The sequence below is a fragment of the Carassius carassius genome, chromosome 6 (assembly GCF_963082965.1).
Source record: "Carassius carassius chromosome 6, fCarCar2.1, whole genome shotgun sequence".
NCBI classification, from domain to species: domain Eukaryota; kingdom Metazoa; phylum Chordata; class Actinopteri; order Cypriniformes; family Cyprinidae; genus Carassius; species Carassius carassius.
This window is the reverse complement of record NC_081760.1, coordinates 22,620,094-22,692,182: the sequence shown is the minus strand read 5'-3', so window position 1 is coordinate 22,692,182 and position 72,089 is coordinate 22,620,094. Positions and strand designations below refer to the sequence as shown.

General features: G+C 38.4%; 2 protein-coding genes and 1 pseudogene across 3 annotated transcripts; 1 reads left to right on the top strand and 2 right to left on the bottom strand.

Annotated features, from left to right (window-relative positions):
- Nucleotides 1–1,615: 1,615 nt before the first annotated feature.
- On the bottom strand, nucleotides 1,616–20,499 carry LOC132142505 (integrin alpha-6-like). Of its 2 annotated transcripts, XM_059552422.1 has the most exons (26): nucleotides 20,248–20,499; nucleotides 12,891–13,018; nucleotides 12,721–12,800; nucleotides 11,734–11,995; nucleotides 11,252–11,383; nucleotides 10,363–10,567; nucleotides 9,945–10,138; nucleotides 9,657–9,745; nucleotides 9,442–9,569; nucleotides 9,158–9,247; nucleotides 9,002–9,063; nucleotides 8,707–8,870; nucleotides 8,378–8,524; nucleotides 6,325–6,440; nucleotides 5,930–6,083; nucleotides 5,739–5,822; nucleotides 5,547–5,626; nucleotides 5,353–5,430; nucleotides 5,160–5,262; nucleotides 4,813–4,986; nucleotides 4,612–4,710; nucleotides 4,239–4,349; nucleotides 3,680–3,778; nucleotides 3,405–3,530; nucleotides 3,150–3,237; nucleotides 2,444–2,567 (listed from the first exon to the last, which is right to left on the bottom strand). In XM_059552422.1, the coding sequence occupies exons 1-25, from the start codon at nucleotides 20,418–20,420 to the stop codon at nucleotides 3,175–3,177; spliced, it is 3,141 nt and encodes a 1,046-aa protein (XP_059408405.1). In that variant the 5' UTR covers nucleotides 20,421–20,499; the 3' UTR covers nucleotides 2,444–2,567; nucleotides 3,150–3,174. The 2 variants fall into 2 exon arrangements, with proteins under 2 accessions (XP_059408403.1, XP_059408405.1); XM_059552420.1 differs by lacking the exon at nucleotides 3,150–3,237 and having other exon boundaries at nucleotides 1,616–2,567.
- Nucleotides 20,500–38,389: 17,890 nt separating this feature from the next.
- Nucleotides 38,390–40,016, top strand: LOC132141923 (homeobox protein Dlx2b-like). Its single transcript, XM_059551573.1, has 3 exons — nucleotides 38,390–38,889; nucleotides 38,987–39,171; nucleotides 39,308–40,016. Exons 1-3 carry the CDS (start codon nucleotides 38,571–38,573, stop codon nucleotides 39,632–39,634), a joined length of 831 nt encoding a protein of 276 aa, XP_059407556.1. The 5' UTR covers nucleotides 38,390–38,570; the 3' UTR covers nucleotides 39,635–40,016.
- Nucleotides 40,017–47,647: 7,631 nt separating this feature from the next.
- On the bottom strand, nucleotides 47,648–61,775 carry LOC132141668 (methionine aminopeptidase 1D, mitochondrial-like; annotated as a pseudogene).
- Nucleotides 61,776–72,089: the final 10,314 nt, after the last annotated feature.

Genomic DNA, 72,089 nt, shown 5'->3' with positions numbered 1-72,089 from the left:
ACACTCTGCACTTCAGCCAAAAGTCAATCCACGTGTGAATGTCGCATGTGATGCACACACATTCCCAGGGTTAATAGAGCACATCAGGTAAGCTCCGGCTCCCTCTCCCTAGTGTGCATTTTTAAGTGAGCACTTCACCACCCTAGACTTCTTTTCTTTTTTTTGGAAAGAATCATTCTTTTTTTTAAGTCTACTGTAAATAACATAGTAATGTACATTTTACTGCAGAGAGGAGAGTAATTCATTGTCTTCTATGTGACAAATGATGATGATTTTACATATGTATTAATAAATATTTTACAATTATATAATTGTCTTTATTTCTGTTTAATTGTGGGACATTTGTTTGTATTGCATCACTGTCAGTTTAGTGATCTACATACATTTTATATGATTTCATATTGACGTGTGAAAATGCTTTATTAACTTAATAGCCTTATTATTATTATAAGATACTTTATTTTTTTGCAGATTGGTGTACTATTGATGTAGGATCCCAGTAAGCTTTCAGTTTAAGCATTTCCTGGTTTTCAACCTAAAAACATTGAAGAAGGCATGTTTGTAGCTAAATTAATTTGACAAAGTATGTTGCTGTTTTAAATGTAATTACATAATGTAAAAAGATTAAATTATTTCACTATCACACAATTAATTACATTACATGTGAAATTTTTAATTCTATAGTATCTTGTAAAACGCACTCCAATAATTTGTCCACAATTTACATTTTAGTGTGTGTGTGTGTGTGTAACTACCTTTAGTCCATACATCGATTACATACACTATTGCTTGCCTCAAAGCTAATACACATGCTTATGCACTAACAGGCAAAAAACTCAAAATTTTATTTAATGGAGTCACTATTATGATTATAAGAAAATTAAAAAGTTGAGTTTCTGATAAAAGCAGAACCTGTTTCACTGGCTTGAGCTTGTGATATTGGTGACTTGGTAAGACAGAGACTGGAGCTGCTGCATCTGTCTCAGTCTTAATGAATGCCTCTGTATGAGTCTTGGTCTGCGTCAGTATCTGTGGCTGTCTACCTCACAAGTCTATGCCTATTTATCAACGTTTCACCTGTGCCAGTCACGCCAATCACTAACCCTGCACTCATGTCTCAAGTATTAGAGCCTTTGTCTGCGGTGTAGCTCAGTTTTGATTGGTCTGTACCCTCTGTTCAGGTGTCTGTTCTATTTTTTTCTCCTCACTTTCCTAATGTTATGCTGTATTTCTTCCTCAGTTCCCTCTCTTCCTGTTCTGTCTAACTCATTGTATGTATGTTGTGTATGTATGGACAGGTTGATGGCTAATTTCGCTGGTACTTGTGACTAGTGACAATAAAGGGCTACTACTACTACTACTATGTGTCTCCATATTCCATCAGTTAGTCTGATTAAATGTCGTCAAATCTGTACATGTCTCACGTCAGCCTTTAAAAGTATACTCTAAGATTATTCAGATTTACAGCTGACAACCCCCCCACCCCACCCCACCCCACCCCCAAACAATATAATTAAAAAAATTGTACCTCTTATGTCATTTTAGGCCCAGCAAAAATTTATTTGGAAAAAGAATACAAAAAAACATCTAATAATCAATTTCATTACTTCAGTGTCAATTTTGTGTGAGCTAATACATTTAAGTGCCTAAAATTCATACATTATCACTTCAACAAGACACTTTACACATGAACAGAATTAATACTTTTCATTATTTGAGCATTTGCATTGCCAAAATTGCCGTTTAAAAAAAATAATTAAAGCAACTTCACATTTATACAAAGATAATTTCAAATGACCTTCAAAAATTAAGAGAAGCTGATCTTACAATGGATTGTGGCAGCTGATAATATATCAAACATTTATTTATAAAACAGTAGTTCTTAATAAAATCAGTCCGAGTTTTAGTAGTTTAAGTACAGTGGGGGAAAAAAACTTTGCAAATAAAATATGTACCTGACTGGTTTTAACAATAAAGCAACAAACAGAAAAAAAAGAAATTCCAAATACACATATTTACATTAATCTAAGCAGTTTTAGCTGGATATCAAGATACAATCGAGATTAAAAATCTTTGGCCTTTGTACAACAGAACCATCTGCTGAGAATAAATACATTCAATGTATATACATCACTGTGTGCATGAAAAGTGAACTGTGATATGAAAATTGGTGGAACATGGAAGAATATATAAAACAAAACCTTTTTTTATCCTTCTTCATCATATGTCTTCTAGACACCATATTTTTATACAATATCTAAAAATCTCTATCAAGCTCAAATGTTTCCTTACACATTTTGATGGAGTAATAACAGTAAGAAAGGTTCAGTGTGTGCAAAAGTAAGCATCAAAGGCCTTAGGACGGGATTCTTTTGTTTGCTTTCAATCAGGTTAGCATTTAGCTATGAGTAGCTCTCATTCTCATTCCAAGAAGTCATCCATTGTTTCTTCTCCCGAGAATCCATTTCCTCTTTCCCCGGCTTTTTCCCCCTCTCTTCCATCTTTATCCGCACAGCATTATAACTGGGGATGCTTTCATCATACTTGGAACGTTTGAAAAATCCAAACTGTTCAGAAAAAGAAAGAAAAGACAATAAGCGCAAGTTCATGCTAACAATGCTAAACAGCATCATTTATACAGGAAAATGAGCAAAAAAAAAAGACGTAGTGTTGTTTGCAGTGTGTGCAGCATAACTAGCATGAGGAAAGAACAAAACATTCAATGTTTTAAACAAGATATAAGTAGGAATCTGGCTGTATAATGAACCGTATGTGCTGAAAACGAGAGATGCTCCGATAAACATCCCAAGCAGGCCAGAGAAAAGTGCAAGTTCCTAAATCAAGCCCAATTTTGAGGCTTTATAGAGCTTCAGACATTCAGTCGTACACAGTCACATGCACCTGAAAGCTGAGCGAATGCAAACATGTATAAACCCTTTTCCAACAACAACTTCATACATGATTAGTTTGCATTCCTCATAGCATTTTGCTTATCTCTGAGCAATGAAAGCCGTAGAAACTGCCACCATCACCCCCATCTAAGCACTGACAGGCAACATTTGCTTCAAAATAAAGTGGGTTAGCATGGGCAAACTCTTCATGCTATAGCTCTGAGCACGCAGGTCAACTCGATCTGTGAGATCTTTTACCCTAAAAGAGATTCTCTGTTTCTCTTTACGCATCTGAAGTCAGCTTCTCTTTTTCGGGTTCTTTGCCACTTTTGCCGAAAAAACCACACTAAAAAGGGGTAAAGGTTTGTGTTTTAAGTATTTAAAGTCATGTGAAAATTACACAGTATTGAAAATCTGTTTCACACCTTGTTGGTGTTCAATAAAAGTGACAGTAAATACAGAATTAGGTAGTCTTGGCTGGGTCTGGTTGTGAGTTCAGTTAAATGTTATTACCTTCCAAAGCAAGAACACCAAAATGCCCAGCAAAAGGAGTCCTAGTAAAATGGCCAACAGTATGATCCACCAGGGCAAACCGCCATACTGCGCAACTCTGCGTTCTGGAAACACTGTAACGCGTACCTGTAAACGGACAAATTGTCTTTCAAAATGCACTTATCATCTCAAGCTAACTTTTCAACCCTGCATATAAAGTCAGTTTGATAGAGAAGACAAACTGATCAAAACATGGAAGGGGAAGTACATCTGGATAAAAGCTGAAATGTCCTCACCTGTGCTGGTTCATTTTTCAGCTGGATATTTGTAGCTGAGGTCTTGAAATCAAGTGATGCCTTGACAATAATGTCAATGTAGTTCAATTTTGCATAGTCCTGTAAGAAACAGTTTATTAATAGTTTAATGACATATAGTGTTCATGATAAAGAAAAGGAAAAATCATTTAATATGAGAAGGTTTTACTTTATAATACCTTCTACCTACAATCTCTCTGTAATTATGTTGGTTTCATATGTTGTCATTTTCAAGAAAAATGTAAAGCTTCATGTGATGTAACCATCAAGAAAAAAAATCATACATATTAAGTGAACACTTCTCATATGATGATTAAAAGGGTTTTCAGACAGTTTGCAAAGTAAAACGCATTTTTATGGATTTCATGAATTATTAAACCTTGACAGGCTAACTTTTTTTCTCATATTAATAAGCAGTCAAGCAGTTTTGTTAAAATATAATTTTTTAAAGAAGTTATAATAATGATTATTAATAATACAGTATAGATTCTGCCATTTAAAAAAACAAAAAGAAACATCCCTACTGAATGATCACACTGACCTCCAGGAAGGTAGCGTTCCAAAGGTAAGCTCTCAGACTGATGACAGCATTGCTGTCCATTCCCATTAGAGGACATCTGAATGTGACACACTCCGCCCCATCCTCACACGACTAAAAACACAACAAGAAGACAGTAATTAGAAACAGGGCGCCCAAGGAAACGCATACAGGGCATATTCAGACTTTATTTTTGGAGCATTTAGCTAAAGTGCTTTTACTCATTGTTTTGAGGATCTGAATGCTTCTGTCAGTGTGATATTTCAGTTTTTCCTTTTTAAAATATTTACTAACTGTGGGGTAATTAATGTAGAGTGATGTTAAACTGTATATACTTTCTGAATGCACTGTTTGCTTCATGTTTGGGAGACTTTACCAAAACTGAGTATTTCCTCTTGTCGGTAAAAAGAGAGACTGTTCCCGCTTTTGCAGGAATTTCCCCAATTTCACGTTTAGTTCGTGACACCAAATTCTCCTAGTTAACCGTAAAACAGAACAAATAATCAATTAATTTCTATATGGATTCAACTTGGAATAATATAATAAAGTTTGACTTTAGTTAAGAAACTAGTACTACCTTCAAACTGAGTTTGTTGACTTCATCTTGATTGGAGCAGATGAAGCTGCCTAAACCGGTTGAGGTCATCTTCATGAGGTACAGCAGCCACTTGCCTTGAGAGTTATGCTTAGGCCACTGGATACTCATAGAAGCTGTACCGAATGATTTAAGAGGTTTGCCCAAGTTTGTAACCTGGAAGTCAATATATTTAACAGGATCCATCTTTAAAAAAAGCTTCTAAATATTGTGAGATGTAAAATAGTTAGAATGCAAATAAATAAATATTTGATAAACAAACCAAAGGAAGTATTGCAAATGTAAAATGTATGCATTATTTACAAAATGTTAGGAAATCTAAAAGTCACCCTGAATTCATAGTCAATTGGACTGCCGACATCAGTCGCCAACTTCATTGCGCTCTCTCCTTTAACTTCTCCAGTAAAGTAGACCTGAGATGGCTTAGCAATGCTGTAGATGATACATGATGACAGTGCATGAAGATACAGTATAGGACATTGATATTATCATTATCAGAATATGGGAAGTTTGCAAACCCACCCTGAGAGGGAGAGCAGCAGCTGGATCTTAACAATGGCTTTGGCTTTGATTGCTTGTAACTGAATCTGATCACTTGTCCTGCAATTAACAAAAAGAAAAACGGAAACATGAATCTATGAATTCAGACATGCTTAAAACAAAAGAAAATACTACATTGATACTGTGGCTTTGGCAAGAGTTATGTTGCTACTCACGTTTTAAGTTTAAGGTCAATTTCAATTTCAGTGGTATCCAAAGAAATTCCACCCGTGCTCAGAATGATGTAAAAAGTTGTCTGAAAAAGTTTTGTTTTTTTTAACAAGTAAGTCCACACACTTATTATAACACCATAAAATAACAATAACAAAAAATACTATTATATTGTCTGATATACTTTAAATATTCACCTTTGCATCTTTTTTGAATGGATTTCCAAGTTCACAATCGGCTTGTGACCCGTTCTGATTGGCTAGACAGGTGACTGGTTTCTCCTGTAAAGATTTAAGATCAGTTAAAAACAAGTTCTTAATAAAAATATGAAGTATAATAAAAATAACAAACAATAAATAATCATAAGTCATAAGTCAGCTAAACTTACACCCGATTCAGTACGAACGGCAGAATAAGAGAGGGATTTGGGGAACGAGGAAGTCAGCTGTGCTTCATAAGCATCTTCACCCTTGTTGAGCACCTTGATCTCCAAGACGATGTCCTTCTGATCACTCAGAGACAGGATGGGAACTCCTTTTTCCCTGGGAGAAAAGCAAAACAGAGGCTCAAGTGAATTCTTCTTCTTCTTCTTCATGTAACTTTGTTTTACCATTTGCTTTGAAAAATAGTGGAGGCTCTTTATTCATTCGCCTGAACATAAATTAAACAAACGATGTCACTTCAAACAAGACATGAGGATGCAGCTGCATGCTTGCTGACATATTAACAACTCGATAATAAAATAAAATGGTAGTCATTGCATTGAAAAAAATACGAACTCACTCAGGTAATGGATTAAAGACGTCTCTGTTTGGTTCCCTGGTGTAGAATCTATACTGGAGTTGCAGGTCACTCTGACAGACATGATCCGCACCACATCCTTCCTTGATGAACTGAACCTTAAAGCCAGTGTGATTCAGAATAATACTGAATAAGATATGTAGACGTGTTTGGTACTGGTTTACTTCAGTTCTTCAAGTATAAAGAGCCTGAGTTAGTTGGACGAAGTTGAGCAGCTTGTTAGTAAACGGTTTAAAAAAAAAACTTATTTAAGATTAACAAAAACAAACAGAAAATAGAATGAAAATGTTCAGTATAAATGTGAAAATATTTGCCTGATGTCATTAATATGAACAATTTATATATAATTACTAAGATAATATTTTTAATATATATATATAATACATTCAAAAGTTTGGGGTCAATATGATTTTTGAAACAATTGAAGGTTTCAGCATACAGTAAGGTCCACATATATTTGGACACTAGCACAATTTTTGTTATTTTAGCTCTTTACCAAAACATATTCAAGTTAGTTATATAATGAATATTTGCTTAATGCACAAACCCTCTGCTTTAATTTAATGGTATTCACAGGAAAGGAAAAGAGGAAACACACACACACACAGGATTCCATGGAAGACAACGGATGATTGTAGGATCCTATCCATGGTAAAGAAAAGCCCATTTATAAGATCCAGCCAACTGAAGAACACTCTCCAGGAGGTAGGCATGTCATTGTCCAAGTCTACAGTCAAGAGAAGACTTCACGAGAGCAAATACAGAGGGTTCACCACAAGGTGTGAACCACTGAGAAGCCTCAAGAATAGAAGGCCAGATTACACTTTGCCAAAAACCATATTAAAAAAAGCCAGACCACTTCTGAAAAAGCATTCTTTGGATGGATGAAACTACGACCAACCTGTACCAGAATCACAGGAAGAAAAAAGTGTGGACAAGGCTTGGAACAGCTCATGATCCAAAGCATACAGCATCATCTGTGAATCATGGTGAAAGGAGTGTGATGGCATGTGTGTGCATGGCTTCCAGTGCCACTGGGTTGTTGAAGACAGAAGCAGCTTATAGGTATACACAGCCTTCCCAGATTGAGCCGAATGCAGAAGTTGATTGAAGCGTGCTTCACAGTACAGATGGACAAAGTGCAAATTGCAAAAGCAACCCAGGTGCTGAAGACTAAACTCAAGGCAGAAAGACCCACGAACTGAAGACAGCTGCAGTAAAGGCCTGGGAAAGCATAACAAAAGAGGAAACCCAGTCTTTGGTGATGTCTATGGGTTCCAGACAAAGGATTCTCATCAAAACTTTCAAAATGAATATTTTATTTATAATTATATTCATTTGTCCAATTACATTTGAGTCTCTGAAAATAGGGGACCTCTGTTTAAAAATTGTTGCAATTACTAAACGTTTCACATGATATTTTTGTTCAACCCCTTGATTTAAAGCTTAAAGTCTGCACTTCCATTTCGTCTTAGTGGTTTCATTTTATTTGTATTTTTATTCTGATGGCATACAAACCCACAATTATAAAAAATTGTGTCAATGTCCATATGTAAGTCCATAATATATATAGACCTAACTAAGGTTGATTTTGTGATATTAAAGATTATTTTTGCATTGCAACAAAAAATAAAAATCTCAGTTTCAAATAGATTCTGTTGAAGAATCCTGAAAAAAAGTATAATTATTTCCACAAACATATGAAGTAGCACAACGGTTTTCCACATTGATAATAACAATAATCATAAATGTTTCTGTTCTAGCACAAAAATATATTTAAAATATTCTTATATAATTCTTATATATTTTAAGTATTATTGTTTTTCACTGTATATCTGATCAAATCATTTTAACAATGGTGAGCATGAAATCTTTCATTCAAAAGCATTAAAAACACATATTACAGACCCCAAACATTTGAAAGACAGTGTATATTGTATATTATAAATATGATAAATCACTGAAAATCACTGAAAATGGTAAATCACTGAAAATCACTGAAAATGCAAAGATTGTTTTAGAAGATGGTGGTTACCTTGGTAACAGTGGTGGCCTCTTGATTAGAGTCCAGGATGGGAAGCAGGTTCGGGAGAGCATTCTGTCTCTTCCTGCGTGTGGATGAGTTCAGGATCTCTACAGAGACCTCAATCGGGATACCTCTCAGTTTGTCTCTTAGGGGTTCCTTTGTACATAATAAACTGCATTATTAAAAAAACTAACATTATACATTGTTTGCAGTATAATGCCATTCCATAACCAATGTTATGACCACTAGATGGCAGTACTTACTTTTGAGTTCCTCAATTTTAAGTTTAATTTTACCTCTAAATGAGAAGCTGTAAAGCTGCTTTTGATCTGCTGTACCTGCAGTCTGAGAACTCTGGAAACACAGCTTTCTGTGCCCTGACCCTTGAGCTCTACTTGTCCTGTGCTTTCAAACTCATTTGCTGAGCGCGGGGTGAAGATGACTCTAGAAGGAAGATTAAGTTTCTTCCTTTCAGATTCAACCTTGATAGAGTATTGCAACTCTAAAGAAGGAAAAAAAGACAAAGCAATTAATAAAATGTTGGCATTTGTTTACAGAGCTAAGATCCTGCATGAAAGAACAATTACTGAGTAGTAATGTACCTGTGAAGGTAAATTAGAAACATGTACTTACTCAGAGTAGGATTGTAGGTTTTGGGTTTGACTGAAAATTTGAAGCAGGCTTTCACCTCAAGGCTAGAACACACAATAAAACCTCGCTTTTAGATGGGGGTTACTAGCTATAGGCTAAGATGATAAGGATTGCTTGTTTTGTTTATAGTTTTCTCACCATATATCATTTCCACAGTTTTTCTGAGTGAGGTCTAGCTCCTTTGGAGTGGTGGTAACAGTCTTCTCAATGCTGATAACTGACCGTGCCCTATAGTGTAAGACCCAGAATTAAAGTCATTCATCCATATTGCTAAATGAATACTAGATTTTGTAGCCATGTTACACCATTTAATATGAAATCAAATTGAGATTAAATCATAAACAATCATATTAACTAACCATATCATTGTTTATAAAGAATCCTTAATAATCATTACAGTTTGTCTATCAATATGATCATACCTGTACACAAACACTGAATCAGAGAGAGATCCGATAGCCAGATCAGGGTAATCATTTCTGTCCAAATCCATGTTCCCAGCAAGAGAGTATCCAAAGAGTTTCACATTGTGATCCTTTCCCCCAAGAACCTGACATTTTTGAATAAGTTATTGAAAAGGAATGAATGAATACTGAAGCAAAACCGAAAGAAAAGAAAGGTGAATATATGGCTGAACCTGGGCTTTTTTCAGGCCTTGAGGTGAACCATTGAAGATATATACATTTCCAGCTCCGTTACTATCATATGGGGCACCAACTGCAACATCTGAAAATCAGCAGGATTACATTAAGAAAATTAACTACATATTACATTCAGATATTATTATGGGTTATCACCATTAACATAGAAAATGTTACAATGTTTCCTTACTATTTGATGTATATTACGACATGTTTTCTCGTCTATGTGTCTTTCACATTTCATTAGCTGTATTCATAGAAGAGACTACATAGTAAACACATACCATGATAACCATCCATGTTCACGTCGCCCATGTTTTCCACAGCCAAACCAAACATGGAATAAGCAGCTCCCTCGATTCTCTTAGGAGTGATCTTGTCCCAAGCCCCTTCCTCGTTTAGATAAACATAGATGGCCCCACCGATATCACCGTCCTTAATAAAGTACTGAGGTGCTCCGACTACGATGTCCTGCCACCTGTTTTAAAAATCCATTCAGAATAATTATACATCTAGTGTTGCTAAAACTAAAAACAAATTTAACTTGAAATAAAGCTGTAAAATAAAATAACATAGAATAGAATTTAATAAAAGCATAAAACATTAGAAAACTTAAACTTAAAAAAAAATTTGGTTTATTTGAAGTTGTCAAATTAACTGTGAACACACAATATAATATAATTCTGTTGTACTGGATCTTACCCATCTCCATTGATGTCAAGCACTGCAAGATCATAGCCAAAGGAAGAGGCAAGCCCGGCACCCTCGAGGATGTACTCAGCTGTCAGCATGGATGAGTCCTTCTTTAATAGCACAACTGCCCCGCTGTGATTGGCTCTTGGAGCCCCAGCAACAATAGTCAACTGACCTCTCTTGGTCAGCATTTTTCCAGAGTCCAGAGAGAAACCTGTGACAGAAACAACCAATTAGAAGTGCTGGTAAAGATTTGATTACCAAAAGAATATTGAACTTCTTTTAGTGATGATGGAATATGCAATGCTAAAACGGCATCAGTGTAAAGATGCATGATTCTGACTGACTTGGACACTCGTAGTATGTCATAGTTTTGCTCAGGCAATGCTGATGTAAACAAGATACCAACAGCTTCAAAACAATAATGTGGCAACAACATTCACATTTGTTCACAAAAAGGACACGATGTATAGGATGTATAAAGACCAACATGATGACAGGTTGAATGTGAATTAATAATCAAGTTGGCGTCCAGGAAATCCCACAAACCTAAATAGCTATTGGATGCCACATCAAAAACGTTCTCCTTGGCCACCTGAAGGGGAGGTGACTGATACACAAACTGATCAGGAAGGCTACTGGATATACTGGTCATGAACAGCACACCTACATTTACACAAACAAGATTTGCACCAAATAAAGCACAAACAACCAAACAGACCTAAAAAGGAGTAAAACCCCACAAAGAGTAAGAATGGCAATCTATATCTATGCCTTGCTCCATCCAAACTCTGCTGGAAAAGTTTATACATCCTAATCACAGAGACTGAGTCGCATGATGGACCAAGGAGAGAGTGATATGGATGATAAATGTAATGTTATGTGATGATAGACTCACCTAAATAACTGTTAGCAGGGACAGGCACCAAGTCTGGATCAAGTTGGTCCTCGTCCCCAACTTCATATGGGCCGTCATCAAAGATATTCTCTTCCCACAGAGAACTGTTCTTCTGCTCTATCCTCACCACTCCTGGCATCCACATCAGTGGAGGAGAGGGTGAACAAGGAAAGGAAAAGGGTGAAGGGTTGAGGATGGAGAAAGTGAATGAGTGACGCAAATATGTCAGAATTTTTTTTTTTTAAAAAGGGCAGATAAAATATAAGTCAGATGCAATGAACCAATAAAGAAAATTTGATGTGTGATGTGGAGATCTATGTGTCTTTGTTTGACAGTGCCCATTGTGATTTACCTTCTCATAAGCTGGATTTTCATTGAACTTTTAATATTATCGCAAAAATTAGATTTACCGTTAAATTTACAACCTACACTTCAATACACACATACATACAAGCACTCTAATTCATCTTGTCCTTCAATACCTTTCCAGTTGTAAGCACCTGGCGCTCCAAACACCAGATAGTGATAGTCCTTTGTGAATGTGGCAGATAGACCCTGCTGGCATGATCCAAAGCGCTCGTGTCCTCTGTTTCTCCCATTACAGAACATCCAGTCTCCTCCATCTTCATCCGCGGCACTATTAATCGTTAGGTCCTCACTTAGTACGTAACAACGACCTGTCAAGTCACGCAGCTCCTGAACTGTGCCCACAAACATGCGTCGCTGGTAGCGATGCGCACAGACCTGAAGAGAGACAGCGGGAGTTCAGTTTAAATCAGTGAAATAATTCACTTAAAACTGTCAAATAATTAAATAATAATATTATATAATAACAAAAAAAAACTATAATAAATAAATACTTTTTTGCAAGGATATTTCAGCTATACACTATACCGTTCAAAAGTAAAGGAGTCTTTAAGAACCTGCTTTTCTTCATCAAGACAGCCTTTATTTGATCAAAAAATACAGTTTAAGTATTGTGAAATGTTATTACAGTTCGGAAAAAAAAAACATTATTCTATTTTAATATACTTAAAAATTTAAAAGAAAATTTAAAAAAATAAAAGTTTACTAAATATCATTTATTTGAAATTAAAAAGCTTCTATACATTTTGATGAATTTAATTAGTCCTTGCTGGATAAAATGTCATTTTAAAATATCTTACTGACATCGAAACATTTTTCTCCTTATTTTTACATTTAGATTACCTTGGCTGTCATCTTGTTTTCACACTGTATATCATAATTCCTAAATCCGCTAAACTCATTTAGATCAAATAGTGTCGAATTTTAATATTCTGCACCATTTCCCATTTATCGGTTATCAGCCATAACATTAAAATAATTAGTACTGGCCAGAATTCTGATAATGGTGCATTCCTAATATGAGCACGCACACACACACACACACACACACTCTCTCTCTCTCTCTCTCTCTCTCTCTCTCTCTCTCTCTCTCTCACCCTTACCAGTATCTTTCCTCCTGGTCCCTGGCTCTGTACAGTAACTCCCATCCACTGGTTTTGCTTATTTTCAGCTGCCAGGTTTTCTTTATATGCACAATAAAAATTCATAATTTAACCCATGCAATAACTCATTATAATGTGTCTTACAGGTACTTTCATGTGTTTGAGTTTACCTTCATTGTCAAACATCACTCGTTGACATGACTGACTGGGAGAATTTATGTCACAGTTGTACATGCCTCCTGTAATTTTTGACTTCTGCCCGGGCAATGCTCTAGCCCTTGGGGAACCAACAAGCAACCTGTAAACCAACAAACACAAATTAATTCATGGATCTGCAATATATTGAGAAATGTGCTCAAAATCATGGTCATAATAGTCCTAATAATTTTGCAGCTCTGTTTAAACTCTTATAAACTAAATCAGTCAGCAGTTGCACACACAATACATTGCTTATGAATGGATTAAATGGGTTTTGTAAATGGATATTTATTCATTACATGGTGATAGCATGTGTTACAGTGATTGTGAATAAGTCAGCTTTAAACATCACTAGCAGTCAATTCTAACATGATAGCATCTTTTGAATTTTATCGTCTTCAGTAGGATTCTCAGTGGAAACAATGCAGATTCAACAGTCCACACAGAAAATAAGCCATTGTCTGGACACACTACTTGTGCGCTGTGTTTTAGAGAGTGGGTCTTCTGTACACTCCTTCTATTCTTTCAACTCAATAGAATATCTTTTGTCGTCTGAATAAAAGAAATTTAGGCCACAGAAAACCTAGGATATCTACAAACAAAGGGTGTATCTCAGATTTCACTTCATTTCTGGGAGTGAAAGGCTCTTTTCTTTTCATTAGACTGACTGGTTCAGCGATAATGTTCATCCCAACACTTCACAGATTTCAGCTATAAAAGCTCTCTTTGTGGGCATAGACAAAAAGGATCTGACTGAAGCAAAGTCTACATTTCCTACAATACCCTCACCAAAAATGTTGGAAGAAGAGTAAAAGGGGTAAAACAGTTTTTTAGGGGTAAAATAGCTTGTTATGGGACTCAATACTTTACTTTTTACTTCATATACCACTTAGAACGTGCATATTAGTAGCTTAGTGTACAACAATGAACCTTTTAGGGGTAAATATGGTACAGCGATGTCCCTTAAAGGTATAATGTTTGCAAATTTTTTCTAAGAGTGTAAAAGCCTCTGAAAATTACTTTCGTTCAGTATGTTAGTACTGAAAACCTGGAACATACGAGGTCAAAGATGATAATGACAAAAATTGGGTTTCCAATTTCAATGTTTCTTGGGAAGTGCAGTTCGTTTCAAATGTCTGAACTCATTGAGATGAACAAATACATCATTTTTGTTGTATCTGGATAACTCGAAAAAGGCCAGCTGAGCATGCATACACCTGGGCCTGAAATTTAGTGCTGGGTTAGCATGGTTTTAAAAATGGAGAGACATTTAGTGTAATTCCCTTCATTTTTCAGAGATGCATTTCATGCCTTGATCTACAGATAATTCTGTCAATCACTACTAATCCCTTCTGTGAGTGAACAACCATATAGACCAAGATCTGTTTGGATCACAAAAAAAAGACAATACAGTCGCTTTAGAGTCACATTTTCCAAACAGACAGAGACAGCACTGTTTTTCTGAAAGGGCAACACAAACTCTTCTGGGCTGGGCAAAAATAGCCTGCTTCTCATTTCACTCTCGAGAGCATACAAACTGCTGTATCTGATGAAAACGCTCATGATTACATTAAATCTAATGCAATGTACATGCCAAAATTAAATACATTACACATTACACATATGAGAAACTACAAAGAATATTCCGTAGGCTTTAGCATGATCCATAAAAAAAGAAGAAGAAGAGAAAAGAGAGAGCAGTATTACTGACCAAAAATTCATAAGAGCATATTAATGTATACAGTCATAGCAGTTCTGTTTTACATTTTGCAAACTGGTATTGAATTTGTATGATCTCATTCATAATTATTTACTGAATTTTATTTTTACATTTTCTCATGATCAGGCTGATTTCTACTCTGGAGTTGCAATATTTTCTACAATGAATGCAGACATGACAACTTCATTCCTTTTAAAAGCTTTGTTACTGGACCAGCGTCCTTTATGTTAATTAACCTACACATTTCAGGAAATTGCAATAATCTGGATCACAATCAGCTCCTGAACAACATCATTCCATTCTGACAACCCCAATGATTTTGTGGCTTATGTAATGTGTCTCCATTAATCACTCCATGGAGGGACGTAACAAATAGCACAACAGGGATACGCCTCACTGAGGTGGTTTTGCTAGAGTAACAAGGTCAAAATTCCAAGGGAAAAATATGAAATTGGAGAGAACATCACAAACTCTTATTTCAAATCTTTGGAAACTCTAAAAGAAAAGGGAACATCCATAGATCAACGGAAGATAGAATATGAATTAAGAACATGAGAGGGATTAAGTGATTGAAGGAAAGAAAAGATAGAGGTGGAGGTGGGGGAGGGAGGAACAGAGTGGACGAGTACTCTATTTATTAAAAGCTTTTTCAGAGAGAGTCCTGAGGCCAGTGTCAGAATTACTATAATTTTGAGCTTCCAACTTGTCCTTTCATAACTTTTTCAAGCATGTTACTTCAACTCGATTTTGTGAAATCCAAAATAGTTGCTACTAGCATCCTCTACACGCTGTCACAATATACTGTACATGAATGCATGAAGATGAAGGTTCTAAAAGTCTTTAGTACAACACACAAGCAATTCAAACACAGGGCAGTTTCAGCAAATCACAAAAAAAAACAAGCAATGCACTGACATAACACTGACAAGTCCGGAAAACTAGTACTGAAAACACACCAACTTAAATAAACAGGCTAACAAGGTGACATAGCTGAACTTGACGGCAACAATTCAGTATGGTGACTAACACAACAGGGAAATGGTGCAAATGCAAATAAAGTCCAAACAGAACTGAAACGGTGACACACACTTCTGTTCTGTTAAACGGAACAACCAGTGTTGCACTTTCTTTATGATAAGATCTGAATTTAGCTGTTATTACCAACAAAGCTGCAAATGACTTCATTTTTGCATTTATGACTGTTGCCGCAGAAACAAATACTGTAGGAAACTAGAATATTAAACTAGAACTTCCAAATAATTTCAACTTGTAATTCCAACATGGCGTCCAAATCCGAATATGCTTCCTCAACTCTTAACCCACACTTGTTTACTCACTGGTGTGACTAAAAGCTGGTTTTTATTTGAAAAGCAGTAAATCATGGTCACATTGTGCAAGGCAAGAAATTTAACAAACACGCTCTCATAATTTTGCATCGAATGCTAAGCACTGGTGTTTTGAGGAATCTACAGAGGAGGCCATTGCTATGGTGCAAAGCTGGGTCTGCTGAGGAGGTTTGCCATGTCATGGTTCACATTACGAATTGACAGCAGCTGAATTACAGCTCCAGATGTGCCTAAGACATTTCAAAGACTCCACGCTTAAAGATACAGACAGCAAACTGATACTACCTGACCTACTGTCCACAACAAAGGTCCTACTGGAGAACAAGATATGCCTTCATGATACCTTCATGACTACCTAAAGGTCTTGAGGTACACATTCACAAAAGAGGTGTTGAATAGAACCAATGAGGTTTATTCTTGCACATCAAACAATTACTATATGTTTTTTCCATTTTTATTTTTGAATAACAGTTCAATTTCAAGCTCAATAAATTCCATCAGTTCCTCGTATGAAGCGATCATGTGCCATAGATTAAACCATTTGAAATCTTTTCTTTTACAGTGTCTTCATGAATATTCTGAAGCTTGACATTTTCGGTGGAATGGACTTTCAATGAAGGAACAGAAATCTCTATGGGTTTCAGGGGGTTTGAAAGGGCTTGGAAAGACATGTGTGAGTAAATGATGACTTTTGATGAACGATGAATTTACATTTTTGGGTGAACTATCACTGAAAAGGTGATAAACAAAATAATATATCCACATAAATTAAATTGGTCGGTCATTTTAATATAGTACACCAGCAGGATACAACATTATTTATGTGCCAAAGCAGTGTTTGTGTGTGCGCGTGTGTTCTTTATTATTACAATTTTATTCGCTTTTTGCCATTATTAAATTTGAGATTTAAGTAATAAGAAATCTGAGGGAGAGAAAGGGACAAGCATTATCTTGAGGATATTCCAACAGGCAGCACAGATTTAAGTTTCTCAGTGAGTTCTGGATCTGGCATGACAGTGGTGGTAAGACACATTGTATGGTCAAACTACAGTGGGTTAATAATACATGAGACTGGTCAATGCAATAGAGGGTAACAGATGAATTGGACCAATACCTGCCTGTTCTTACTGATTTTTTTGCCTACTCCTGCACAGGAAGCTTGGAGAATCACAGGAAGGAAGCAGTAGCCAATTTCCATGCTTACTGGACCCACTGCACTGTGGGATATGGGCCAAATTGTATATAATATCGAATGTGTTTTCGATGGATACATTGTTCCCCCATATGTTAATTATAATCATAAAATATGTCAAACAGCCCCCCCACCCCCCACACACACACAGATCCTGTTTGCACCAGGACATGCATCTCACATATGTCTCCTGTGAACACTTGTGATCAGACTTCAAAAGGAGGGTCTCAGATTCCAACACATGATTTTGTGTCTAGACACATCACTCAAAATGTCAAGAGTGTTGTGAAGCCTTGTGCATGTATATGTACGGGACTGTCAGAATGTTTCAAGTAGATGTTTATTTACTTTTATTTCTGCATAAATCAATGACATTTAAAACACTTAGCACAGTGGTTCATTGCCCGGTGTAGCAGTGCTTAACTTTTGTCCATTTTACTATTGAATCAGTAAAACTGCTGGATACCATTTTGTTTAACTAAATCTTTCAACATAAAAAGAAAAGAAAGTGCTGCAATGTAAGTATGAAACAACTCCCATAAAAAGACTACAAGCCCTGCTTCAGTGAAGTACTGGCAAGTCAAAACCAATCAATTACTTGTGTCAAGATAAGGGCTCAGGTTCAATGAAAGCTTAGATCTTACAATTACATTCAGCCAAGTTCTGCCTCCTGAGTTAAAGTCTGGCCAAACTTGCTGAATAGTGTTTCACACTATTTCTACAGGTTCTCTGTTACAACAGGATAATTTCACAAAGAGTAACATAGAAAAAAAAATTGACTACAGAGTACTCTGACAATACCTCCCTAATATGCTGACCACAATTACATGTTAATATTCCACACCTTTGAGAAAGAGAAATGTTAAGGTGCAATACAAACACACACACTGCCTACATGACCAAATAGCGGTTCAATCCTGCCAGCATGATAAGCCAAGGAATTCTACATCAATGCTACACTCCCCCCATAACACACACTCTGCCCTGCTTTGGTCTACACCTGTAGGGCATGTGGTACTGACTAGCAGATTTTTTTCTGTTCCAATACAGCCAGCCGTTCTGCCAAGCCCATGAGATACACAGTGAAGATATGAGTCAGAGCACACACACACACACAAACTAAATAAGTGACTTCTACACTGGGTGTGGTTTGAAATATTTGAAATACATCATAAATCCACAAAAATCAGATGCTGCTATAAAAATTGCATAATTCAGCTAAGCAAGGTTGCAAAATATCCGTGAAGTGAGGTTTGCTAATAGCAACATGATGTTTTGTTTCTGTGGTAGTCTTGCTTATTCATCAAAGTTGGCATTGTGTATTGTTGGCTTTTGTATGATCAACAACAGCATGTGGTGTTCTGCTGCTTTGGATAAAAGAATGTGCTAAATAACTGCAAATAGATGTAAATCTAACATCAAAGTAACACACTAAAACTCTACATCAGTCACTTGCACTCTCTGCAGGACAAACATGAGGTCAATCCTGGGAGTCTCTCTCCCGTGCTGCCAGGGTTGATGGCAGTAGTGAGGTTCAGGAATGAGTTACAGGCTTCTGCACACATTCTTTCACTAGAAGGCTTGAGACTTCCAGTGAGTGTCTGACAGAGCAACATGGGTGTGTTTTTAGTGAACCACAAAACAACACCAAATTGTCATTACTGAGATTCAATAAAATGTGTTCTAGAAACACTTTCTAAAGTCTACATATCTCAAATAACCTTAAGTACTAAGTATCCCACCTACAATCTGATCCGTACAGTGCTTGAGGTCAAAGAGGTTTAAAATTAAAAGAGACCAGACACATCCACACCGAGGAAGGAGAAGGAGACCAGACATCTCTAATGAGCTCCATGAAGCTAAATATGCATGCAGAGCTTATTTCCAAGTAATGAGCACAGTACTGGGTGGATAAAGTCATGCCCTGGAAATACATAAACCTCGGAGTCCCAAAAAAATAATTCTCACAGAGTCATTATTAACTCTCCCTCATATTGTTCCGAATCCATATTACTTACATTTTTGGATAGCCTATCTTTTCCATGGAATTATAACAGTGTCAACCCTCAAAAGCACAAAAAGTTGACCAAAAAGTGTCATAAAAGTGACTAACAGGACTCTTTTGTGCTCTTTTCATGTGATACAGCTTTGCTTAAGAAACCAACTCAAATGAATGCCATTATTTGCTAATAATCGTCAACATAAAGCAAATCGCGAGAAATGGCTTTGAATCATTCAGACCCTGAATTACAGAGATTCGTTTAATACATCCGACTAATGTGAACCCATTGTTCACAAATCCGACATTGCTACTTCTCTCGTGAACGAGTTAGGGGAGGATGTTTAAGTTATCAGCGAATAGTAAATTTCATTTCAGTATTTTGTTTACATAATCACTGTCGTACTGCTTGGAATAGCGCGCGAACACGTTAGGCTACTGATGCTGCGCGTTTTTTATAAGTTGCCATCTTCAGTCAACTTTGTAATTGCATAGAGCCATTCCTCGAAACTTCTTTTATTTCCCGCAGAAGAAAGATATATCATATAGATTTAAAAACACATGAGGGTGAGTTGCCTAAATGATGACAGAGTTTTCGTTTTTGGTTGAACTAATTATTTAAGGGTCACATTATCTATTGCACCTGCTTGGAAATGTGGTGCAGTGCATGTCTCGAGACTTAACGGTATGGTCTGGTGTGGATTTCCTTTCAGGAAAGCATTAATATGAACATAGGATTTGCATCGGTGTATGCTGCCAAACATAAATCCAGCTATATACCATTAGATAGGTGATGCATTAGATAGCCTACAAATGACAGGTAAAAATTGTTAGCCTGAATGCACTGTAAGTCGCTTTGGATAAAAGCATCTGCTAAATGCATAAATTTAATTTAATTAAATTTAGATATATACCATTGGCAGTTTATATTATATATAAGTATATATATATATTATAATATATCAAAAACCAAAAATGTTCTTCGAACTAAGCAGCCTGCTGCAAATGTGAAATGAGCCCCATAAGCAAGCCACGATACCTGGACTCCCCAGAGGAGGAAACAAATGCTTACATTCTTTTATCAGCTGGTCTGAGTTGTCGGTGCATGGCAAGGGAGAAACCGAACGAGCTGTTGGCATCTCCCGTTTTCCTGATTACATAATCTGTGTCCAAATTGAAGGCAGAGATCAGCGTCAGTCCCAACAAACTGAGGAACGATGAAATCAGTGTCCTGTAAGATCCCATAGCGATGTTGGGTTGAGTTCGTGCTTTAGAGATGAGACTGCAGTACGCTTCTGTTGGGATTGTGGATGTATTTAAGGAAGGAATACGTCCCTCCTCCACCCGTCTCCACCCTCGATCGATCGGCCCTGCCTTTATAGCCTACCTGCTAATGTCTCCGGGCTTCGAGTCCCGTTCATTTCTCTAACGCATAATAATCCTACCAGTTCGGTTGTGGATAAATCTGAATTTACAGAATGAGAGTTTTCTACATCAAAACCCAAAGGGGTGAACACGCCTGTAACTGTTCTTGCTTTTCTAATATCACATTCCTATATTAGCTTATATTTTCTCTGATTTACCTGTTTACAAATCTACTAAATAAATGTATAAATCTACCCTAAAGTGTGCAAGTTAGTGTAAAGTACAAAGAGTGCTTTTGGCAAATTAATATAAAATTTTCCTTATCATTTAATAAAATATTTATTAAAAGTAATAAAATATTTATTAAATTGTAGGTCCTAATTTAACAGCGAAGATAAACATTGTTATAAACATTTATTTTATACTCTTATAATTTAGAGACTTGCTGTCATCTCATGTGAACCGTGTAGTTCATTCTAACTTATCCTATGTTATACGGTGTGTGTGTGTGTGTGTGTGTGTCTGTGTGTTCACTGCTCTGTGTGTGCACTTTAGATGGGTTAAATGCAAAGTACGAATTCCGAGTATGGGTCACCATACTTGGCTGTATGTCACTTCACTTTCACTTTTATGCATTGGTTGCTCTACTTTAAACTTAGTAGCTCATACATCCTGACTCAATAGCGTGAATTTATAAGAGTGAATTTTTCACTTCATGATGACTTAATGATTTCTGACTGCAGTGTTGCCATGCCGGTGATCGTGGCTACCACAGAGAATCTCTAGGGTGAGACATATGAAAACAAATGATGTGTCTGATTCATTGACCTGGCATAGCCTTACAGCTAAGACCTCTAAAAGACGACACATTTTGTCAAACATCTCTCTCTGTTCTTTACCCAGGTGAATGCTGTTCTGATGTCAGAAGTGATGAAATGCAATGCCTGAGGCTGGGAGTTTTCAGAAGTACTGGACTTGCCTGGATCAAAGTCTGCTATCAGACACCTCTTCTCCCAACCCGCCTTTACCTCCATATCTTTCTCCCTTTCTCTATCCACCCTCCTTCCCTCCAATCACTTAGTATGCACTCCCTATCTCTTCCTCCTCCTCCTCCTCTTTTTTTCTTTTCTGAGTAACATTGGTGGTCGGTGTTTCCACACAGCAGCAGCAAATAAATCTGTATGGAGAGCAGAATTTTCTCAGAGCCATAAATCTCAGTCTGCTGTCACAGTTCTATTCCGGATGCTTTAAATCATGTTAATGTCCCCTCTGTTCTGTGCATTTAGATTTTTTATTTTCTTGTGTACACTGTTCTGGATTTCTCTGAAGGTTTGTGAAATTAACAGATTAATAGACATAGGGCTTCAAAGACAGCTCTGGGACACTGCAGTCTGACCAGAGAGAGTGCATTCTGTCAGCTAATGTGTCTTCAGGGGTTGGGCTGGGGCTGCTAATGGAGACGTATGTTGATAGACTCATGTTTTGTCTTGTCCTAGTGTGTAAGTGATCTCTTAGGTTGCTTTGCACTGTCTTTCCCTGCAAGAACTGAGTTTTAATTATTTGAATGAATCAATGGATGTTGGTTATTAATCATTGAAATCAGAATGCATATTTTTAATTTAGGCAGGTAGAATTAAAAATGAATCCTTTCATTTAATCTAAATATTTTTCAATATTCTGACAGTATTAAACTTATAATCAGACAAAATTAATGATGTAGTTACTTTTGTTTTGGTGCAAACCTTTGTGGTGACTGCAGTGCGTACTTTAAATAAAAAAAATATATATATATATATATAAATTTTAATTCAACATCATGGCGTGGCCAATTCAGTTGAAATTCACACTAATTATTTGATAGAGAACCAATTCTTTTTTTTTTTTGGATAAAATATAAAAACATCATGTTAAATTTCACAAAGCTGCATGTGATTTACTTTGCCACCTCACTTAATATTCACAAATTTGGAATTGAAATCACAAAGGAGTTCTCTTTTTAGTTCTGAAAGGAATATATCCCTCCTGTACATTGAAATTATTGATCTTTTTCATATTATATTAAACAAACTAGTTTATGATTCTGAAGGACAAAACTTGACACATTTCACTGTACTTCACTCACGGCACTCACTTTCTCACTGATTCCAAGTTATCTAACCAAATTACAAATTGATGCATTTAATTAGAATGGACATTCGTCAGCATCAGTTTGCTAAGGAAGAGAGACCTCTAGCTTTCAATAGTAGGTGACAATAGTGAATAAAGCATTGTGGATGATTACAAGCATTACGAAATACATAAAAAAAACAAAAGATATTTACGCAGAATTAAGGGCTTTAGTACTTAGGAATGTATAGTAGTTTTTACTTGCCCGGGAGGGTAAGAGCCAATACTCTTGTTCTGTCTGTGTGTGAAAAACAGAAATAAGAGAGGGAGAAATTATAGGTCTATAAACATATACTCTGTGAATTTTCCACATTTTATTGAACAAAACTTAAATATAATCACCAGATAGATCTGCCGTTTTAACACTGTTTTCCGATTTCAAGAATTTGATCACGTTTCAAATCTTTTTCACAAGTCTGCTATATGCACACAGACAGACACCAAATTAGTTTGCATGTATTTTGTTCACACTTTCTTTAACTCCCTTCTTTTTCTCAACACAGGGCTCAACAAGTAGAGACGAATTAGAATGAGAAATCCCTCAAGTAACCTCAATCCCTCAATAAACCCATCAACCGCTCTCTTACTGCAGTCAGTGCAGTCTTAACATCTCTTTATCCTTTATTTTTGTTCATTTTTCATAGTGATTTGAACTGCTTGAGGAGTTTTGCTGGTGTCTTTGAGGTCAATGACAAATTACGTATGTGAAAATGCGATTACATAAACCTTTTAGTCGAGATGTATACGTTTAAATAAAATCATAATAGGAAGATTACAAGTTTAAGTACAATACTAGATGCACACCCCAAAAAAAGTGCAATCATTGAGTATTAATGGAAAGTGCCAGTACTGGATGCTGTTCTATATTCCAGTGTACAGTGTTCCAGTATGTAGTACTGCACAGGACCAGTAGAATAACATTCTGTAAATGCTTGCATGAAGTAACTGTTTTATAAAAAACACTGAGACGATCAAGGCCAGGCTAGATTGTTATTTAACATTTAGCATATTTGTTTATTATTCTATATTGACTTTATAGGTAGGCTATTTATATGTATTTATGTGTGTGTGTCGCAGTCACTTGGTTTGGTTTAGTCAGCAGTTCAAAGATTGGTGGAGAAGGCTAGTTTTAGTCCTACCAGTAAGAAGTTCACAGAATGGAATGGATTCCACCAGTAAACAGAAAGGCACTAATCTCTTCTAATTCCGTCTTTTCTCCTCTTAGACCAAAGATCTTTCTCTGGGTGACTTGCCATCTCATGTTTTGAAGAGTTTATACCAGGCACAAAGAAAATCGACCTGGTCATACAAACAGTGTCTTAAGTATCATAAACAATAAACATAAAATACAACATATCTCTTTTGCATCTCATCCTCAATCTATATGAAGATACTATATAAGTGCCTCTTTTTCCACTCAGTAGCCAACATGTATAACATACATAAATCATTATCACCTGCAATTTAACATTTAAGCTCCTAAATAGAATATCACATTACATTTCATTCCCCTTCTTACCAATTAATGCACATAAAATACTCTGAAAATATTTCTGAATAACAATACATAAATATTACATTCAATTTCAATTAAATGAACACAATATTACTTGTAAACTCACCAAATCCTGGGGGTCTCACATGCATTTATCATGCATATCAAATTTTACATGATTTTCAATCAGCAATCATCTGTTTCAAAATCAACAATATATATATATATATTTTGTATAGTAATATTAGATATTAGTAATATTATTGCAATCATATTATTATTTTTTTAGTCAGTTACATCCTGACCTGTGTTACACATGAAAGACTGACTTTTCTGTTTGTGGTCCATCGTTGTCATGTAAACATACCCTTAATTATTTAATTGAAGGACAATTAATCATATTCACTAATATCAGTAACTGTTATTCACATAATGTTTATTTAAAGACTTCTGGAGTTTCCTGACATTCAGCAATTTAGATTTGACCTCTGTAAAGCAAACAGTAAAACATTATATAGATATATATAGATATAGATATGTTCTTATTGTACATATATATATATATATATATATATATATATATATATATATATATATATATATATATATATATATATATATATATATATATACATATATATATATATATATATATATATATATATATATATATACATATATATATATATATATATATATATATATATATATATATATACTAAGAAATTATGATAAGCTTGTTTAACCTGATGACTGCAAAATTGTGGGACTGACAAAAAAAAGAGGGAAAGAGAAATAGAAATTAAAAGAAAAACAGTAAATGCCATAATAATTATTCGTACTGTACACCACAGATTTGTGGCTGTTTCTGCCTGAGCAAACAAAAGCAATCTAAACCCTGCTGGGAGTCATGGCTAAACACACACACAGAGGGAGTGAGGTACAAAACAGATTAATACTATGGCAACAGGAAACAGCACTGTAAGAACTTGTACCCATAATGCATATTTGGTGTGTGGATAAGATTACTTTGCCTTTTATTACAGTTACCAAAGACTATAACAGTGTCAAGGGGTTAGTGTGTGAGAATCCCAAGGCTGTAGCATATGTGACTGTGTTGGTGCATTGGTATATGTGTGTCTGTTTTTTCAGATATCTGACATTCCCATTGCTGTCATCCTCAGCTATTCCCTGTCCTCTTCCCTACACTCAAAGCCAAGACTTCCTTCCAGTTGTTTTTGTTGAGTCCAACAGCCATTAAGACATTGTTGTTAAAAATAAAACTTTAGTGGAAAAAGAGAGCAAGGTTGGGAAACATGACTGGTAGTCAGAGCAGAAACAGCCGTCTGTGACAAAGTTTTTACACAGAAAAATTTTACTGCAACTACTGGGTGGGTCTAGATCTGCCTCTGTCATTATATACGCTGCAATTTGCTACTAACACACAGCTGTAAACCTGAATCAAATGTGCGATCTGTTGCTGTTCTGTTAATTGTTCCATACGATCTGCTACTGTCTGCACATACTGTACCCTATTCATTTTCTCCATGTTAATTTCACAGTGCATTCTTTGTTCATGTTGGTTGTGGAAAAGAGAGGAGAGATAGGGACAGAGGGAGGAAGAGAGCAAACGGGAAATAAAACAAGAATGACGGTTTTCCTTGCATTTGTATTGATCTTTTTTAAAACCATGTGTTGTGAACTCTGTCATTCTTCACAGCTGAACAAAACAAAAATACTCTCCCTCTCTCTCTCTCTCTCTCTCTCTCCCTCTCTCTCTCTCTCTCTCACACACACACACTTATCTACTTGAAAATCCAAAGAACAGCTACATTAGATTAAATACTGAGGAAATAAATCTTGAAAGGCAAAAACCTAATATCTTAAGCTAAAGAATAACTTAAGTGAATAACTGTTGACATAAAAAGTGAGCTTCATGTGTAATGTGTTTTGTTTATGTCAAAAAAGTACTCAAAAACGTACCCTGAGATACACGAACAAGTATTGCGTCTGCTAAGACGCTATGGGGAACACTTCTTTTTCTCCGATGACTGCAGCTTTTTCAATTATACGGTGTAACTGCATGAGCCTATGGCAATGAAGCCCTCCAAAGCCCACCAATATAGGCCATTTGGCTATATAAGCGAGCATGTCACCATAGGATTCTCAGGCAACCTCGACTGAAGCCACGACTTAGTCATGCAGCTGCATAGCACAGCTAAGTACGCATAACGCCATCATACGTTATGCTCCTGGAACTGCTTCCATTTTACAACAGTGAGCACAAGCTCGGGTTGGGGGTGCCAAATCATTTTGCTCGCTTTAGAGAGGAGGCTACAAACAGCTGGGACAACTCTGCAAACCAGTGCTAGTTCCTCCAGAGCAGGTCTACCAACAGAACTCTATGCCCTTGTTCCCTGATTCACCTGATTACCTGCAGAATTAGGGCGATTGAGGGAAAGTGTAAAGGAAGAGGTTGGGCCAGTTGTGGGCCAACGCATCCATGTCCATCAAAAAATTATTTGGGCAGTGAGAGTTGTCTTTTGAGGCAAAGAAATTAATCTCTGCCTTGCCAAAGATATTCCAGATTTTCTGAACCATTTGAGAGTGGAGCATCCTCCGCCATTCTAGGAGGCATTTTACTAGAGTAAAGAGGCACCTCGAGGAGGGTCCTCCCTGTCATTTTATGTAGGACACTACCGTCATGCTGTCTGATTGGACAAGGATGTGGTGTCCCCTTAAGTCTGGCAAGAAGTTGCGGAGGCCTTGATGCCAGGTGTGGGATGGAAATAGTGGTTTCAGCCAGTGCTGAAGGGGCCACATATGGAGCAGTCCCAGCTGTAACACTGGAGACCCAGAGGACATAAGACCTAACATCTGCTGAAATGCCTTGAGGAGGCGTGAGACTACTATTTTGAAGGAGGCCGGGAGCTTCCGGATAGCCAGAGCATTTTCTGCCGTGACGGTTGCCCTTATTTGGGCCTAGTTGAAAATTGCACCCAGGAATGATATCCATTGGCTGGGAGACAGATTGCTCTTGGCAAAATTGACCCTGAGCCCAAGGCATTCTAAGTGGCTGAGGAGAAAGGATCTGTTAGATAGTAGCTCGTCCTCTGACTGGGCCAAAATGAGCCATTTGCCGAGGTAATTCAGAATGTGGATTCCCATCTGTCTCAGTAGAGAAAGACCCACATCCATGCACTTTGTAAATATGCAAGGAGCCAAGGACAGTCCGAATTAAAGGATCGTTTATTGATATGCCACTCCATCAAAGGCGAATCTCAAGAGTCATCTGTGATGGGGGGCTATCTGGATGTGAAAGTACAGTATGCGTCCTTCAGATCCAGAGAAAAGAACCAGCCCCCTGGGCACACTTGCGACAGGATCTGTTTCAAAGTATCCTTATCCTTACCTTAATGGCTGCTTCATAAGGGTGCGGTTCAGGAATCTGAGATTGACGATGGGTTGAAGACTGCCATCCTTTTTGGGGATGAGGAAGTAATGGCTGTAAAAGCCTGACTCACTCTAACCCGTGGGAACCATTTCTGTGGCTCCTTTCACCAGTAAATTCATCACCTTGGAGCACAGAACGTGAGCATCTTTGCTCTGAACCAAGGTGGAACCACGCTCAAAAGTGCGGGCTTTTCAAAGCAAACTGAAGAGTGTAACATCGTTTAATTATCCAAAAAAACAAGTCTGACACAACACTCATGGTAAATGAAAGAGGAAATATGCTCTCATTTTAAAAATGTTTGAGTTTTATTTTTCATGCTATAACAGTGGCTGGTTGTGTGGGCGCTTTTTGAATAGGCCCAGTGTTAAACACATTGTCGTCGGCACCCAGAAATGAACTGGGTGCTTGGAGGCACAATAGAAGCTGCTTGGGGGGAGGTCTGGCTGTACAACGTGATCTCATGAGAATACGTGTGTATTTTTACGTTTAATGTGGTTCTACCACACGTACATTTACTTACGTTTTCATGCACATAATTTATATCAATTTATATGAATTCCCATGTATTAATATTAAAATCGTGGCTTTAATGATTTAAATCTGTTGTATTTAATTGTCATATCAATAAATGATTTTATTGAATTTATTGAAAGCAGTTTACTCATCTACTTAATAGGAAATAACATTTATGTGCATGCTGCAACACATAGATACACAAAAGCATAGCATACAATTACAAATCACATCCATTTTATTTGTTTGCTGTACTCCATATCTTTAGAATCCAGATGTTTGCAAGGAACATATCCATATCAATCGATCTTCATCTTCATTCTCAGCAACAGCGTCCGTCACAGTCAAAGCCCGCGCTCGTTATGATTCGAATTTGAAAATAGCGCCAGTGCGCCACAGGAACGTTACGACAAGGTTTAAGGCACTAATATCGAACTCTCATTGGTTCTCACAGAATTCGTCACAGATTGCGACATGTCGTGTTTCAGTTGATAGACATTTGAAATCAGTACTGCTACTGCGCCAGTGCGCCTTCACGGAGAGAAGACAGATTCATAATTTCACGGATTAATAAATTAAATTCTGCTCTGTACCCTATAAAAACTATTACTTCCAGAGAGGACTGCGACTGGAACTCATTATCATTTGAACTACTTTTGGTACCACTTTTGATATTTTTTCGCAAAAAATAAATGATTAACATTATGTTTGTTTGTCTGTTAATTGTTTATTTATAACAGTAACGTTATGTAGTTTTAAGAAATGGTTATGGGTAGGTTTAGGGGTAGGTGTAAGATTAACGTTAGTGGCTCAAAATAACGTTTTAATGTTATATTTTTACTAAAATTGTGTTTTATTATGTTTTATTCTTTTAACATTCTGTATAAAATGGGTAGGTTTAGGTTCGGGTGAGGTATAGGGATCTTACATTTATCACAAAAAATTATGAAAAGGGAAAATATACATAAATATTTAAAAAATTAATCCGATACGCATTGAAAAGCAGCTTCATGAGCAAATTTCTATGGATAACTGACTGGTCAGAGAACACGTTCTATCTGTACGTATTTGAGGTTGTTTTTACGTAAATTTCGATACGTATCGAACCTGTAATTACGTCCAGATAATACGTAAATGACACTGTAAATACGTAAAGGCACATACGTATTGGACAGTTTTAATTTACTTCTAAATATGTACGTTTTGATTGTGAGATCAGGCTGGGCTGTAGCGAGACTTGGCCCCCTCCTTTTCCTTTCCCGCAGATCAGGAGCATGCCTGAGGTGCCGGGTACAGCACTAACTTGGGCTGGGATCCCTGACGCTTCAAAAATGCGTAACATCTGGCAGAGCTGGTGCGCTGGGAAGGCTCAGACTTGGGAGCCGCCTTGGCAGCTGGAGGCGTGGGGCTTTGTGGTCTGCTGAGTCTGTGCTGTTTTGAGGCGATTAGAAGCAGCCTTTTAGCTGGAGCACTTGGGAAGGAAGTGTCTCATGGCCTGGGACAACTTCTGTGCAGCAGAGAAGCTCTCGGCACATCCCTCAACCGCAGGACCGAAGAGGTCAGAGGGAAAGACCGGGGAGTCTAGGATGAGGACTTTGTCTGCATTCTTAATCTCCGTTATGGTCAGCCATAATTGGTGCTTGAGTACCACTATGCTGCCCATCGACCTGCCAATAACCTGGGCTGTGGTCGTGGTGGCACATAAAGCCAGGTTGGTCACACTGTGCAGCTTCTCAAAAGACAGGGGGAGCCTCTCTATGTGGAGAGAGCAGGGCATGTGAGGGCAGGGCCAGCATGAGCTGACTCTTCTCTTCTCAGGAGTTCTCTTCTAGATCGCCAGATGGCAGGAGGGTATAGGGAGACTGGTGCTGCAGCAGTGCTGAAGGTGGCAGAGAGGTCTTGATTTGTTGTGAGGCATTTCAACAGCAAAGCTTCAAGTCCCGTAGTCTCAGCGAAGACTGTTGTTGTCACTGAAGGAGAAAAAATCTGAGAATCCTATGGCGACATGCCCCCTTAAATAGCCAGATGTCCCCGCCGATATTGGCAGGTTCTGGGGGGCTTCATTGCCATTGGTTCAGTTTGAATTTACTGCACGAACCAATGGCCATGTAGTTACACTATGTTATTGAAAAACCTTCAGTCATAGGAGAAAAAGGAATTTTCCCCATAGAGTCTTAGCAGACGCTGTACAAGTGAAGTGTCGATAGGGAATCTTATTTAACATACTTAAATAGATTTGGTTATATCAGCAAAATTATTTCTACTTTTTACAGTGTTTGTGTAGACACATTTTCCTTATTTTGGATATAGGGACTTTTTTGTAGATTTTTACATTTATTTTAGATATGTCTGATTCATCAAAAAAGATTATAATCTATTTTGAGTTATGATCCTTGTTTATGTAGTAGGGCAGCTCTTTTACTAATGAACATTTGGAGAAATAGTTCAGATACAGGTCAGCTTCACTAGTAATTTTACCTTAAGAAGAACATAATTTAATTTAGGCAAACATCCTACCAGAGACAACTCCAGACAAGATAGTCTGATATTTTTCAAAAATTACATTAAAGTTGTTATTAATTTATTTACATTTTTGAGTTACTTTAATTCTTGTTTTGTATCTCTCACACTTATTTTCATGTTTATTTTCAGCCTATCCTAAATCCAACCACGAAGCTTTGTTGTCGCATTAATATTATTAACAGCACAAAGGGAGACGCTTGTTCCAAAGTTACAGCTAAGAATACCAGAAAGCTCTCATTATTTTGGGTGTTAAGGACATGACCTGGCTTTACAAGGAGACAAACAACCTTTCAGACAGTTTTACCTGTGCAACTTTAACACCCTCCTTTTTTTTCATCTTTCACTTTTTAGGGTCAGGTGATATGAGTTTACAGTGTCTGTAATGCATTCCTGTGGGTTAACCTGAATTAATGAGCATGTGATACCAATACAGACTGATAAATTGATTTACTGTCAGATTGTAAAGACCTTTACCAAGTTCATGATCAAAAAGTAATTTTCTATATACTGTATATAAAATGTCTTTTTAAAATAATTGTCTCACACTTACAAATTACAATCTAATTTACAAGCATTTAACAACACAAATATAAATATTCTCAGCTGATATCCCTTTAAACTTGGCTTTGTATTTGGATAAAATAACCTTTTGAACCTCCTAACAGTAGCCTATATTGCTAGTATTTAGATGTTTTAGACTAATATAGACTGCCCAATTATTTTTGATGGCTTTTCTTAAAAACCTTTTTGTTTTTTTTTGTTTTTGTTTTTTTAATTTTTGTTTATAACTCGCAGGTCTACCTGGAGAAAGCTAACTATTAACATTTCCATTCATCTCAATGGTAGTTGCTTGGCTGACTCAGGACCCACTGGAAGTACATAATTTGAAATCTGCTATGCTTTCTCATGGGCATAAATATTTCAGCCTGTTTTCAGTCTGAAGTTCTGAACCATAAGTGCCATGTGAATAATGACTTCGGAACAACAGGAAGATGACATCATGACAAAGCTGATTGGCTGGTCATCATTGGTACAAACTCGCTGTAAAAAAAATAAATAAAAAAATAAAACAATAAAAAAAGGTTCATAACTTTGTCAGCTAACTATATGTTCTAAATATAACAGAGTAGCAGAATAAATAAATGTTTATTTTACAGTTAATTTCACTGTTCAGACATTAGCCTACAGTGACTTTTTTACATTCATCTTTGGTTTATTAAATAAAATAACTGCAAAGGACTTTCATTTTTAGGAAATCCCCAAAATGAACATTTGTTTTTAATTTACCCTCAGGCCATTCAAGATTTAGATGTCATTCTTTTTTCAGCGGAACACTAATGATGATTGTTAGGTGACACCATGGTTCTTGCTGATTCAAAATATGCAAGTCAATGGATGTCATCACTTCGAGAGTTAAAACCGCAAGTACAGGAAACACAAAATTAATACCCACAGGTCATGATGATATATTGAGGTCTTATGAAGCGAAACAATTAGTCTGTGCAAGAAACTTAACATTACTTGCAATATTCAATCAGTACAACACGAATCACCAAGGACCATTGGTTCAGCTAAAAATCTTTGTTGTACTGAAGAAGGCAAGTCACTTAATGTTTATGAAATTCACTGCATAGTTATTTTCCTGTGTGGATATGTAATTTAAATCTCACCCCAAGCTATCTAATCTTAAACAGATGTACTGACAAAGTTTTACTGTCTAAGCTTAGAATTCCTGATCCACACCCAGAGGGTTCATAAACCACTGGAATAAAGGAATAGAGAGGGAGAGGAGATGAGGAAGAGGACGAGGGAGATGATTAGGGCACACAGAGATTCAAATCCTACTCACTTTATAACACACTTCACAACATGAGTGTTTGACCTCAGGCAAGGATGAAGGTGGAAGATGGTATTTTATTTGCAATTAAATTGCTTTGTTTCCATGAAGAATACAATACACCCACAGTTAGGGAAGACACATATGCATACACATCCTCGCTGACATCATCATGGGAAAAATGTTTCGAAACACAACCTTCTGCATGCTGATAGCTTTAGCAAATCATAGCTCACAGAAGAATGAAATGTTTTAAAACCTTTTTATAATATATCACATGTCTTATGGAATAATGTGTATTGTACAAATGCAACTCTTTGTACAATAATATCAAATTATTACATATTTTTACATCTGTAAATATACAATGCTATGATTATTTGTAGTTTCTGATGTTAGTCTTATACAAATAATATGTTGAGATTTACTGAAAAATCACATTTAGAGCTATCAAAAAACCCACACGTTAATAAAACAGCTGCTTTTTATCACCCCATGTCTCCTTGCATCTTAACAGGACATGAACTCTTAGATTCACTACTTACACCAACACATTACCACGCTCTTTTGTCTTCTTTATTTAAAACACATTTCATTTCTTTTCTTTTTCTTAAGTTTTCATCAAGAAATGTGTATATGTTATAGGAAGAATGTTTTTTTTTCTGTTTTCCCCTCTACTCCCTAAAAACATGAAAAAGTGAAATCTGCTTGAGGATGTTATTTTTCTCATGACTACCAACTTTTATCCATGAACAGTCACCAAGGTATGTCATTTAACCTGTAGTGACAAGACTGCAGAAGTTACCTTAAAAGAGTTTACTATGGTTGTAATACGTTTGATTTATTATCTAAACTGTAAGTAATTGTGCGACATCTAATTAATTCTACGTATCTCAAGCACACATGCAGTTTATTATAAAGTTATAATTCATATTTCTCTCATTTATAACACCTCATTTTGTTGGTAAAAAGTTTTGTGGTATATGGTGTTGTACATAATAAAAAAAAAGATACATGAGTGCTGTGATTGATTTGTGTGAATGGAATTAAGTAAGATATAAGCTTCTTTCCTACACTTAAATCTTAAAATAAAATAAAAAATAAAAAACAGCCAGCTTCATAACCAGCAAGTTACTTATAGTAAGTATAATGTATGTTGGGGAACCATCAAAACAAAGTGATAACAGATATAAGCAGTCTATTAATACTCTAAAGATTGCTAGATGATATGTAGTTTCCAAAGTTACTTAAACAGAATGTCTAAAGGGGACAGTTAAAATAAAGTGTTGCACAGTCAGGTAGAAGCTGCTTTGGAAGGCAGTTAAATTTGAGCTATTGGGAAAAGTTGGTTTAATTAATTTATTTTAAAGTGTGTTAGAATCAGCTTTAAAAATGTTCACATCTACAAGTAGGGTGCTGAAAACAAAATGTACTCAGTGACTTGAAAATGTGCACTTATATTTACTGATTCAACAGCATTAATGTGTTTGTGTGTGTCCTGATCAAACACTGACTGAGATTACCATTAATAACATTCGTATATCAACCTCAAGCATATCTGGGACAGACAGAGACCTGTATATCCATGAAATTCTATGAGAACATGAGTGGAGCAGATCTATCAACTTCATCTGGAAGTGATATTGACCTAACTCAAAAGCGCAAAACTGACAGGTGTGCAGGTCACATCATGGAAAAAAGGCTGGAGAGGGGAAATGAAATAATGTTGGAATGTTACCCTTAGAGGCAAATCTCACTGACCTTGTTTGTCTGTTTGTTTGTTTGTTTGTTTTTTTTTGTTCTACCATTATATTATACCCTTTGGCACAGCACATTCTTTTCTTACTTTCTTCAAAGCCATAAGAAAGTGAATGTTTTTCTTGCTGCGGCAAATATCCAGAATCCCCCTATAGGCCAGCAAGCACCAGAAATCAAGATTATGAATCCACAAATGAATTTGTCAAGTAGGATTGGCTGTCGGGTCTTTCCTTAGAAAACAAAGCGCACACTCACAGGAAGTTCACACTCCTTGGGACAATATGAATGAGGATGATGACTAATCACGCAGGGAAGCACAACAAATTCATGGTGAAGTAGCAATCCATTTAGAGAGTCATTTTGATAGTTGAGAGCTTATACGTCAGACTCTCGTAATATATGAAGTATGTAAGGAATTGGATTTAATATTGTGCATTAACTCTGAATGTAACCGGAAGTTATGAATCATGAACAGATTTTAAAGAAAAGTAAAACCAAACAAATTTCAGCAAGATCTGAACAGATGGTTACAGTAACAACACAGTTAAACATAAACAAATAAAACTGTACTATGAAAAGAAGCCTCATTCAGCTAAAAACGTGTACAAATTGTCTACTGATTTGGTCTTCTCTAAAGAAACCTGGGCCCGTATTCATAAAGAATCTTAATGCAAAAAGTAGCTCCTAGTGACAAAATTCTAAGAAAATTCTTAGAAATGTGGGCGTTTACCCTTAAAATTAAAGAAAAAATCCTAGTAAAGAAAAAAGTTATTCAGAAAGCATCTTAACCCTTAAAAGAGGTCTTAAGGTCAAACTTGTTAGGAGCACAGACGAGGACTTTTAAGAGGCTTAAGAGTTTCTTTAGCAGAGGAGAAAATAGCAGAAAGACGAAGAAGCAGAAGAAATGTGTTGCAGACAATGGATGACAGTGAGTTAATAAGACGCTATAGATTAGATCGTGCAGGGATCATGTTTGTGACTGATCTTATTAGAGACGTGCTAACATCTCCGACACAGCGCAGAAATGCCATAGCGCCAGAAATTAAAGTGATCACTACATTACGAAATTTGGCAACTGGGAAAATGCAACAATGCAATAGTGATGATTTGGGTCTGTCACAACCTTCTGTAAGCAGAGTGATCACACAAACAATTACAGCACTTTCAAAACATCTTATTGTGTCGCAGTTCATTTCGTTTCCACTGGACATTCCCACCTTGCAGGCTCAAAAAACTGCATTTATGAATATAGCAGGCTTATAGGTGCGCACAAGCAGGGGGAATGAACCCTTAATAGTTTGTCCTATATGCTCCCATGTCTGCTTCTTGTGCCTTGCCAAGACACCCGGCCCGAATTTTCCTTTAAGGATGGCCTTGTGTTCATCCACTAACTGGGCTAACAGTAAACACTGTTCCTCTGTCCAGTTTGGCTTTCTCGCCCTTCTTGGTTTTGATTCCATGTTTGATACATTAAAACCAACATTCAAACCGCCACTTAAATAGGACAGCAACCACTGTAATTGGAAAGAGTGGAACAATTTTTATCATTCTAAGCCAATCAAATACCTTATAGGAAATTAAAAGCATGGTAAATAAAAAAAGGATTTATATACACACATATAATGTGTGTGTGTGAGAGAGACTGGTCAAATAGGAAAAATTACACATGTAAATTCAAAGTGAGAATTAAAATAGACCCTACTTAAAATCAATCTTTTTTTCCTTCTTGGACAACCAACCAATCACAGTCTTCAAAAGATTGTGTCATACATAGCAACGGGGTCAACCCCGCCTCCTCACTAAGATGGAAATTTTTTGTCTTTTCCTTACTCAGAGTTGCTCTCAGATTGGTCCCGAATCACTCTTAAGCTAAGACTCCTACGTAAAAGTTTTTAAGCTAAATTAAGAGTTTTCTGAGAAGATTCTTAGACTCTTTATGAATACGGACCCTGATGTTTATGTTGATGAAAGCTAGGTGTATCTATTGTTGGACCAAAGATAGATTTTATGTTTGCTTTTTGTTTTGTCTAGTGACCTCTCTATTGAGTCCCTGCTAATGGATGTTATTGCCAAATGTTTTGCATTTGATACAGCAAAAACAACATGCATTTGGTGTATCGTCTCTGTGAATACATTCTTTGTTGTTAATATAATACTACAAAGCTGATATCTGTAGCTATTTTATGTGCTTAACCTAGATCATTACTTTGTATAACTACACTTATATGACCTCCTTGCTCTGAGTCTCTTATGCACACAGAACATCCGAATACATTTTGCTGAATTGGTATTTAAGCAAACAGTGCCATCTCGTGTTTACTAATGTAGTTCGACTGTGTAAGAGCGAAAAAAAAAAGAATTAAACTCATATAATTTTTTAATACATACTTTCGGTAAATATCATAAAATGTAAAGGATTATAAATTTAGTCTAACTTTATCCCATTTTACATATATCTTATATGAACTACTACTACTACTACTACTATTAAATATAGGCTGTATGCCTACAGTAATAATAATTATTATCATCATCATTAGAATCATCAACATCATCATTATTATTGTTTTTATTATTATAATTTTATCCTTTACAGAAACTTTTTTATTATCATTATTATTTTTGTTTATTTATATTAATATACTATTTGTTTATTTTATAATATGTATATATTTTTTAATAAGTAAATAATATTTTATATGATTTAATATTAATATTTAGTTTAGTATATTTTTTTATAGCCTATGATAAACAAATCTGAATCTGTGTACGCGCGGGTGGGGTGAATTTGGGGTGCATTTGTTGTGGAAGACAACATCTCGAAAACGGTTGTTTTGTTTTTATGGACGCTGGAGGGCGCCAGAGGTCCCCTCGACGACTCGTCACCTGAACACCTGACCTGAGCAGAAAATAAAAGGGACCTGAGACTGACTTCAACTGCGGAACTCGGTTTTGAATATTGATATGAATGTACAGTAATTTCGTTTAGCTGCATAGGCTACTATAGTAATGACCACCTACGTTTTGATCCAATTCTTCATCCTTCTTCATCCAACAAACCCAATCAAGCGCCAGCACTAACATTAGGCCTAAACATTTTATTGGCCACTTTACATGAGGCTCTCATAATATGACTACTTTTCATTTTAATTATTAATTTATTTATAAAATAACAAAATGATATTTTAAATCGCACCACAATAGAGACAAGTCACTTAGGGATTATTGCTGGCAGAGTTAGGCCGCAAAGTTTGTGTTGAGTTGACACAATACTTAGTAAATTGCCAGTTCTCATGGCTGAGGTAGTTTTCTATGTAGGTCTGTGCACGAGGCGTTTGGCGCGACAGAGCATCATATAGGGCTGGTTCCGCGCTTTATCCTGCTGTTTACCGGGGAATAATTGCTGTTTTGCGCACCTGTGGGTGTAAGGAGACTGGCGCCGTCTGTGATTAGTCAGAGGAATGTAGACTGCTTCCGTAAAATACACTGACAACATTTCAACGATAGATGGCATTCTAGTTAAACCGTGCTTCTCAACAATAGGGAAATACATCCCTTTAATCAAGACTGTAAGCTTCATTTGATACTTTTAGACTATTAGGCTGGTTTAAATGTAGGTAATCTTCGAGTAATTTACCCGCATACTGCTCCATTTGCAAGGTTAAAGGTTCAGGGTTCATATTAACAATGTTGCGTAGGGTATATAAACAAGAAAATTTAATCCGAATTTAAATTATCTTGCATATAATTCAATTAGCTGCACAAAAAAATGTTGCTACTGTAGAAAAAGACAGTGCTCCTTTATGCATTTTATTCTACTTTATGGCTAGTTTTCATCTACAAAAAAGGCCCACTATAGCCTATATTTAGTTTTTTTCTGTATCTTCTGTAAGTTTGCTAATGTTTAATTTGTTTAGAAGACAAATGGTTATATTTCTTAACTCTTTGCTGATAAAAAAATAAATAAATCCCTTAAGACAAGGGCAGCAAGATATTTTGTTTTTTTCAACTTGCCAGAAGTCTTGGGACTGCCTGCTAACCGATTGGTTCGCTTCAGCACATGACGCCCAGTATATGGCCCGCCCGTCAGCATCTCCAGGACAGACTCCGCCGCAGAGCTCAAACCATCTATCAACTATGGGATGATATGTAACTTAAGTCCAAACCATCTAAGTGGGGTGATTTTTGTATAACCGGTTAATTGTTAGAGGTGTAGATTTTGAATAGCTATTTTAAGTGGTCACGGTAAGTAAATTCAGTTTACTGCTTTCCCCCCCCTGCAAAATGACCGCTGTTCTGGATAGCCTTGGCTCGGATATGCATACAAACCAGATTACCTCGAGCAGCTTCAGTACCGTTCACAAGTCGCAGGATTCCCCAACATTACCGGTGTCGAGTGTGACCGACAGCAGCTTCTACAGTAGTTCACAGACGGGTCACTGCGCGGGGACAGCGTACGCACAACTGGCGTCTTATTCCTATCATCCTGGTGCATTGGGTAATGTTCACTACAGCCCAAAGGCTTACGATTTAGACTATGCTTCTTCTTATGGCGCTTATGGAACGTATGGACCCAGTTCTTCACCAACACCAACCGAACCAGGTAAGACCCCCTCAGTATTCCCAAACGTCGTTTTCTGTTACCTGTTGTCTTCTTGCCTTATTTTACGATGACAACGTTTCTGTTTAACTTTTTATAGAGAAAGAAGAGAGTGAACCAGAGGTGCGCATGGTGAATGGAAAGCCAAAAAAAGTCCGAAAACCGCGAACCATCTACTCCAGTTTTCAGCTGGCGGCTCTCCAGCGCCGATTCCAGAAAACCCAGTACCTCGCGCTCCCGGAACGCGCCGAGCTGGCGGCTTCTTTGGGCCTCACACAGACCCAGGTCAAACGCGGCTCTTTTACTGCATGCTGAGGCTATGAGCCTGAAGCTGTATTTCTGTAGTTCTCGTCATATTCAGGTGTAGCTGTGCTAGTTGTATTGCATGTTTAACTTGGATGCTCTTTGTTGTGCACCACAGGTGAAGATATGGTTTCAGAACCGACGCTCAAAATTCAAAAAGTTGTGGAAAAACGGCGAGATTCCACCAGACCAGCCGGTTGCCGCCGGTGACTCTCCCTCTAGCAGTCCTCCACCACAAGCAGGATGGGATTTCCCACCGAACCAGACACCGAGCGACGGGGACACAGTTTCAGAGCAGCCCACAGGACCACCAAACACCACCGCCCCATCGTTTTTGACAAACTATTCATGGTACTCATCCACCAATACGGTCACACATCTACAGCCCAGTACCTTAATACAATCTCATCACAGCTCTGCAATGACTGCTGGGACCATATTCTAACGGAGGACTAAAAATGGCCGAACACACCTGTTGTATGAGGATATAATAATATTCTGTCACTGGACTTAGGAAAACATTAACTTTAAAATCTATTTTCAGGCTGGGTTTGCTAAATATGTTTGCTGTGGAATTCGCTGGCGCCACTAATGCGCTCAAGCAACGCACATTAAATTATTTTTCTATTTATTTATTTGTTTTCGTTATAGTCAAAATGAAAGGGGTAATCAGAGAAGTTTATTTCACATTCCAAGTGCAAACGGGTAGCCTTTTTTTCGTGTGTTGTACAGCAGCCTATATATTTTGTTTAGTGATAAATCTAATAAATGCTTATAACCTGCAGTCATAATTAAATGTGCGATTTACTAACGTTTGGTTCTTTGATTGTCGTTTCGAGTTGTTTTCTCTGCAACCCAAGGGTTTTGTGGAGATGTGTTTTTATATGTTTTATATATATATATCAACCTGTCCTCCAACCAAAGCGCTTGTATAGATCATTTGTCCAAATCTCTGAAATACGACCCATCAGAGCGTATAGTACAATTGCGCCCCTATCAGCAAAAGGTTGTTTTCATTTTCAATTGGAAACCAAGCACTTTTTGGGGCTAAAATGCATAAATCTTGTAAATGAAACTTTATAAATGAAAGAGACCACGTGTTAACTTGAAACGCTCTCTGCGTATATGGGTTCATATGCACTAATTTAATATTTATAGAAATGATGGAATTGGGTCTGCATATGTTTGTAAACAACATTACGTCTATGCTGACTTTTTCTGTGCATATCTCCGTTTCTTTTGCATACGTAATGCATGTGACAATTCGGTAGAACGAATCTGGTCCTATTTAATCCTTTGTAAATGTTGTTGGTGAGGAGGTATCCTGCACCTCAGGGCATGAGGGGGAACGCCTGGCATTCGGACGCGTCTTGGCATGCGCAGAAGGAGATGCGAGGGCGTTCCGCGTGCGGCGAGGGCTCTTCCCACTCCAGACTCTCTGGAGTCAGCTCGCTCCTCTACCAGACGTTTTATGAACGCCACTCAACCAGAGTAAAAAAACATAAAACCGCCTCAAGCAGACCGCCCCAGAAACATTCTCCACGAGCCCTTGCTTCCAGCTCCAGCACAGCCTTGAGCTATTCTTGTACGGGGACACACAGTTCTCATAGTTCGCTTCACGTCTTTACATGGTCAAGTTCAATATTTTTGGAACTAAAATAGTTACTGGAATAGGTGGGAGACCCGGCTTACTCTAAGAACAAAACACCACTTGCCCAAGTGTACATTATTTTTCAAATGACTATGAGGCATTGCCCATGTTTGCATATTATACAGAATCTCGTCCATGAAGTCAAGGTTTATTAGTCATTGTGAATATGGGATTAAACAAAATGTTTTACTTAAGGCAAATGCATATTACAAATAGACTGCATATTTTATAAGGGCATGCAATCGTGAATATTTTATTTTAACATTTTATTAAGTAGTATTAATCTCTATAATTAAAAAATATAAAAAAAAATGTTTTACCTAAAAATTGAATTATATATTAAAGGGGAAAAAATAAAAGAATATATAAGGAAGAAATCAATCAGCTTGGCCGAACAAACAAAGAGCAGCATAAAAAACAGCATCATAACAGATCATCAGTATTTCCGAGGTTTACCCACGAGCTATTTATAAAGAATAACATTTCATGGGCTGTTGTAACTAATCGTTTATATTATATGATTTGTTTCTTTTGAGGTTCATTTGAACTTCCGCGGTTCTTCTAAATATGGACATGGTGGTTTGGGATCCTTTGATTGATTGATTGATTTATTTATTTATTTATTTATTTTTTTTAAAAGGCGTCTATTTTTATTCTGATTTTGGGTAGGCTATATCTCATTTTCAAACCCACCAGGTAACTATGATTCAGGTAGCTACAGCAAAGGCTACTATTATTGTACCGTTCTGCTTCGCTCCTTATGTCATCCTTCACAGCTGGCAGTAATTGAAATGCCAGGGCTGATTTGCAACCACACCACTTTGAGTCCAAATGACTGCTTCCGTTTGGATTCAAAGCTACATCTGCATTAAGCAGGGTCTGTGCATTACTAGAATCAAAAAGAAGGGAAACATTCTGCGGTTTTGTCTGTAACTATATTTTGACCTTACTATTAATAACCACTTTCTGGAGGCTGCAGAAAAAAATGCGCTGAGGTGGGCTGTCAATAACGCAAAAGTTGATTTGCATAGGCTACATTATGCTGGGTCTCATGGATAGTTTTTTTTTTCTTTTCTTTGCTATATGATAAAAAAGCCATTGTACGATTAAGGATAAAAAACAAAGAAGCATTCATTTAACCTAACCATACCCAAATGAAACGAACAAAATACACATTAAAAACACTGAGCTTTAAGATCAGATAAGAACAGATCGTGAAACGTCGTAATTAAGACAGAAATATAGAAAGATAAACGCTGAAACGAAAAGAGAGCGAAAGTCCAATAGTTTAACGTCAACATGACGATCTGGAACATCCTTCATGACAGAATACAGCACCTGCGAGCGGTTCAGCGCTACACGCTGAAGTATATTTGCATAAGAAAAACGCTTATTGATTCCCTGCCTATTCCCTTTTTTTGTCCGAGTAAAAAGATTCCCTCCGCGCCAGAAATTGCTCGTAATTGCGACAGACAGAGGAAATTGCGTGAGGATGCACAAAACCCAAATGGCTGCAATTATAATTCGATTTAATGAGCACATAGAAGGCAGGCACCGTGCGGTCAGAAAGTGCGATCAAATCACATCAACTACAAATAAACAGATTAGGCCTATTATGATTACTATTAGAAACTTTTACTTGGTCTTACGAAAAATAACCATGGTTTTATTATAGTACAACTGTAGTAACCATTGTTTTTTTGGTTTTATTTGTAGTAAAACCATGGATAATTTTCGTAAGGGTTTATATAGCCTAGTGCATCGTCTCTAGTTTTTTTTTATGTAATTTAAAAGAACACACCCTATACTTTTATAATATCGATTCGTAGTTAAACAAACAAAAAAAACAACCTGATCATACAAACGAACTTATCTTTTATCGGTGATAAGTGCGGTGACAAAGTGCGCGTTTAGAGCTTATGCGGACTGTTTCATCCAAAAAGCAGAAGGAAACTCCCCAGATGGCAAAGCCGAAGGGTCACAATGTAATTAACTTTAATTGTACACATCACAGCGATTAAACAGATGTAGAATGGAAGGCTCCTGGAGAGGGTTCGTGCATGTAAGCGCACTTTCTGATTAGTCAGTTGACTTCTTTCGTTCGGTTTTTTTTTTTTTTTTGCGATTTCATATTTGTGAAATGAGATTTAGGCTATTTATTTATGTTTTACAATCCACACACTTCAAAACTTGTAAGACTGGAAGCTTTGAAGACTGCTATTCTCACTGCGCATTTTAGACAGCAGATTTCCAAATTGAATTCAAATATCAGCAAGCAAAAGCCAAAAAGTTTGCCAATGTTGTCGTGGAGCAGATAGTTATAGGGAATTCTTGATACCCTACACATGGCTCATAAGAAAACCCTTGGCCCATAAATATAATCACCTCTCGAGAGATGCACAGCGCTAACTACATTTGTCAGGGTTCTGTCACTCCAGTCTAGTGTTATTCATGGTTTTGTGACAGAGCCCTGATACTCTCCTCATGTCATTGTTTTCATGTGAGTGCGCGGCTTAGTTTTTACTGGCTGCGTGCCGTCTCGTGTGGCGGTTTATGAGCTTGCTCATTAGCTGCGTGTTTGTGTCTATTTAAGCACATGGCTAGTGATTGGTTTGCTGGCCATGTGCTTGTGTTTTTTGTTTTGTGTGAGCACATGGCTTTTGTCTTAGTTCCTATGTGCCATGTGCTCTCGTCAATTGTCTTGACCCCACCCATCTTGTTACCTGATTATTGATGTAAGTTTCCCCACATGTGTTCCCTCGTTATCCTCCTCATTAGCTCCCCATTTATTGTCCTTGTTTTTGCAGTCTGGTTGCTAGTTCGTCGTCAAACATTTGTCTGTGTACATCGTGTCGTGTCTTGCCTTGCCTTGCCTTGCCTTGCCTTGCCAGTCATGTTTAGTCTGTTTTCCCCTACGGGGTAGTTTTTGTTGGTTTATTTTATTATTACAACTATTAAAGAACCCTTCTCTCTGCATCATTGAGTCCTCGCCTCATCCCTCTACCCAAACCCTGACAGTACGAACTAGCCAGTATGAGGACTCAGCGGAAGAAGGGTTTGCACCGTCCACCAGCCTCCACTCTCTCCAGCCCCCACTACCAGCGCATGCTCCAGTTTAAGACCTTGATCTCTCTCCATCAACAAGGGACTGGTGTGAGGGATTTTGCCCTGGAGTTCAGTGGTACTGCAGAGGGATTGGAGTTTAATGATGCGGCCCTCAAGGACCTCTTCAATGATGCCCTTGATGAGCCTCTCAGCTGGTGGAGAATGAGGGGGCTGGACCACCTGTCGTTTGGGGAATTTGTGGAGTTCGTGGCACGTTCCCCAGCTAAGGAGGCTGCAGTACTGCCTGTGGTGCCCTTCAAAGCTGCCGTTCCCCCTATGGTGGATAAAGGAGCTGCAGTACCCCCAGAGGTGACTTGTGACATTGCAGAACCCCTAGAGGTGGCCGGAGAGACCGCAGCACCTCACTCTCGTAGGCGGAGGAGGGGAAAGAAGAGGAATGGCTCTGCCCCGCCAATGCCAGAGGTGCCGGATGAGGCTGCAGCGCCCCCAGAGGTGCCGGATGAGGCTGCAGCGCCCCCAGAGGTGCCGGATGAGGCTGCAGCGCCCCCAGTAGTGGCCGACGACATTGCACTGCCCCAGTCTCGGAGACGGAGGAGGAGAAAGGCTTCCTCCATCCCTCATGGCCCGGTGGCCATTCAGGAGCCCACTGCTGGCCTGGAGGCCAATCCAGTCATGCCCAAGCGCCTCGCCCTGCCGGCGCCGCCCAAGCGCCTCGCCCTGCCGGCGCCGCCCAAGCCCCCTGCCCTGATGCCGGCTCTGCCCTTGATGAGTGCCTTGCCGGGTTTGCCCTTCCTATCTGCCGGGGTTCCTGTTAGGCTGGATCCTTGCTGGTTCGTCCCTCTGGCTCCGCCCTGGTGGTCTGCTGGGGTTCCTGTTAGGCCAGATCCTCACTGGCTCATCCCTCCGGCTCCACCCTGGCCCACTGCTGGGACTCCTGGACTGCCTGAGCCTCCTTGGCTCAACCATCCCGCCCCTCCCTGGTCCCTTTTAACAGCTGGTTGGGTTTTCCTGCTAGATGACTGGGCTCCCTTCCCTCCCTCCCTCCCCTATTTTGTCTGTTTTTTGATTTCCATGTCTTGTGTTCTGTTTTGTACCGTGCTTGTGTTGTCATGCCTGTGCTGTCATGTTCCTGTTTTGTTTTTGGGTGTTCCTCGTTAGGGACGCCAGGTGGCGTCCCTTTTGAGGGGGGCTAGTGTCAGGGTTCTGTCACTCCAGTCTAGTGTTATTCATGGTTTTGTGACAGAGCCCTGATACTCTCCTCATGTCATTGTTTTCATGTGAGTGCGCGGCTTAGTTTTTACTGGCTGCGTGCCGTCTCGTGTGAACACGCGGTTTATGAGCTTGCTCATTAGCTGCGTGTTTGTGTCTATTTAAGCACATGGCTAGTGATTGGTTTGCTGGCCATGTGCTTGTGTTTTTTTTTGTTTTGTGTGAGCACATGGCTTTTGTCTTAGTTCCTATGTGCCATGTGCTCTCGTCAATTGTCTTGACCCCACCCATCTTGTTACCTGATTATTGATGTAAGTTTCCCCACATGTGTTCCCTCGTTATCCTCCCCATTTATTGTCCTTGTTTTTGCAGTCTGGTTGCTAGTTCGTCGTCAAACATTTGTCTGTGTACATCGTGTCGTGCCTTGCCTTGCCTTGCCTTGCCAGTCATGTTTAGTCTGTTTTCCCCTACGGGGTAGTTTTTGTTGGTTTATTTTATTATTACAACTATTAAAGAACCCTTCTCTCTGCATCATTGAGTCCTCGCCTCATCCCTCTACCCAAACCCTGACAACATTACCGCGGAGTAATATTATGGTGCACGGAGAAACCCCGCCACAATAATAAGACGTAATGAGATTTCATTCCCTGAACTTTCAGTGAGTTCAGTCAGAGATGACATCAGAAACAAAAATTTTGGAATAGTGAAGAGATTTTGAAACTCATTACACAATAACCTACATGCATTAAACAATTAACCCTATTAATTCGTAACGTAGAAACGGAGCGCTGGAGCTGCACAGATGTTCCATGAAGCCATTTGGCCAGGCTAACAAAATAAGATAAAACACTGGATAAATGTCAAGAAACATTTATTTAAATAACAGATTCTATTACTCTAAAAACCCAGATCCATCTCACAAGTCACACTTCAAGATATTCATCTAAGTTTGGTCAGAATCTCCACACCAGGCACGTGCACACATAGACATGAAAGGGGGCTTGAGCACCTGCCCTTTTTATTCCTGGAGAGAAAGTGCTCTTTTTTTCTGGGATGCTTTTTTTTTTTTTTGAAAAATAATATTTATAATGTTTGAACACAGCTTCCCTGTCAAACAAATATATTTATTGAAATATAGTATCTAAATATCAGGTCAGGAGTTCTGAAGCGCTCCCTCTCCCCCGATTGTTAAACCCGATTGTATTGCTTCCGCTAAAGAAAATAGTCCGCTCCGTCTCTACGGTTAGAATCGTGTGAGTCCATAGCAACGCTCTGTTTTTCATGGCAACGGTCTGTTATACTCTGCACAGCGGTCTGTTGGTTATAACAGACAGCATTCTACATTGGAATTCAACCAAGCCATGTAATAAAATAAGTTAATAAAATAAGCATATATCACCACCAGGTGATATGCTTTAGTTATTTTGTTTATCCTATTTACCTGCATTTCCCTGTCAATTAGATGCAAATGTGCGCATTTTAACTAGATGACGCCTAATTTGCATACAGAACGTCCCCAGTTATTGACTTACATCAAGAGCCTTTCCCCCTGAAATTTAGAAATGTAAATTGGTGAATTTAGAAGAAATCTACAGATGCAAACAGATGGAGGATACACTCTAAAAATGTAGTAAATCTGAGTAACTGCATCTGGTACATTAATAAATAAAACTGAGTAGAAATAAGTTAACATTAAACTTTAAAAATAACAATATTTATAAATTAACTATTTAAGTAATTTAACTTTTTTTATTTCCTCAAAACCTTTATAAAATAGTATTCCATACCACCACAAATACATGCATGACATTGGCTTTTATTGAATTTTACTCAATTATTTTGGTAAGTTTAATTTTAAAGTGTTATGTATTCTGATAACACCAAAATAATTAAAATGATGTAGTGCCTTGTGCAAAAATAAACAAATTATTAGTAAAACACGCCCCTCTGTTTGATGCAGATATTTAGGTTATTCTAAATATGAAGAGTTCAGATGAAAAATCCTCTAAGTGCCATCTGAAATTTCCTTCAATAATGATCATTTTTATCAAGCTTGTATGTTTATGTTCACTTATTTCACATTACTGGCAATGAAAATTACCTATTAATTGTCATTTAAGTTAAATTACTGAACTTAAATACGAGCTTGAAAAAAGAGGCTTTACTTTAAAAAAGAAGCCCACTTAGAGGCTTTTGCATCTGAACTCTTCAAATATACTTGAAACTAGTAGCATAGAAAATGTTTTCAAAACATGCACATTGTGGAATGGTTTCCTTTGCTGCTCTATAAACCTAGTGAATACTAAGGAGACCATGGTTTCTGTGAACTGATTATTTTGTAGACATCTTTTGAAAATGAAACAAATGAAAATGAAAAGTTTGAGGAAGATAAAATTAATTAACTTTTTAAATTATTTTTTTTTAAAAAGAAGTCAGAGTTGCATATATATATTTACTTTTTTGTTTAAAAAAAAAAACTAATTTTGAGAAGTTTTGAGAAACTAATTTTTATTTCACTTGAGCCCCTGCCCCTCAAAATGTCTGTGCACGTCCCTGCTCCACACCATCACTGGTGATGACAACCACGTGTTCAAACTGGGCCGATCTGAGTATTATCACACAAGAAAACAAACAAACAGGAAACATGTTGAGATTCAGTTGTTCATCTACGATCACTGGTTCTCAACCAGGTCCAAGGCTCACCAAGGGCCTCGGCAAACTTCTAAGAGTGCTGCAAGATGACTTAAAATTTTTCGATATCATAAAGAAAAAAAAATGAAGTGTGATTTCCTATAAAATAATAATAATGCAAAAATAACAATAATAAAACAATCCTATAACACCATTAGAACTTGTATACATTTTTATGAATACTGTCTAGTTCTGCCAAGCTCAAAAATATTTTGGGAGGAAGAAATTGTGAGTCCTTATTCAGTATGGGGCCTCGGAGTCTAATGTATCCATTTTCTTATATTGCATATTACCCCACTCAACCTTAAAAATCAGTGCTCTAATCAACCACTGACCAAGTAGTAACACTCTGCTCTCACCTGCCAACAGGGCAATCAGCTCATTTGCAATTAACACTGAAGTGCTCTCCAGTGAAATATATGCAGTTAAAGGAAAGTTTATCCCAGAGCACTTAACTCTCTATACGTGCTTCAAATTCTAAGGGGAACTTAGTCTTTCCAAGCTAAATGTCAACAGCGATAAAGTTCTTAAATATTCTCAATAGAAATTGGCCACTTATTCTTGTATGAAGTAAAAATGATTAATATAGGAGAGAAGTGTAGGAGAGGAAACTGGACACAACATGCACCTTTTGTCATCCACAGATGTCCACTTGTCCCTCAGGATCTTGAATTCTGATGATCCTTCCATAAGAATGGGTTCTGGAAAAATGGATGGATGGTTTAACTTCCTGAAATGTACAAATTCATGCTTCCGTTGATGTTCTTAATAACATTCAATCTGTCTGTCATCTAAAACAATGATGGGTACCCACACAGACCTGTGGTGAAGGACATGCCCTCTTCCATCTGTAGATCAATATCACTGGCTGTAAAAGAGAAAAGAAGCATGAACCACCAAAAGACAATCATTTACAGTATATAAACAGAGCAACTGAAAGGGTCCTTGCACCGGTGCTCTAATTAATGCTAAAGCATCTTAGCTGATCACATGAATCAGCTGTATTAATAGGGCTGCAATAGAGTTTAACAAATGAGTTAGCTTTAGAAGTAAAGCTCATAGATAAATCAGAGGGTTAGTTCACCCAAAACTGAAAATTGTCATAATTTACTAACAGTAATTAATCTAAACCTTCACTAAAGAAGATATTAGCATCCAATCTATAGAAGATCTTTGACTTTCATTATAAGGACAAGGAAATTAGATGACTGACTTTAATTTTAAGCACAAACAACAACAAAACACCCCGTGACATTTTTCCAAATATCTTGCGTTCTACTGAAGAAATGCGGTCATACAGGTCTGGACATGACATTTTCAGTAAAGTCAAGATAATTGAGATATAATTTCTAAATATTTTAACTAAAATAAATTAATAATACATAAAATCATTTTAAATATCACTGTGATGCCATATCTCTGGATAACCAAGGAAATATGTGCCGATCCCATGGCCGATAAAATATGGACACACACAAAATCCGTTTGAATTCGCTATGTTGCTGTAATTCAGAAAAAAAGGAAAGACTCAATTTATGTTTAGCCAGGTTTATCTTGGTTGATGTGTGATAAATTTCTTGTATATTTTCCGTGTCTGATTAATGATTAAGTGTAAAATAACATTTTCTCATTGGGTAAAAAAAAAGTCTGGTTTACCCATGAGCCTGCACCCAGTAAGAGGGCGCTGCCTTTGAAATGCCCAATTTAACATGGAAATAACATTACAGACAGCTTTTCACTGTGAACAAGGCATGCTTGAAATGTTCTGGTATAGATGTTTTTTTTTATATTCGGGGAGGCGGGGAGGGAGGGTGGGGTTAGAGGACAAAAGTGTGTAACAGACAAAAAGCAAAAGACGAAAAAGAAAGAATAAAAGACAGAGACAAAGAATTGCAAAGAAAGAGCTGGAGAGAGGATGCTAGGGTGCCAGCATGATAAAAAAAATAAAAATAATAAAAGCAAGAGATGGAGAGAAGGAGTGAAAGAGAGGTCTAAGTGCTTTTTCCTGAGGAGAAGTAATTGTTCCCTCTGTGTGTATATAATAACAGTGTATGTCTCTGCAGAAGCTCAGGATCCTACACAGAGAGAGAGAGCGAGACAAAGCATCGCTTCCTCAAAAATATCTATTGCTACACTGCACAAACTACTACACAAACTACACTCACTTAAAAGTATTATTTTCAAGATATAAATAGAATAAACATTTATATATATATATATATATATATATATATATATATATATATATATATATATATATATATATATATAAATGTCATAAAAATTATAATAAAATATTCACTCTTTTTTTTAGCTAAATGTTTTGACCTTGAACCCATTTCGGCATCTTCACTTTTGATACTGTGCACATTTAGGTCTTTTTAATAGAAATGGAAATGCAATAAGATATTGTTGAAGGTGTTTTTGTACTGTATGTGAGTGACTGACTATGTCCTCTCTCTGTGAAAAGGCTCCTGTGGATCTTTTCGTGTCTCTGCAGGGAGCTGAATCCGTCCTGGCAGAGTCTACGATTCTCAAAGACAGCAGGAGCAAGCCTGTAATTTACATCGCTCTCTCTCTCTCTCTCTCTCTCTCTCTCTCTCTCTCTCACACACACACACACACACACACATACACACACACGGACACTTGCACACATGAACACATGAACACATCCAACAAGACAAACTAACCTGTTATTTACACCCCATTGCAGGAAAAAACCCATTGCACTCTGGGTAATTGCCTGCTCAGAGCTCACTGAGAAAAACATTAACTCTGTGCAGCCCTTCTTCAGACACTATCAAATAAAGACTGACGAGGCAAGATTGCAGTCTTTTTTCTTCTTTTGCGCACAAGAGGGATTTCAGAGAGGTTTAGGGGTTAGATGAGCTATTTTTAACAGGAGCAAGTTGAAAGATGCAATGAATAAAAGAACATTTCCCACAGACATCACTCTTGAAGATGTGGGATGCTGTTAGGAATTCAGTCTGTAATGCAATCTGGGATGAGTGTGGGAATGAACACACACCTCGTAGTGTTGTCAATGACACACAGAGGTTGACCTGGTCCACAGGTGGTGATGGCCTGATCTCTGCACTGACGAGTCACATCCACTGACTTTCACTAACGTTCACTGACTGAGCCAATCAGAAATGTTTCTGAGGTGTCACCGTAGTAACCTTCTAGATAAACCTGTAGAATATACATAGCATTCACTATTTACAGATACTGAGGTGTAAACAATAACTTCATTGTTTTGGAATCTAACAGCAATTTACTAACTTAGAATTTAAACAAAGGACTCACTGTAACATCTATATCGATGATATCTCCACCCTGCAATGGCTCACTGTGTGAACAAAATATAATACTGAATCCATATAAGTTGTTAATAAATACATAAAAAATGCAATTCATACATACTTTTAATTTCTGAACTAAAGTCAATTTCAATTTATTTTTGAGGGGTATAAAGTACAAAAATCAGGGGTGATATGATTGTTCTGACATCATAAGAAAAAAAGCCTAAAAAATTTTTTTTTTAAATAACTTTAAATAAATTAAGTTTAAGTCATGTGGTGCAACCATCAAAATCAAGTGGCGCAACTAACATGCAGGCTTTAAACAAAATACATTGCGTCAAAGCAACTGAACAACATTAATTAGGAAAACAGTGTGTCAATAATGCGAAATGACAGTTAAAGGCAGTTCATCAATGAATTCAGTGATGTCATCATCTCAGTTCAGTTTAAATAGTATCTGTGCAATCATTTGCAATCAAGTCAACGATATCGCTGTAAATTAAGTGACCCCAACTAAGCAAGCCAGAGGCTAAACACACCTATACAAAGTACTCAAGGTCTTTAAGAGTCCTAGAAACAGAATAGCTTTAAGTCGAGCCTCGAAAATTAGCAAAAAAAAAAAAAAAAACATGCAACACTGCGGTTTACTGGGCAGAATGGATGTCAATGGAGGAGAGGCTTCAGTACGCTAAACAATATCGATTTTTGAGAAAACAGCTTATCAATTAATAACATTACAATCTGTCCACTAATCTTTAACCTGTTTCCATTAAACAGTTATTTTGGAGTGAACAATATTTGGAGAAAGTGCAGCAAAAATAGTTTTACAAGAGTAGTCACAGACAATTTTGAAACGTGTTCCGTTCACTCTTATTCATTTCTATGGAATCTGCAAACAGCGTCTGTCTGCCACACAACTCTAACAGAAATTCAATGATGTCAAAACTACAATGTGGTTATCAAGGCATGTGTGTAACAAGCTGCCCAATACATTTTCTGTAATGGTAGAACCATAGAGGTTGGTATCTACCAGTAATAGTACCATCTCTGCTAGAAATGTCTAGACAGGTGTTTCGGAGCAGGTTGTAGCCAAAGTCCTTTAAAGGCAAGTCATGTCACTCGGCGGCCATCTTTGAAACACCTCTCGTTCATGCAAGTGCAGCTCCTATCTCTTTCCATGGGGAAACATCAAATTCTCCAAAACTGTTCACTAAGCTTAAGATTAAATTTCATACTTGAAATCACCAAAGAAATCTGACAACTGTGTCATAAATGTTGTTACTTTTACTCAAATAACGTTATTAAAAGCTTGTTTTATCAGGCTAGATCAGCCTGTGTCTGGAACGCCATGGCATACTACATTGTAAACAGAGGTACAGACTGACTACGGAAAGCACCCATAATCAGAGGTGGAAAGAGTAAAAAAATATTCTACTCAAGTAAAAGTACCATTACATTAATGAAATTTTACTTAAGTACAAGTAAAAGTACCAGTCTAAAAATCTACTCAAGTAAAAGTAAAAAGTAGCTCATTTAAAATTTACTCAGAGTAAAAATTACTTAGTTACATTTTAACAGTGGGAGGGAGTCAAAAATGGGACAGGCCAAGGGTGTCGAACTCAGTTCCTGGAGGGCCACAGTCCTGCACAGTTTAGATATAACCCTAATTAAACACACCTGATCCAGCTAATCTAATCATTTAGGTTTATTTGAAAACTACATGATATGTGTGCTGGAGCAGGGGTAGAACTAAACTCTGCAGGGCTACGGCCCTCCAGGAACTGAGTTTGACACCCCTGGGATAGGTATATTAACCTCAAACTAGTTGTTTTTAATTAAAGGAATCCGTTATTTAGAATAATAAAACATTTGGGCTGTTACCAGGCAAATCAGTATCAACAAACTCATCTTTTAATGCAGAAGATTCATTGGAAGTGGCATTTAGATGTATTACACTGTTTAGTGAAGGACAAGAATGCATTTAACCTGCAGTTACAAATGCATGAATAATGTTTTGATATACAAGACATAAAATGTTGAATACTCATTTGAAATGATAAGAAATTAATTATTTTAAAAAATCAAAAGATACTTTAAATGTGAAATTAAAATGGCCAGTATGTGTCAGCAAGTCACTGTTAATAAGTGAGTCATTGCGATTGAACCGAATCATTTAAACGGTTGATTCATTCAGGAACGAAACACTGTCACGTTGCTCAGAGACGCAAAACTGTGCTTTGGTGGCTGTGTTTGGAATTATTTTCTGTTGTAGAAACAGAGCTAAAAAAAGCAATATGGTGTCTAAAACGCAAGTCTCTTAATTAACTTGTTTACTGAACTGTTATATATATGTATGTATATATTCATGATGATTTTTGGAGGAAAAGATGGCATTCTTTGTGTGATTTTGATTTAATATATGAAATTATATAAATATGTGAATTTTCTGCCCCTATATCTTCAATTTTGTGATCATTCTAAATGCATTTTAGGAGACTGAATCACACAGTGGAAGAACGCACTATAAATGCGCGCGCACATCATTAAAACAAAAATAGCACACTCCTCACCACTGTCTTTTTGGCTAATTTGTGCAAAACCTCTTGCTAAAATGTCAAAGCTTCATTTTAACCACCAATGCAACGATGCAATTATTTAGCTTACCTCTACATTCTTGCGAAGGGTTGATGTCTTGTAGAGATTTTATAAGCTGCTAGTTTGGTCTTCCTAGGCAAGTACAGCTTACACTGCATAATCGAGCATACATATGGCCAGGGTTCACTTCATTTCCTTCGAGTTCAACTTCAGAATATGACGGGGTTTCGTTTTCAGCGGTGTCTGCACCACTAACGCCTGTTTTGACCGTCTGCATCTTTCTTGTGATTTTAGCGCCAGTTTGCCCTCCTGCCCATTATTTACTGCCGTAGTTTCCAGGGAGCGATTTATTTTTTTTATTTTTATTTTTTTTACTCAGTAATTAATATGTTTTAAAATGTAGCGAAGTACAATACTTCAATCAAAATATACTTAAGTAAAAGTAAAATTACAGATTTTAAAAATTACTTAAAAAAGTATTAGTACACAAAAAAGCTACTCAATTACAGTAACGCGAGTAAATGTAATTCGTTACTTTCCACCTCTGCCCATAATGTAAAAGAGAGGGGTAGGCAATTGTGAAGAATGGCTCCCTGATGGACTATAAAGTCTATTTCATCTGTCGACATACCAACCTAGAAAACAAACAATAGTGACAGTGTCTGCAAAAACAATTCAAGGACATGTCACATCAAGCTTATTCAATGCTACATTCTCAAATTTCAGGTAAGTGTAGAGTAAACTCTTTCCTGCCAGCAGCAGTATGTGTCTGGCTAGTTGACATGCTCGTCTCAAATCCTGGATCTGCTCCTCATCTTTAATCTCTATGTAATCTGGCCACTCAGGCACATCATCCGGTTTTTGGATGTGCTGAGAGAAAAGAGCATAGAACATTTGTGATGCACAAAGCTCAAAAATCAATTAATTTTCAAAAGTGAAGTGACATTCAGCCAAGTATGGTGACCCATACTCAGAATTCGTGCTCTGCATTTAACCCATCCGAAGTGCACACACACAGAGCAGTGAACACACACACACACTGTGAACACACACCCGGAGCAGTGGGCAGCCATTTATGCTGCGGCGCCCGGGGAGCAGTTGGGGGTTCGATGCCTTGCTCAAGGGCACCTACGTCATGGTATTAAAGGTGGAGAGAGCACTGTACATGCACTCCCCCCACCCACAATTCCTGCCGGCCCGGGACTCGAACCCACAACCCTTCGATAGGGAGTCCGACTCTCTAACCATTAGGCCACGACATTAAATTGTCATTTTCACTTGATGAGGCCACAATAACCTTACAGCGTACAGCGTAAGAGGGGCACACTACACCAGGCTGAACAATACTAGAAAAAACAATGAGGTGGGCATTGGTGGGCAGTAGATGAGCTTCTGTGGCAGTTGTGCTACTCTCTGGAGCAGGCTTGCACCACCTATACACAACAAAAGAGATGAACAAATAGTGTGATAATGCACTGCAAAGTGGATTTCTTAGAGGTGTGAAGTGTGATACCAAATTAGAGCAAATGTACATGTTCAGTCCAAAGGACACTTGAGTACATTGATATTGTGAGATCACTTTATACAATGTAAAAAAAAAAAAAAATTAGCAATGCAAAGCAAGATTCAAACCAAATATAACTACAGACCGTAAGAGATTTTGGACACAGTGACAGTTAAAAGGTAAAGTCGCTGGCATTTTAAACCAGCTTAACTCACCAGGTTTTATTTCGATGAGGAGTATAAAGTTCAAATGAACAAATAGTGAATGAATGCCATTAAGTTAGGAAAAGAAGGCTATTGAAATTAATCAGATCACCTATGCAAGTTTATATTAGACAACTCAGAAGTAATTTCCACAATATTATTTAGTATGACCAATAAGATTAATTTCACTTGCTGTGAAACATAATGCATTCATTTGTGAATGTCTTTTCCCCACATCCTTTTGCTAGTGTGAAAGTATATTGGTGAGTTCAAGTCATGTCAGAAAGATCGTATTTACATATTGAACACACATGAAAGGCACCACAAAGTCATAATTATAAGTAGGAAACTCAAAATTTTCTAGCCCCAGGTTTCCGAATTGGAGGTGTTTCAGTGAGAAAATATGGCTGACACAAAAGAGGCAGCATCCATGTTGATGGTAAATTTGTTTAAATTAATTAAATTCTTATAGTAAATGAAAAAAAAATAAGTTGCATGAACAAAATAAAATATTTTTGTACAATTAAGATAGAATATGATTAATTTTACAGCACCATAAATTGAAAAAAAAAAGAAAAATTCAGCACACATTTAATGAGCATACTTTAAAGACAGCACTTCATGCTGTAGAAGTGGAGGCAAAAAATCTTGCGCAACCTTTCCCCAACCAAAATGACATCATCTGCATTTGACATCAAAATTGCGTCTTCCTAACTTGTGAATATAAGTGCATTTTAAATTCTCCTGGGAGGTTTGTGTTTATGAGTTGGGATGTCATAATTACGATGTCAAGCATGTTTAAGTAATTTGATCGGAGAAAATAACTATTAATTAGTTATTAAAAGAACAGTTAATTAGTTAACTTTTTAATTGATTATTGTGTAGCACTAATTTAAATATATAAAATCCATATTGATGAATTGCATTATATATAAATATATATAGGAACATAATAATACTTATATTTAAATCATTTATACCAAAATATTCTATATAATCACAATATTCTAAACTACACTTGAATGACTCGAGTGTCAGTATTTGATGATGTTGCAGTACATTTCAATCAAATGTATTCTATTGTCAAGTCAACGTCTATTCTCAAACCCTGTGAATCATGTGCCAAACCCATTCCCTTTCTCACAAGAATAACACAGCTGCATTGTAAACAAACAGTCCATACAATTACACAATGAAGTGATGCTCACATAATGTGTTTAATTTTAAATCTGAACCACAAATGAAAATAATCTGAGATCCACCACCTCACATCAACAACCATGTTGTGACTCACGCCAACAAGGACTGCAGAGTTTTGCCTTCAGAATAATAATAATAATAATTAAAAAACAAAAAAGAAATATGAATGTATATATATATATATATATATATATATATATATATATATATATATGAAGAGTTCAGATGCAAAAGCCTCTAAGTGCCATCTGAAATTTTCATCTAAAATTAGGATTTTTGTCAGGTTTTCTATATTTATGTAATAAAAATCGTAATTTTAGATGAAAATTTCAGATGGCACTTAGAGGTTTTTGCATCTGAACTCTTCATATATATATATATATATATATATATATATATATATATATATATATATATATATATATATATATATATATATATATATATATATATATATATATATATATATATATAATATATATAATGATTTAAAAGAACTGTCACAAAAAAAACACAGTGGTCAAAAGCCCAAGATAAGTGCAGCTATACACAGGAAAGATGAAAATACCAGGGATGAAGGGAGTAGTTCAGAAGCAGCGGAGTGGCAGCTGGGGGTTTAGAATAAAGGCAGTAGAGGGTTAACCCAGGGTGGGGTAGCGGCTGTGTGTAGTGACAACAATTTGGGTGGTAGACAGCAAAGGATGTGGCCTAAAGGATGTGGACTGAACTGAATTCCCTTTGTGTGTATGTGTGTGGTCGGCTTTAGACTTAGACTTGTGCTTTAGCTGGTGTGTATAATCCTTACTTCAGGACTTGCAGTGCATCAGTGTCATGTGTCAACTTTAATGTCAATGTATTACTATTAATTGCTCTGTAAGCCTAAAGACAATTAAGACGATTCATACATTATCTTTCCTAAACAGTATGCGAGACTGGAATTTGTGCATCATTATTTATAGTATGCTGAAAAGAGTTCTATGGAATGAAGTTCTATTAATTTGTATATTATTATTATGTAGAAAATCAATCGCTGCATTAGTTCTTAAACAACATAAATGTCATCAAAGTTTAATGAATAATGCAGTTCATTTGTGTTTACCTAATTGGTTTATTAAGTGGTAAACCAGCTAAACCATTTTCTGCTTGTTAATAACCATTGTCAACTGAGTAATTTTTCTTGCTGCATAAAGACGATCTGTAAAGTTGCAAAGACTAATGTTTCAAATCCAAAGAGATAGGGCTGCAACGATTATGACAAAAATCATAATGGTGATTACTCCCTTGAAATTGTAATTGCGGTTTATTATTTACGGTTATCACAATTTACATTGAATGATGTTTATATCATTGTAATATTATGCCTCAAATGTCAAATATACATTGGACTGTTTTTTTATTCTTTAAATTATAAAAAAAGTAAAAATATTCATGGTATTATAATGTTAATGTTATGACTTACAAATGAGAACAATAGAAGCAATCAGGTCAACAAGAGAACAACAACAGTATACAAGTGCCATGACAAGTCTCAGTTAGTCTAGTACCGAATGCATAGCCAGGTTGTTTTTTTTTAACACACACTGTAAACACACACCCGGAGCAGTGGGCAGCCATTTTGCTCCAGCACGCGTGGTGTGCCTTGCTCAAGAGCACCTCGGCCATGGGTATTGAGGGTGGAAGAGAGCACTGTTCATTCTGTTCTTGCTGTATTGTTGTTGCCACCATGTTGTGGAAACGCTGTGTTTCTTTGTGAAAGCAAAACTACTTTGTTTGGCCTTCCAAAAGAGCACAATATCTGCTTCATTATGCCTAGAGCCGATCCGTGCTGGTTGCTGAGGAAATACATTAACTTCCCTGTCCTTCGTCGAATCCCACTGGATGCAACAAATGCCTCATTTGTAATGGGTTTTACTGGTTTTGTCTTGTCGTGCCAGGAGACTGCATCACATTATGTTAAGGGGTGTAACATTTCCGTCACACGCTTGATGTATTCAGCCAATCACAACACACTGGATAGCTGGCCAATCAGAGCACACATTGCTTTTAGACCGATGAGCCTTGTAAAAACTATGCGTTTCAGAAAGGCGGGCATAGAGGAGAAACAATAATGTACATTACATGGAAAATAACGTGTTGCATTACAACGAATACACAACATAATGTTCGTTTTTAGCAAGGCCATATAACTCCTTCAAATAACTGAAATAATAAATACATATATTTCCCTGTTCTTGTTTATTTAGCTATCTTACTGAAATAGGAAAGATTCTTTGTCAGGAAACCCAACAATTCACTTTGGGTTATAATTCACTTAAAAGTAAAAGAAAAAGGGAGAAAAAATGGCTGAGCAGAGACCCTGCCAAACCAGCAAACATTAAAGAGCTCCAAGACAGTGCCATGAGTCCAGTCTTCCTGCAGTCTTGTTCTAGTCTTGCATAAAACTCCCAAGTGTAATGCATAAAAAATAGGCAAATTGGGACACAGCGCAAATTATTAAAATTGGAGAGACTAAATATAAAAGTTTAATCATCTGAATAGCCCGTTATGTATGACACAACATACGGTTTGAAAATGGAATTAGATTAACCAATGCAGTTTTCTTTTCTTTTTTTAAAAAAAAACATATTTCATGTGTCATAAGTCTCGTCTCGAGAGTTTAGCTCCGCGAGCCTATGTCATAAAAATATAATAATGGTTTTAGTTCGAGAGCTTTTATAAAAATCATTCTTTCTAAATGTGATGTAGGCTATTGCGACTTCAAATAAACAGAAACAGACTCGACTGAATAAGCAGGCTAGTCATAACGCTTTATTTCTGTGACTAATTTTCAATCCTGATAAATTAATTCATTATGATCAGTGTATCACTTATTATAGTAAAACATTGATGCTTTTGGATTTAAATATTTAACAAAGCATGCAAACAAACGGCCACGTTTATCATGTTCGTTCTGCGATTGCGCTAGTTCCAATGGCTTATTTCTTATTATTTCTGATAACTTCTCTTTGTTGGAGAAATGATGGGGTTGCATGACGTTGTTCTTGAGAGGCGTGTGAAGGGCAGGTTTTAGTGAATTTTGGCCTCTGTGCCCGTTTAAAGAACTGGCTCGCACTGGCCCGACAAAGAGGCTAATGACTGAGAATCTTTAACAAAAACACATGTGTATTAACTTGTTAAGCAGGCATTTTTGCCTTATTTCCATATATAATGACCCTCAAATTTATCTGGAGAGCTTGTACATTGTGTATTGGATGGGTGAAAAGAGTCAAGACCAAGGGGATCTGATTCTTCAAGGCCAGGGAACATAAATGAGGTCTGTGAGATCAAGGCAGCTCTGCACCTGCTTGTGGCAAAGACCCCTAGACCTCAGACCAGCACTTTTACAGAGAATGAGTCCAAACAATAATGTTTCTTCCTAAAAATCACAAGACAGAAGGACATTTGTGATTACATACATTTTCCCAGCTGCATATGTTAACTATATCACTCTGAATGATATGATAATGGCATACTGTAAATGTGTATGTACAGTACGTGTGTGTGTGTGTGTGTGTGTGTGTACATTTTTGGATAAATGTCATGTACATCCATCCTAAAACCTCTCAATATGTTGATATTATATAAGTAAATATAAAAAATATGTAGAGTGAGTGAGAGTGAAGTGACATTCAGCCAAGTATGGTGACCCATACTCAGAATTTGTGCTCTGCATTTAACCCATCCGAAATGCACACACACAGAGCAGTGAGCACACACACACACACTGTGAGCACACACCCGGAGCAGTGGGCAGCCATTTATGCTGCGGCGCCCGGGGAGCAGTTGGGGGTTCGATGCCTTGCTCAAGGGCACCTAAGTCGTGGTATTGAGGGTGGAGAGAGAACTGTACATGCACTCCCCCCACCCACAATTCCTGCCGGCCCGGGACTCGAACTCCCAACCTTTCGATTGGGAGTCCGACTCTCTAACCATTAGGCCACGACTTCCCCAAACATTCAGCCAAGTATGGTGACCCATACTCAGAATTTGTGCTCTGCATTTAACCCATCCGAAATGCACACACACAGAGCAGTGAACACACACACACACACTGTGAGCACACACCCGGAGCAGTGGGCAGCCATTTATGCTGCGGCGCCCGGGGAGCAGTTGGGGGTTCGATGCCTTGCTCAAGGGCACTTAAGTCGTGGTATTGAAGGTGGAGAGAGAACTGTACATGCACTCCCCCCACCCACAATTCCTGCCGGCCCGGGACTCGAACTCACAACCTTTCGATTGGGAGTCTGACTCTCTAACCATTAGGCCACGACTCCCCTACTGTAAAACTGTAGGTATAAACATACAATACACACACACACATATATATACATATGTGTATATGTGCATATATATATATATATATATATATATATATATATATATATTTATATATATATGTATATGTATATATATGTACACAGAGAATTGTTAGTTGAGTCTTTTGGACGGTGGCCGAGGAGGTAGTAGAGGAGCTCCAGGACTGCCAACTTGCCGGCCAGTGCCTCCTTCTCGAGAGTCGCATACCGTCGCTCCGCTGAGGTCAGCTTCCGGCTGATATAGATGACCGGGTGTTCCTCACCGTCGAGGACCTGGGAGAGGACAGCTCCCAACCCGGTATTGGATGCATCCGTTTGCAACAGGAAGGGGCGATTGAAGTCGGGGGCCCTGAGCACGGGCTCGGAGGTGAGGGCTGCCTTCATGCACTGGAACGCGCTCTCCGTTTCCGGGTTCCATGGGACCTTCTCTGGCTGCCCTTTCCTGGTCAGGTCTGTCAGGGGAGAGGCTAAGGAGGAGAAGTTAGGAATAAAACAGCGGTAGTAACCCGCCAACCCCAAGAAGGCCCGTACCTGCGTTTTGGTGGTGGGCCGCGGCGCGGAGAGGATCGCCGCCACCTTCTTCTCCTGGGGTCGAATGAGGCCGCGGCCCACTTGGTAGCCGAGGTACTTGGCTTCAGTGAGGGCCAGGTGACACTTATGGGGGTTGGCGGTCAGCCCAGCCCGGCGGAGTTCCGACAGCACCTTCCGTATGCGCTCCAGGTGGTCCTCCCAAGTCTCGGAGTGTATGACCACATCATCTAGGTAGGCAGCGGCGTAGGCCTGGTGGGGCTGCAGGAGGATGTCCATAAACCGCTGGAAGGTTGCGGGAGCCCCATGCAGGCCGAAGGGTAGGACCCGGAATTGCCAGTGGCCACTAGCGGTCGAGAACGCTGTCTTCGGCTTGGCCTGCTCCGTTAGGGGGACCTGCCAGTAGCCCTTGGTGAGGTCAAGAGTTGAGATATACCGGGCCCTTCCTAGGCGATCCAAGGGTTCGTCCACCCGCGGCATTGGGTAGCCATCTGAGATAGAGCCATCTCAGGTGTTGCAGCTCCGATTTTTGGGCGGCCGAGAGGTGGGGGTCCATGTCCACAGCCACGGGAGGTCGCTGAGCGAGGGCTGCAAGCTGGGGCCCAGTCCCAACCCAGCGCTTCAGAAAGTTCATGTGGTACCGTTGGTCCTCTCTGCGTCGTCCGGGCTGCCGGACCCAGTAGGTGACAGAGCAGATCCTTTCCATAACGGTATAGGGTCCTTGCCAGCTGGCCAAGAATTGGCAGGCGGCAGTGGGGACTAGAACCATGACGTGGTCTCCAGGCTGAAACTCCCGTGGCTGGGCCGCCCTGTTGTAATGTCGTTGCTGGGCCTGCTGGGCTTTGGCAAGGTGCTCCCGGACGATGGGCATGACCCTGTCAATCCTCTCCCGCATCTCCCAGATGTGCTCGATGTTGGAGTGGTGGACGGCCGGCCGGCTGCTGTTCCCAGGCTTGTCTGGCGACGTCAAGCAGGCCACGGGGCTGTCGGCCAAAAAGGAGCTTGAAGGGGTGAACCCGGTGGACGCCTGGGGTACCTCCCGGATGCCGAATAGGACATAGGGCAGCATCTTGTCCCAGTCGCGCTTGTCCTCAGCAGCCACCCGCCACAGCATTTGCTTCAGGGTTTGGTTGAAGCGTTCAACCAGGCTGTCCGTTTGCGGGTGGTATACGGTGGTGCAGAGCTGTTTTATTTGGAGGAGCTTGCAGAGGTCAGCCATCACCCGGGACATGAAGGCGGTGCCCTGGTCAGTCAGTATCTGGGATGGTAGGCCGACCCGACTACTCAACAGGAAGAGCTCCTGGGCAATGGCTTTCACGGTGGCTTTGCGGAGTGGGATGGCCTCAGGGTAGCGGGTGGCGTAGTCCAGGATGACCAGTAAGTGTTCGTGTCCCCGGGCAGACTTTGGCAGCAGCCACACTAGGTCCATTCCGATCCGCTCGAAGTGCACCTCAATGATGGGCAGCGGAATCAGCGGGCTGGGGGGAGGGGTGCGTGGAGACGTCCGCTGACAGGTGGGACAGGCCTGACAGAAACGTTTCACCTCGGCCTCCAGGCCCGGCCAATGAAAATGGTCACGTATGCATTGGATGGTGTTTTGGACCCCCAGGTGGCCGGCCATGGGATGGGCATGTGCCAGTTCCATCACTGCTCCTGTCTTGGTCCGTGGACCACCAATAAAGTTTTCTCCTCCCCCCTCCGCCGGGCAACACAGTACAGCAGGCCGTTTTTGACCACGAAGTGAGGTGTTGGGTCGGGTGCCGGTTGGAGGTCCTTCCCATCGGCAACCCTCACTTGGGCCCAGCAGTGTTTGAGGCGGTCGTCCTCGTCCTGCTTTCGGCCAAAGGCCCCAGCCCCAGTTACCTACTGGAAGAGTAGTAACTAGTGGGGTCAGGTAGTGGAGTTCGCGGGGCGGCCGCCATGCGGAGGGCGGCGAGCTCTCGTTCCGTTTCTCCTTGTCGGGAGGCCATGTGCTCCATAATCTGTTGCTGGCGGATGCTCACCTCGATGAGGTGCTTTAACAGATCCTCCATCTTTGGGGGAGGACTTCTACCTGGGGAAATAGGAAGGGGACGTGAGAAAAAAATGTCCGTCAATAAACCAAGTGAACGGTGATAGGGATGTAGTGGGATCCTGGTCATTGACTTCTTCACTGCAATACCCGCATTCTCCACCAGTGTGACGGGGTGAAAAAGCACACGACACGAGGATCAAGGTAAGTTCCCCGAAGGGTGGATTTTATTGAGGTGGTGTAGGGAAAAATAGCCAACGTGAGGGGTCTGCTCTGTTTCCAGGGTGATGCTGATGAGAGCTCAGGCCACGCGTCACAATATATATATATTTATATATATATATATATATATATATATATATATATATATATAATGTATATATCTTCCTCTACCACACACACACCTGCAGCTAATACACACACACACACATATATAAGCAGCACAATCACTCTCAGTCTGTCTAGCATTTCCGAGAGTTTTCTCTGTGTTTGTGCTTCCCGTGTCTGATCTTGGATTGTATATACCGCCTTTGATTCTCTGCCGCCTGCCCCGACCTCTTGTGACCGTTACTGATTCTGGATATCCCTGACGCCGTTCCTGATTACTGCCTGCCTGACCATTCTGTTAATAAATCGCTGCATATGGATCCAACGTCTCTGACTCTCATCGTAACAATATATGGCAATACTCTTGGCAATATGTCATATATTAGCCTATATTTCAATATAGGATTGGATGCTAAAAGTCTATCTTGAATAACATGGTTTATGGGTAGTTTCCTATTCCTGTAAAATTATTTTCAAAATCACTGAAAAGTATTGAAGTGCTGGCATATTTTCTAGTGTTGTATGGTTGCACAGTGAAAAGTATAATAATACCTCTTCTTCTCATAGCATGTGGTTCACTGTAAAGCACTCTTCATATTTTCAAAATAAGGCTTTTGTGTGAGTCATGAAGAAAGGCAGCAGTGCAGTTGTTTGCTCTGCTGAGAGTTAGAGGAAAACAGTTTTGGTACCCGCTAGGTAAGACTGTACTTGCAAGACTGTAATTTCTGAGCTATCTGTCTGGGATCTGAGGAAACACAGTGACACATTTTCTCTCAGAGCCTGCAGACTGCAAAATTTGTATTGAAACATGACATTACAGCTGAGCTTCGGTCAATTTACAGTCATACAAATGTGTATTTATGTTTATTTGATTATTTTGTTTTTGTGTGTTTGAGTCTTTTGGTTGATCATTCAGAAATGATTCTGCCCTCTAGTGATCTAGGGCTGTGACTCATATGTATATCAGAATATAATTATATGAATGCTGATGATGTGAACTCCTCACAACCTTACAACTAAGCCCTTTAAACTTTCAACATCCACCTTCAAGATGCACTGCTCTGAAAACAAATATTTAAATTTAAGGACAGCAATGCATTAAAAAGCTGTTATATGTGGAAAATATTAAATCCAATATTGTATTAGCATGCATTATTTATATGAAAATAATCATATCTTAATTCTTTAAAAAAACAAGGTATCAAATTGTTCATGAACCAATTTGAATTTAAGTTAACACATGGGTGTTCAAACTAATTATGATCTTTAATCATCATAGAAGTATGGGCTAGTGTGGCATAATAAACCATGTTGGATATAATTAATAGAGCGTGCATATGTCTTAATAGTCAAATTAGTTACGCTTCTGATGAGAGCTGGATTTGCATTTCTGGATTCTAGCTGAACCATGCAGGTCATTTATTTTATGGTTAAGGTTAAGGCCTGTGTGTACAAGCAGGGGTTTTAAGCAGGTGCCAGGGAAAACTTGGAATTATTGTGATTTTGCCTTTGTTGCAAAATCTATAAAAAGGAAATTGTGATTATGAAATAAAACATCTTAGGGTTTTAAAGCATTGAAACGGTAATAAACGAAACAAAAACGAAAATGTAAGTACAATTTTAAAATACATTAGATATTTTTTCAAATTGTTCACATTTAGGGGGCAACACAAAAACTTTCAGTAGCGCTTCACTGCAAAATTAGGCCTGCTAAGAACTAAATTATAAATAAATTGTCAATTGAACCTGAGAGAAACAAATCAGTCTGTGAACATATGTATAAACACACACACACACACACACACACACACACACACACACACACATTGTGACAATGTTGTTAAAATGACATTAGCTTTGCAGCACTTTCACACACATTGACGTGCCTCATCTTGGATATTAAGGCTCTACTGCCATCTAGCGGTGTGTCACGGTAAACCGACTCCGCTCTAGCGCCACCCCATTAAAACCATCAAAATGGCAAGTTAATAGCTTTCAAAGTATTTAGGACGAGCTGGTCCCTTACCGTCCTAAATACGTTGAAAGCTATTAACTAGTTTATATATACAAAACAATCTATGGCTACTAGGAGCCTCCAGAAAGTGTGTAGTTCTAACAAATACACTGTGACTGTCATTTTATAAGTGCATTTTAACTGCCTTGCTGTACAGTACGATACAGAACCTTTCAGTCTCTGATTTACTCCGGGATAATAATTAGTTGGCGCGCCGTACACACGTGGGTTAACTGCGTGTTGTGTTTTGGTGGAACTCTTCCTCAAAACCACTAACAATACGGTTATCTGGACCGTGCTGAAATTCAAAACATTTGTGAAGAAGAGCCGCTCTGGAGGAGTGCTAAAGATGAGTGCTACCTGAGAGATGACATCTGGTGCGGAAGTGAAGTTTGTATTGTAAGGAGTGTAAAGATGAAGCGCCGGTGCTGCACAGCGGTAGAGTTAGTTTGACGTTTGACATTCATAACTCAGATAGTCATAAATATATGCCCTTTACATTGCACAAGGCTTAATTTCTAGGAAAAAAAAATAAATAAAAATTAACCATTTAAATTAATTAAACAATTTAACTACGTGTCATTATAATATAAAACCAATAATAAAATGTTCAGAAAAACATCCATGTTATTGCACAAAGCTCAATTTTTGGAATGACCATTTATGTGTTTTATAATAATTTTACAACTTTTAATGTATGCAATAATATAAATCCATTAAACGACAACATCGTTTGATCTAAAGGTATCAAACCAACTGTAAAATATTCAGAATATTATTCCCTATGATGCACAAGGCTTGTTTTTTTTTTCAAATTATGTCTTAATTGTTTTTATATACAGTACTGAATCCATGTTTTTCATGTTTTATATAATGTATCGACTTAAATTAATTTAACTCTGACACTGTTTAAGATAAAGGAATCAAACCAACTGTAAAATATTCAGAATATTATTCCCTATGATGCACAAGACTTGTTTTTTCGAATTGTTTTATATACTGGACCCACTTAAATGAATTAAACTCTGACATCCTAATAAATAATAATAATAATAATAATTAAACTAAAATCATGTGTCCTAATTGGCTGCCTACCTGCATGATCACTGTTGAGAACGCTCAGTCTCGCACCTGATGCTGGGTCCCGATTGGATGTTTGTTTGCATGATCAGCACATGCACATGTAAAAAGTTATAAAAAACACAATTAAAAAGATGTATATGGGTTCTGATGAAAAACACAAAATAATAATATAAAAACAGGCTTTGTGCATTATAAGAAATATAACTTATAGATTCAGATATACAGTGAACTTTATTGTTGACTGTCTTTACTAACACAGGGAAATTGTTTGCTGACAAGATATTCCAGTGCAGAAAAACATAAAAAGTACCATATTGCAAGTATAAATTATATATATATATATATATATATATATATATATATATATATATATATATAGTATACACACACACACACACACACACACAGAAATACTCAATGTTTGTGATAAGTGTTCCTTTTGTAACATATCAGTTAAGGTATTTAACATTTATATTTATATTGTCGATTTTCTATTTCATTTAGGGTTGACTTTAAAATAGGTGTAAAAAGCAATAAATAAACAAAGCCCTCAATTTACAACTTCATGATATTTTAAATGGTTTTTAAAACCCACAATTGTACAGATAAACAAAATTATTATTCTGTTAATTATCTTAGCAAAGCTTAATATACAAGTAAAAAATAATAAATAAATAAATAAAACTACCATATATTACCTTTTGTAAATTAAAATATATTTTGAAACTCTTGCTAACATGAGATCACAAAATAAGTAGCTTATAAAAACAATACAAATTCTAAAGTTTTTTTATATTTATGTAACTGCCTTAATGTTATGTAGTGATTTTTTTATACAGGTATTTTTATTCTGGGCTACATAATGTGAAAGCGTAGGCTTTCTCCACCTGAGATTATGCATTATATAATATATAAATATAACAAAGCCATTTCACAAAGAAAATAACATTGATTGCCATTAAGGTGATAGTGCTGGTGTCACGGCTTACGCTGCTGGAAGGAACACGGAGCCGAGGGATAAACGAAACAAAGATTTATTAAATCATACATAGACAAGGTAAGTAGTAAGTAACAGGTGGCAAGAGGCAAGTGGCAAGTAACAGGTAACAAGCGGACAAGTTGACACGTAACAAGTAGACGAGTAGACCTGACAAAACAGAACTGAAAGGACAAGGCTTTTGTACAAGGGATAATTGGGAAAACACAGGTGGATGGAATGACTAAATTAACAGGGACAGGGAACACATGCGGAAATGACTAGACACACCTGGGAACTAATCAAACCACATAGAGACAGAAACTGGGTAACAGGGGCAAAAAACACACAAAATGAGTCCAGGTGTGTGACAGTACTCCCCCCTCCCGGTAGGTGCGTCCTCGCACCGTAGAAACAACAAAGGGAGGCCAGCAGACATTGACCACAGAGGAAGGAGCCAGGGAGGAGATGACGGAGGGAGGAGCCAGGGAGGAGACAGGAAGGATCTGAAGCAGGAGGCACCCAGCAGGACCCAGGCCACAGCCATAACGGCCCAAGGTGGGGCCGACGGAGGAAGGAGCCATGGAGGAGGAATGGTCACCGAATCCAGGGACTCGACCTACGGCAACGGAGCAAGTGGAGGAGGAGCCCGAGGCGGAGACGGAGAGCCGAAGAGCCAGGGTGACGGGGAGGAGCCGGAGGTCCTAGGCGGAACTGATGGCTCTGGTGACTGACGCGGCGATGTGGATCCGGAAGGCCGCGGTGAGGCCAGAGTGACCGAGGACTGAGGTGTAGCCGAGGGGATGAAGGAGCCTGACGGAGCCGGAGGGACGGAGGGATGAGGCGAAGCCGGAGGAGTGGAGTCCCGAGGCATAGGATGGACGACGCCAGACCAAGGCGGAGCCGGAGGGACGAGGGAGCCAGGCAGAGCCTGCGGACTGCCGGGCCACGGCGGAGAGGAAGGAGCTAGGAGCCATGATGGAGCCGACGGGTCAACGGGCCGAGGCGGAGTCCAGGCCTCAGAGGCTGGAGGCGGAGGTGAGGGAGACGCCGACCAAGGCGTCGCTGGAGGATGGCGGTCCCGCTGAGCTCGCACCACAACGATGGTAGGCTGAGGGCGAGCAGAGGGGCAGCCAGACGACAGCGGAGGAGGAGGCAGGAGTGGGTGGGAGGGTGGGAATTTTGGAGGAGCAGGCATTGGAGTAAGCTCTGGAGCTGGAGCCCTTCCTGGGCTTAACGGAGGATCAGGAGCCCGTCCTGGGCTTAACGGGGGTTCAGGAGCCCGTCCTGGGCTTAACGGGGTTTCAGGAGCCCGTCCTCGGCTTAACGGGGGATCAGGAGCCCGTCCTGGGCTTAACGGGGAATCAGGAGCCCTTCCTGGGCTTAACAGAGGATCAGGAGCCCGTCCTGGGCTTACAGGAGGATCAGGAGCCCGTCCTGGGCTTAACGGGGGAACAGGAGCCCGTCCTGGGCTTAACGGGGAATCAGGAGCCCTTCCTGGGCTTACAGGAGGATCAGGAGCCCGTCCTGGGCTTAACGGGGAATCAGGAGCCCTTCCTGGGCTTAACAGAGGATCAGGAGCCCGTCCTGGGCTTACAGGAGGATCAGGAGCCCGTCCTGGGCTTAACGGGGGAACAGGAGCCCGTCCTGGGCTTAACGGGGAATCAGGAGCCCTTCCTGGGCTTACAGGAGGATCAGGAGCCCGTCCTGGGCTTAACGGGGGAACAGGAGCCCGTCCTGGGCTTAACGGGGAATCAGGAGCCCTTCCTGGGCTTAACAGAGGATCAGGAGCCCGTCCTGGGCTTACAGGAGGATCAGGAGCCCGTCCTGGGCTTAACGGAAGATCAGGAGCCCTTCCTGGGCTTAACAGAGGATCTGGCATAGGTGAATTGGAAACCCCCTCATTTTGACCCATTTGGCGCTCCACATTTTGCTCCCTCGTGGTGGGCAAAGATTTATTAAATCATACATAGACAAGGTAAGTAGTAAGTAACAGGTGGCAAGAGGCAAGTGGCAAGTAACAGGTAACAAGCGGACAAGTTGACACGTAACAAGTAGACGAGTAGACCCGACAAAACAGAACTGAAAGGACAAGGCTTTTGTACAAGGGATAATTGGGAAAACACAGGTGGATGGAATGACTAAATTAACAGGGACAGGGAACACATGCGGAAATGACTAGACACACCTGGGAACTAATCAAACCACATAGAGACAGAAACTGGGTAACAGGGGCAAAAAACACACAAAATGAGTCCAGGTGTGTGACAGCTGGGAGCATGATACAAATGCTCATTTTAGAAGAAAATTTCAGATCTATATATAATTTGACCATCCGCATCCGCGCACCCTCCGCATTATGTAAGTTTCGTCATCAAAAGAGGCTCGCGGACAGCCGAATATTCGAAATTCGATTTTTTTTTTTGACAGCCCTACCTCAATTTGCTTTTTCCATAGTTTATTCTGTATCGTAATTGTGTGTTTTCTGAAATATTATTTTTAAATATGTAAATGAGACATATGTAATGAAATATGCACTGATTTGCATATATTTCCAGAACAGTAGTGAGTTAACGGTTATAACAGCAGGGATTTTACATTTTTCTTTTTATCCCTCCATAAATCAGAAAATACTGTCAAAAGGCAGAATAAATAAAGTTGATGCATATTTTTAGGAAGAAGATCTTCTATAAATCAGGTGAAGGATATGAACAAACCTTCTGTAAAACCTAGCAAAACCTAAAGTCTGTTGGATGTTTTTTTTTTCACTAGTCTGAAAGGAGACATTGTGAAAAGCCAGCTCTCAAAATTGACCAATCCAGTGCATGGATACACAAAGGTGTAGCCGGTAGTTACTTGCCTTAGATGAGATGAAACTGATCTGAAATGAAATTCTGACAGATTGACATCCTTGAGGACCCTCTGATCAGGAACGTCATCATTCTTCAGACTGTTTTACTACAAGAGGTCAGACACAGGAGTGCCCCAGTCTACAAAAGAATCAAGGATGCTATTCATGAGCAGGAAAAGCACTTCTACACCTTCACTAATGAGCATCACAGGGTAATGCTGTAAAAGGCTTTGTTTGTCCTGACAGTAACTCTGTGACATGCATTTGATTTGACTTGAATACATCTTCACAGACAGTGCTTGATGTTAGGGCCATGCTTGTCATTATCTCCTTTTTATTTTTGTTTTAAGGGAGACATTCATTGAACAAGATCAAGGGGAAAGCTCTAATGGTCTAGCCATCCGTGTCGCTGCTAAATAGTACACCGATCACCTTGCTAAAAAGACCAATGGTGGTTCGCTGAAAGTGGTTCTGCTGACCGATGATCGAAGTAATAAAGAGAAGGCAAAGCAGTATGGTCTGATTGTCTACAGATGTAAGAGACACTTATTTGTGTCTCTTTTTATTGTTCTTGTTGTCATTGCAATGGATATTTGAAGTATTAGGGCTGGTCTAGGGTTATCTTGAATGGAATTGTTCAAAGTGCATTTTTGGGAGCATAATTCCTTATTTTTTCCCTTTATACGCTACCATTCAAAACTTTTGGGACAGTACTTTATTTTATTTTTTTGCATCACAGGAATAAAGGACATTTTACAATATATTCACATAGAAAATAGTTATTTTAAAATGTAATAATATTTCACAATATAACAAATATAAAATCTTACCACCCCCAAATATTTGAATGGTAGTGTCACATTTTCACATGTAATAACTTTATAATTAGCCATTTTTAATTGACAGCGTTCATATGATTAAGGATATTAGAATAATTGTGAAATGTTATCATGTTCAAAAATGAATTCAGGTTTTGTTTGCATGTTGTTTTCTTATGTAGGTGAAGACTATATCAGGAGCTTGATTGGCAACCCTAAACTCATGGACAGACTTGCATTGCAATTTGATGACCAAGGGTGTACTGTACACTGTGATGGATTATCAAGAAAGCTTTTAGTTCTTATATATTTTTATTGTTTTATATTATATTATGATATATCTTTCATGATTCATTATAGAATGAAATCAGTGGCAGTAAGTTACTGTTTCCAGAGTCTGCCCTTATTCAGGATTCAGAGTGGCATTAAGAGCAGACTGTTCCTTCAGGGCACGTTCCATGCCAACAGAGACAACTATCTGGAGGGAAAGGTCTTCATCTGGTCTGTACAATT

Coding starts and splice junctions, on each gene's coding strand:
- LOC132142505 (XM_059552420.1), bottom strand. CDS start 20,420: ATGGGATCTTACAGGACACTGATTTCATCGTTCCTCAGTTTGTTGGGA. Junction 6,084..6,324: donor GTCTTTAATCCATTACCTGA/GTGAGTTCGTAT, acceptor CTTTTCTCCCAG/GGAAAAAGGAGTTCCCATCC. Junction 4,711..4,812: donor TCAACAAACTCAGTTTGAAG/GTAGTACTAGTT, acceptor ACGGTTAACTAG/GAGAATTTGGTGTCACGAAC.
- LOC132141923 (XM_059551573.1), top strand. CDS start 38,571: ATGACCGCTGTTCTGGATAGCCTTGGCTCGGATATGCATACAAACCAG. Junction 38,890..38,986: donor ACCAACACCAACCGAACCAG/GTAAGACCCCCT, acceptor AACTTTTTATAG/AGAAAGAAGAGAGTGAACCA. Junction 39,172..39,307: donor TGGGCCTCACACAGACCCAG/GTCAAACGCGGC, acceptor TGTGCACCACAG/GTGAAGATATGGTTTCAGAA.